We start from the raw sequence: 71,772 nt of genomic DNA, 5'->3' as shown, positions 1-71,772 counted from the left end.
CTTCTACTACATAAACATGCCGGCAATGAGTATGTACATCTGAAATGGCACTCTATTCCCACTAACAATGGCCAGGACTAGCAGTGAAATATGCAGGGAATGTTATACTTTTGTTAAATGATATAAACAGGGAAATATATTTTTTTTGAAGTGTGTTATGATAAAAAGGGTTGGCAGATTAATTCCAAAATAACCGAACATGGTTTACATCTTAATCTGTTATGTGGAGTGGAACAGGGGAACCTAAGAGCAGACTGAGATGAGGTATTGATTGAAACACAGGGAAGATGGAAGGCAGGTCAGCGGAATCTCGGGCGGGTTGCTGGAAACCAGGTGTGGCGGCTGAGGCTGGAGCGAGAGGGGTTGAGACAGGGTGAGCAGGTCCGGAGGGGAATCCAACGGATTAGTAGAGTGGGGAATCCAGGACAGAGTAGCAGGATGACAAGACGTGGGACTGGAGACAGGGACCAGAGTCAGAGTGGGCAGAACTGTAGTGGAAAACAGCATCAGGCAAGGAAAACAGGCACAACAGGATAACAGGATCTGAATAGTAACAAATGGCTAGAAACATTGACTGAGCAGAAATTACGATCTGGCAGTGTGGAAGAGGCATGACTGAGTATTTGTAGAGGTCTTGATTATGGAACATGTTGCAGCTGGTGGGGATCTGTTCTGACTCCAGCACGCCTGTCTCCGCCCACACAATCTCACACACACACACACACACGGAGAGGGAGAGAGCACTGGGGGAGTGGCAGCAGGTCAAGGAGACACCGGATGAGCACTAGAGGGCGTGGCAGGAGCAGATGTGACATAATCATCAGATTTCCTCATCAACATCATCCGTAAATCAACAATTGACTGGACTGGTTCAAATAAAATGAACCCAGTCCCTCTTTTAGGAAATGAAAACAAAATCTAATTTTGCAAGAGCTGTAAATAGATTGGATTCCCGTAGGACTCCTTTAGAATTCCGGAACCCCAGACTCAGTGAAGTAGAGGAGCTCTAGCTTTTGGTATGGAGTGACTGAAGGGACAAAATGCACACAGTTACACCCAGGCAGAGAGAAATGGGACATACAGGTCATACACAGCTAAACCTAAATAATAATACTACGTTGTCTTTTCATTAACTTCTTTGATATAGGGGGCAGCATTTTCACTTTTGGATGAATTGCATGCCCATAGTGAACTGCATCCTACTCTGTCCCAGATGCTAATATATGCATATTATTATTACTATTGGATAGAAAACACTCTGAAGTTTCTAAAACTGTTTGAATGATGTCTGTGAGTATAACAGAACTCATATGGCAGGCAAAAACCTGAGAAGAAATCCAAACAGGCAGTGAGAATTCTGAGACTGGTCGATGTTAAAGTCATCGCCTATTCAATTCCCTGTAATATATGGATCTGTTTGCACTTCCTACGCCTTTCACTAGATGTCAACAGTCTGTAGAACGCTGAATGAAGCCTCTAGTGTGATGTGGGGCCGGATGGGAGGTGTTTCAGTCATTGATCTGGCAGATTACCAGTTCTTGGTCACGTGCTTTCCTCATGATATCGCCTTGCGTTCCATAACTTCTACAGACATGAAGGAATGCTCCGGTTGGAACGTTATTGGATATATATGATAACAACATCCTGAAGATTGATTCTCTACTAAGTTTGACCAGTTTATTCGACTTGTAATATAACTTTTTGAAGTTTTCGTCCAACGTTTGCCTGCATCTGCGCGAGCGTTTGGACACGTGTACTACACATGCTAGCAAAAGTAGCTAATTGGACATAAGTAATGGACATTATCGAACAAAACAACGATTTATTGTGGAACTAGGATTCCTGGCAGTGCATTCTGATGAACATAATCAAAGGTAAGGGAATATTTATGATGTAATTTCGTATTTCTGTTGACTCCAACATGGCGGAGAAAGGTTGTTAAATCTGAGCGCTGTCTCAGATTATTGCATGGTGTGCTTTTTACGTAAAGTTTTTTTTCAATCTGACACAGTGGTTGCATTAAGAACAAGTGTATCTTTAGTTCTGTGTAAAACATGTATCTTTCATCAAAGTTTATGATGAGTATTTCTGTTATTTGACATGGCTCTCTGCAATTACTCCGGATATTTTGGAGGCATTTCTGAACATGGCGCCAATATAAACCGAGATTTGTGGATATAAATATGCACATTATCGAACAAAACATAAATGTATTGTGTAACATGATGTCCTATGAGTGTCATCTGATGAAGATCATCAAAGGTTAGTGAATAATTTTATCTCTATTTCTGCTTTTTGTGACTACTATCTTTTGCTGAGAAATGGCTGTGTTTCTCTGTGGCTATGTACTGAGCTAACATAATTGTTTGGTATACTTTCCCCGTAAATCCTTTTTGAAATCAGACATGTTGGCTGGATTCACAACATGTGTAGCTTTAAGTTGGTGTCTTTCATGTGTGATTTCAGGAAAGATTGATTTTTATAGTAATATATTTGAATTTGGCGCGCTACATTTTTTCTGGATTTTGGCCAAGTGGGACGCTATCGTCCCACCTATCCCAGAGAAGTTAAAGACCCTAAAGAGGGATTAAGAATGACACAATATCCAAGAGTTTACTACGGCAGAGAGGAGGGATGTGGTTGATTGAGTCAACATGAAACCATAAATGGCAGCATCATGATTTATGAGCCTCTGAGGCTGCTATTGAATCTGATCAGCCTGGCAGGAATAGAGCTCACCCACTCATATCATATGTATGTATCAGCCTATAAGGCACTTGGACTGCTAATATGTCTCCATTACTCATGAAACAGCCTACAAATCAGCATCCTGATTTATCAGCCTCTGAGGCTACTATTAAATCTGATAAAGCTCTGAGGCTGAAAGATAATCCAATGAGTGTCCTGCGGTTCCGGATTTTCACACAAAATGCTGCTAGTTTTGTCCCAATGCAATGTGTAGATTTTGTGTGTAGACTGTGTCTTGCTTGTGCTATGGCAATATCCGTAACAGACAGATAGCCTTAATATACACTGCTCCAAAAAATAAAGGGAACACTTAAACAACACAATGTAACTCCAAGTCAATCACACTTCTGTGAAATCAAACTGTCCACTTAGGAAGCAACACTGATTGACAATAAATGTCACATGCTGTTGTGCAAATGGAATAGACAACAGGTGGAAATTATAGGCAATTAGCAAGACACCCCCAATAAAGGAGTGGTTCTGCAGGTGGTGACCACAGAGCACTTCTCAGTTCCTATGCTTCCTGGCTGATGTTTTGGTCACTTTTGAATGCTGGCGGTGCTTTCACTCTAGTGGTAGCATGAGACGGAGTCTACAACCCACACAAGTGGCTCAGGTAGTGCAGCTCATCCAGGATGGCACATCAATGCGAGCTGTGGCAAGAAGGTTTTCTGTGTCTGTCAGCGTAGTGTCCAGAGCATGGAGGCGCTACCAGGAGACAGGCCAGTACATCAGGAGACGTGGAGGAGGCCGTAGGAGGGCAACAACCCAGCAGCAGGACCGCTACCTCCGCCTTTGTGCAAGGAGGAGCAGGAGGAGCACTGCCAGAGCCCTGCAAAATGACCTCCAGCAGGCCACAAATGTGCATGTGTCTGCTCAAACGGTCAGAAACAGAGTCCATGAGGGTGGTATGAGGGCCCGACGTCCACAGGTGGGGGTTGTGCTTACAGCCCAACACCGTGCAGGACGTTTGGCATTTGCCAGAGAACACCAAGATTGGCAAATTCGCCACTGGCGCCCTGTGCTCTTCACAGATGAAAGCAGGTTCACACTGAGCACATGTGACAGACGTGACAGAGTCTGGAGACGCCGTGGAGAACGTTCTGCTGCCTGCAACATCCTCCAGCATGACCGGTTTGGCGGTGGGTCAGTCATGGTGTGGGGTGGCATTTCTTTGGGGGGCCGCACAGCCCTCCATGTGCTCGCCAGAGGTAGCCTGACTGCCATTAGGTACCGAGATGAGATCCTCAGACCCCTTGTGAGACCATATGCTGGTGCGGTTGGCCCTGGGTTCCTCCTAATGCAAGACAATGCTAGACCTCATGTGGCTGGAGTGTGTCAGCAGTTCCTGCAAGAGGAAGGCATTGATGCTATGGACTGGCCCGCCCGTTCCCCAGACCTGAATCTAATTGAGCACATCTGGGACATCATGTCTCGCTCCATCCACCAACGCCACGTTGCACCACAGACTGTCCAGGAGTTGGCGGATGCTTTAGTCCAGGTCTGGGAGGTGATCCCTCAGGAGACCATCCGCCACCTCATCAGGAGCATGCCCAGGCGTTGTAGGGAGGTCATACAGGCACGTGGAGGCCACACACACTACTGAGCCTCATTTTGACTTGTTTTAAGGACATTACATCAAAGTTGGATCAGCCTGTAGTGTGGTTTTCCACTTTAATTTTGAGTGTGACTCCAAATCCAGACCTCCATGGGTTGATACATTTGATTTCCATTGATCATTTTTGTGTGATTTTGTTGTCAGCACATTCAACTATGTAAAGAAAAAAGTATTTAATAAGAATATTTCATTCATTCAGATCTAGGATGTGTTATTTTAGTGTTCCCTTTATTTTTTTGAGCAGTGTATATATATACAGTACCAGTCAAAAGTTTGGACACACCTACTCATTCAAGGGTTTTCTTTATTTTTACTATTTTATACATTGTAGATGGCACGACAACACCTTTTCCCCCTCAGGAGACTGAAAAGATTTGGCATGGGTCCTCAGATTCTCAAAAATGTCTACAGCTGCACCATCGAGAGCATCCTGACCGGTTGCATCACTGCCTGGCATGGTAACTGCTCGATATCTGACCGTAAGGCGCTACAGAGGGTAGTGCGTATGGCCCAGTACATCACTGGGGGCAAGCTTCCTGCCATCCAGGACCTCTATACTAGGAGATGTCAGAGGAAGGCCCATAAAATTGTCAGAGACTCCAGTCACCCAAGTCATAGACTGTTTTCTCTGCTACTGCACGGAAAGCGGTACCGGAGTGCCAAGTCTAGAACCAAACGCCTCCTTAACAGCTTCTACCCCCAAGCCATAGGACTGATGAACAATTAATCAAATGGCCACCGGACTATTATATTGACTACCCCTCCATTTTTTTGTACACTGCTGCTACTCGCTGTTTATTATCTATGCATAGTCACTTCACCCCTACCTACAGTGGCTTGCGAAAGTATTCACCCCCCTTGGCATTATTCCTATTCTGTTGCCTTACAACCTGGAATTAAAATAGATTTTTGGGGGGGGTTGTATCATTTGATTTACACAACATGCCTACCACTTTGAAGATGCAAAATATTTTTTCTTGTGAAACAAACAAGAAATATGACAAAAGAAACAGAAAACCTGAGCATACATAACTATTCACCCCCCCAAAGTCAATACTTTGTAGAGCCACCTTTTGCAGCAATTACAGCTACAAGTCTCTTGGGGTATGTCTCTATAAGCTTGGAACATCTAGACGCTGGGATTTTTGCCCATACTTCAAGGCAAAACTGCTCCAGCTCCTTCAAGTTGGATGGGTTCCGCTGGTGTACAGCAATCTTTAAGTCATACCACAGATTCTCGTTTGGATTGAGGTCTGGGCTTTGACTAGAACATTCCAAGACATTTAAATGTTTCCCCTTAAACCACTCGAGTGTTGCTTTAGCAGTATGCTTAGGGTCATTGTCCTGCTGGAAGGTGAACCTTCGTCCCAGTTTCAAATCTCTGGAAGACTGAAACAGGTTTCCCTCAAGAATTTCCCTGTATTTAGCGCCATCCATCATTCCTTCAATTCTGACCAGTTTCCCAGTCCCTGCAGATGAAAAACATCACCACAGCATGATGCTGCCACCACCATGCTTCACAGTGGGGATGGTGTTCTCGGAGTGATGAGAGGTGTTGGGTTTGTGCCAGACATAGCGTTTTCCTTGATAGCCAAAAAGCTACATTTTAGTCTCATCTGACCAGAGTACCTTCTTCCATATGTTTGGGGAGTCTCCAACATGCCTTTTGGCGAACACCAAACGTGTTTGCAAAAATTTTTCTTGAAGCAATGGCTTTTTTCTGCCCACTCATCCGTAAAGCCCAGCTCTGTGGAGTGTACAGCTTAAAGTGGTCCTATGGACAGTTACTCCAATCTCCTCTGTGGAGCTTTGCAGCTTCTTCATGTTTATCTTTGGTCTCTTTGTTGCCTCTCTGATTAATGCTCTCCTTGCCTGGTCCGTGAGTTTTTGTGGGCGGCCCTCTCGGCAGGTTTGTTGTGGTGCCATATTCTTTCCATTTTTTAATAATGGATTTAATGGTGCTCCGTGGGATGTTCAAAGTTTCTGATATTTTTTTATAATAATCCCTGATCTGTACTTCTCCACAACTTTGTCCCTGACCTGTTTAGAGAGCTCCTTGGTCTTCATGGTGCCGCTTGCTTGGTGGTGCCCCTTGCTTAGTAAAGTTGCAGACTCTGGGGCCTTTCAGAACAGGTGTATATATAATGAGATCATGTGACAGATCATGTGACACTTAGATTGCACACAGGTGGACTTTATTTAACTAATTATGTGACTTCTGAAGGTAATTGGTTGCACCAGATCTTATTTAGGGGCTTCATAGCAAAGGGGGTGAATACATATGCATCCACCACTTTTCCGTTTTTTTTTTTTTTTTTTTCAACAAGTCATTTTTTTCATTTCACTTAACCAATTTGGACTATTTTGTGTATGTCCATTACACGAAATCCAAATAAAAATCTATTTAAATTGCAGGTTGTAATGCAACAAAATAGGAAAAACGCCAAGGGGGATGAATACTTTTGCAAGGCACTGTACATGTACAAATTACTTCTAACCTGTACCCCCGCACACTCACTCAGTACCAGTACCCCCTGTATATAGCCTCATTATTGTTATGCTATTGTGTTACTTTTTATAACTTTTTACTTTAGTTTATTTGGTAAATATTTTCTTAACTCTTCTTGAACTACACTGTTGGTTAAGGGCTTGTTAGTAAGCATTTCACGGTAAGGTCTACACTTGTTGTATTCGGCACTTGTGACAAATAATGTTTGATTTTTTGAGAATAAGAGACTTGCTTGGGCCAAGAAACACAAGCAATGGACACTGGTCTGTCATTTGGTCTGATGAGTCCAAATTTGAAATTAATGGCTCCAACCGCTGTGTCTTTGTGAGACACAGAGTAGGTGAACGGATGATCTCCGCATGTGTGGTTCTCACCCTGAAGCATGGAGGAGGAGGTGTGATGGTGTGCTTGCTGGTGACACTGCCAGTGATTTACTTATAATTCAAGGCACACTTAACCAGTATGGCTACCACAAATTTCTGCAGTGATACACCATCCCGTCTTGTTTGCGTTTAGTGGGACTAACATTTGTTTTTCAACAGGACAATGACACAAAACACACCTCCAGGCTGTGTAAGGGCTATTTGACCAAGAAGGAGAGTGATGGAATGCTGCATCAGATGACCTGGCCTCCACAATCACTTAACCTCAACCCAATTGAGATGGTTTGGGATGAGTTGGACCGCAGAGTGAAGGAAAAACAGCCAACAAGTGTTCAGCATATGTGGGAACTCCTTCAAAAGTGTTGGAAAAGCATTCCAGGTGAAGCTGGTTGAGAGAATGCCAAGAGTGTGCAAAGCTGTCATCAAGGCAAAGCGTGGCTACTTTGAAGAATCTCAAATATAAAACATATTTACATTTGTTTAATGCTTTTTTGGTTACTTCATGATTCCATATGTGTTATTTCATAGTTTTGATGTCTTCACTATTATTGTACAATGTAAAAAATAGTAAAATAAAGAAAAACCCTTGAATCAGTAGGTGTGTCCAAACTTTTTAATGGTATTGTATGTTTTGGAATGTTTGTTCAAATCACCACATAGTTTTTATTTCAGCTGTTCAGAAATATGAGGCAGAGACAGATGCTAACTATATTACCTTTTTTCCTCTCGGCATCAGCTTTCTGGCGCTGTTGTGGCTCGATGGTTCACTGTTCCTTGCATGCGATTGCTCTGGTGTTGGGCAGACCCATTTCCAGGATAAGGGGGTAGTTGAAATCATCAAGAGGGCAACATTTTTGGGGGTTCTTGCATTGAAATGATATTGAATTGAACTATACCACAATAAACAAAGTTAAAATTACGAGACTCTGAGATCATTGAGTGCTTTTGGAGTGACAGTGAGGTTGGCGCAAAATCTGTAGTCTATCTCAGCGGACAGAACAAAACAGAGGTACCAAGTAGTAGGCATAGTAAACTAAATATCAGATCAATTAAGGCATGACCTAATCTACTAAACAAAAATATAAATGCAACATGTAAGGTGTTAGTCCCATGTTTCATGAGCTGAAATTAATAAAGGTCTCAGAAATTTTCCATATGCACAAAAAGCTTACTTTTCTCAAATTTTGTTCACAAATTTGTTTACATCCCTGTAAGTGAGCATTTCTCCTTTTTCAAGATAATCCATCAACCTGGCAACCTGTGGCATATCAAGAAGCTGATTGAACAGCATTATCATTATACAGGTGCACCTTGTGTTGGGGACAATAAAAGGCCACTCTAAAATGTGCAGTTTTGTCACACAACACAATGCTGGCAAATTTTGAGAGAGCTTGCAATTGGCATGCTGACAGCAGGAATGTCCACCAGAGCTGTTGCCAGATAATTTAATGTTGATTTCTCTACCATGTCGTTTTCGAGAATTTGGCAGTACGTCCGACCGGCCACCCAACCGCAGACCACGTGTACCCACGTCAGCCCAGGACCTCCATATCCGGCTTCTTCACCTGCGTTATCATCGGAGACCAGCCACTTGGACAGCTGATGGTACTGAGGAGTATTTCTGTCGTAAAATAAAGCCCTTTTGTAGGGAAAAACTCATTCTGATTGGCTGGACCTGGCTCCCCAGTGGCTGTGCCCCTGCCCAGTCATGTGAAATCCATGGATTAGAGCCTAATGAATTGATTTCAGTTGACTGATTTCCTTATTTGAACTGGAACTCGACTTTTCTGAACACTTGCAGCCTCATTGATGCTCTGTGGAACTTCCTGAGTAATCGATCATTCCATTCTCTCCAAAACATTTTGTAAGATCCCCCTCAAATGTGAGTTGAATTAGTTAAGCTTTCATTCGGTGTAGCATGCTTCTTCCCTGCTGACTGAACACGTTTCTCTAAGTGGAAAATTAGTTCTCGCACATAGCTTCCTCAGTGACAATCCCACTAATAAACCCTATGATTTCATTTAGAATAATGTGTGATGTGTATGTGGCATTGTGGGGTGTGGTGCTAAACACCTTGGCAAGTTCCTTGTCTTTTCAGAGTATATTCCATCATAGACAGAAAAAAGTCCACTGCCCCCTCGCCTCTTGACTCTATTGCGTCCAATGTCCCCCTCAGTATAACTTTAGACCGTCCCCTCGCCCCGACCTCGGGCGCGAACCAGGGACCTTCTGCACACATCAACAACTGACACCCACGAAGCATCGTTACCCATCGCTCCACAAAAGCCGCGGCCCTTGCAGAGCAAGGTGCAACACTACTTCTAGGTTTCAGAGCAAGTGACGTAACTGATTGAAACGCTAGTAGCGCGTACCCGCTAACTAGCTAGCCATTTCACATCCGTTACACCACAAAAGGATCAGCTGACATCATGTCAGTGATTCTCTCATTAACACAGGTGTGAGTGTTGACGAGGACAAGGCTGGAGATCACTCTGTCATGCTGATTGAGTTCGAATAACATACTGGAAGCTTCAAAAGGAGGGTGGTGCTTGGAATCATTGTTCTTCCTCTGTCAACCATGGTTACCTGCGAAACACATGCCGTCATCATTGCTTTGCACAAAAAGGGCTTCACAGGCAAGGATATTGCTGCCAGTAAGATTGCACCTAAATCAACCATTTATCGGATCATCAAGAACTTCAAGGAGAGCGGTTCAATTGTTGTGAAGAAGGCATCAGGGCGCCCAAGAAAGTCCAGCAAGCGCCAGGACCGTCTCCTAAAGTTGATTCAGCTGCGGGATCGGGGCACCACCAGTACAGAGCTTGCTCAGGAATGGCAGCAGGCAGGTGTGAGTGCATCTGTACGCACAGTGAGGCGAAGACTTTTGGAGGATGGCCTGGTGTCAAGAAGGGCAGCAAAGAAGCCACTTCTCTCCAGGAAAAACATCAGGGACAGACTGATATTCTGCAAAAGGTACAGGGATTGGACTGCTGAGGACTGGGGTAAAGTCATTTTCTCTGATGAATTCCCTTTCCGATTGTTTGGGGCATCCGGAAAAAAGCACTTTTACTTTCACTTTGTTTTGCATTATTTAAACCAAATTAAACAAACATGTTTCATTATTTTATTTGAGACTATATTTTATTGATGTGTTCATTGTTCATTCAGTATTGTTGTAATTGTCATTATTACAAATATATATATAAAAATCGGACGATTAATCGGTATCGGCTTTTTTGGTCCTCCAATAATCGGTATTGGCGTTGAAAAATCATAGTCGGTCGACCTCTACTTTAAAGTATACAAAACATTAAGAACACCTGCTCTTTCCATGACATATACAGACCAGGTGAACACAGGTAAAAGCTATGATCCCTTATTGATGTCACTTGTTAAATCCACTTCAATCAGTGTAGATGTGGGGGGGGTCCAGGTTGTCTCTGTATGAGTAGAAGGCCCTGCAGGAGCTGAGTCGGCCCTGCAGGAGCTGAGTCGGCCCTGCAGGAGCTGAGTCGGCCCTGCAGGAGCTGAGTCGGCCCTGCAGGAGCTGAGTCGGCCCTGCAGGAGCTGAGTCGGCCCTGCAGGAGCTGAGTCAGCCCTGCAGGAGCTGAGTCACAGCAAGGTGCCCTCCTATCCCCTAACACCACTTACTGTATGTCTGTTGTGATTCTCTCCAGGATTATGTCCCAAACCCAAACCACCCTGCGGACTTCCTGCCTTAGCTGTGGAGACATGAGTTCTCTTACCAAGACTACAAACGATTCCCCCTGTTTACATTTGCCTCCTGGTGAAATGGGTTGCACTTTAACTCTTATTTAAGCACTGCTGTTTGTTGTTTTGCTATTATATTCCAACACACAGGTTCTCTTCCCGGCGTGCGTTCTGATAGAAGCACTGTGGAGGCAATGTTCAATTAGACCAGTGACAATCAATGCGCTGTTGAAGATGATGGCTTGTCTCGTCTTACTTTGTTCCTTATTAAGGACACGACAGACCAACACTAACGTCGACCTTGCACAGCCTCAGACCATAGAATATTGTGATAAAAAAAAAAAAATCCCAATGATTCTAAATGTTGGATGGCCACCGTTCGTCGACACCAAGCAGGTGATCTAGTGCGCACGGCTGACGTTAGTGTTGGTCTGGTTTGTCATTTACACGCTTGAGTCTTACCAGTTACAGTTAGGGGTGTTCTACATTACATCCTTCAGTGGTGACTTCATATGCAGTACATCGAGCTCCAAAAGTATTGGGACAGTGACAGAAATTTTGATGTTTTGACTCCGTACTCTAGCACTTTTGGATTTGAAATGATACAGCTTTCATTTGAGGGTATTTTCATTCATATCAGGTGAACCGTTTAGAAATTACAGAACTTTTGCACATATTCACCCCATTTTAGGGGACCAAAAGTATTGGGACAAATGCATTCGGAAAGTACTCAGACCCCTTGACTTTTTCCACATTTTGTTACTTTACAGCCTTATTCTATAATGGATTAAATATTTTTTCCCCTCATCAGTCTACACACAATCCCCATAACGACAAAGCGAAAACTGTAAATAAATAAATAATTATAAAACAGAAATATCTTATTTACATAAGTATTCAGACCCTTTGCTATGAGACTCAAAATTGAGCTCAGGTGCCTCCTGTTTCCTTTGATCACCCTTGAGATGTTTCTACAACTGTATCCATCTGTGGTAAATTCAATTGATTGGACATGATTTGGAAAGGCACACACCTGTCTATATAAGGTCCTAAGCCATGAGGTCGAAGGAATTTTCTGTAGAGCTCCGAGACAGGATTGTGTCGAGGCACAGATCTGGGGAAGGGTACCAAAAACTTTCTGCAGCATTTAACGGCCCCAAGAACACAGTGGCCTCCGTCATTCTTGAATGGAAGAAGTTTAAAACCACCAAGAATCTTCCTAGATCTGGCCGCCTAGCCAAACTGAGCAATCGGGGGAGAAGAGCCTTGGTCAGGGAGATGACCAAGAACCCGATGGTCACTCTGACAGAGCTCCAGAGTTTCTCTGTGGAGATGGGAGAACATTCCAGAAGGACAACCATATCTGAAGCACTCCACCAATCAGGCCTTTATGGTAGAGTGGCCAGACAGAAGCCACTCCTCAGTAAAACACACATGACAACCCACTTGGAGTTTGCCAAAAGGCACCTAAAGGACTCTCAGACCTTGAGAAAAAAGATCACGTCACATCTGGAGGAAACCTGGCACCATCCCTACAGTGAAGAATGGTGGTGGCAGGATCATGCTGTGGGGATGTTCTTCAGTGGCAAGGACTGGGAGACTAGTCAGGATTGAGGGAAAGATGAACGGAGCAGAGTACAGAGAGATCCTTGATAAAAACCTGCTCCACAGCGCTCAGGACCACAGACTGGGGGTGAAGGTTCACCTTCCAACAGGACAATGACCCTAAGCACACAGCCAAGAGTGGCTTCGGGACAAGTGTCTGAATGTCCTTGAGTGGCCCAGCCAAAGCCCGGACTTGAACCAGATCGAACATCTCTGGAAAGACCTGAATGTACTGTAGCTGTGCAGCGACGCTCCCCATCCAACCTGACAGAGCTTGAGAGGATCTGCAGAGAAGAATGGGAGAAACTCCCCAAATACAGGTGTGCCAAGCTTGTAGCGCCATACCCAAGAGGACTCAAGGCTGTAATCGCTGCCAACGGTGCTTCAACATAGTACTGAGTAAAGGGTCTGAAAACTTATTTAAATGTGACATTTCAGTTTTGTGTTTTTAATAAGTTTGCAAAATAAAATAAAAAAATGTTTTTTCTTTGTCATTATGGGGTATTGTGTGTCGATTGATGAGGGCAAAAAAACACAATTTAATCAATTTTAGAATAAGACTGTAACGTAACAAAATGTGGAAAAGTCAATGGGTGCGAATGTACTGTATGAGCATGTACTACATGCTACATTAATGTGGATGCTACCATGACTATGGATAGTCCTGAATGAATCGTGAATAATGATGAGTGAGCGTTAGACGCACAAATAGCATACTCCCAAGACATGCTAACCCAAACATTTTTGGGTGGTATAATAATTATGCATATGTAACTTTCTCACTCATCATTATTCAGGATTCATTCAGGACTACCCGTAAAGAAATTGCCCACGCTACAGACGGCTATATCTGTCCTCTAGTAAAGGCAGGACTAGTAAAGGCCCAGTGCACTACTTTTGTGTAAAATGTTTTTCTTATTCTGAATTCTCAGCAGGTGATGCAGTACCCTCAGCACCCCTACTTCCTGCAGCTATGCTGCTATAGTCCATAGCTATTTAGTGCATGATAATCATGAATGAGATGAGGTCCCTTTAGGATCATCTGGTATGTAAGACGGATTACTATCTGACAGTATGGTTTATCAAAACAAGTACAAAAATATTTACAAAGCACAAATTAATTAGGGCATATTAAGTGAAACACAACATGCAGAATGCCGATAGAAATACTGTAAGAATGTACAATGTGGACTAACCATCTATTATTCAAGAGGGTGGCATCGTATATTATTCTATGCATTACATTTCTATCTGCAACATTCTGAAAGCATACCCCCTAGAGTAGACATCGAGCTTGTTCTAGAGGGCTGACTTGAGATGGACTTTTCATGGTTTCATCTGCAAAACACCTCAACTCCCAAACAACTGGGCTTGACCTGATTAAGACATCTGAGCGGTGCCTATCTCAGAAGGACCTTCATCAACAATGACCTGATTAAGACATCTGAGCGGTGCCTATCTCAGAAGGACCTTCATCAACAATGACCTGATTAAGACATCTGAGCGGTGCCTATCTCAGAAGGACCTTCATCAACAATGACCTGATTAAGACATCTGAGCGGTGCCTATCTCAGAAGGACCTTCATCAACAATGACCTGATTAAGACATCTGAGCGGTGCCTATCTCAGAAGGACCTTCATCAACAATGACCTGATTAAGACATCTGAGCGGTGCCTATCTCAGAAGGACCTTCATCAACAAGCAGATTGACATGTTAGTCTTCCGGTTCAGGATCAGTCTTGGTTGTCATGGCATCCTTCTACTACATAAACATGCCGGCAATGAGTATGTACATCTGAAATGGCACTCTATTCCCACTAACAATGGCCAGGACTAGCAGTGAAATATGCAGGGAATGTTATACTTTTGTTAAATGATATAAACAGGGAAATATATTTTTTTTGAAGTGTGTTATGATAAAAAGGGTTGGCAGATTAATTCCAAAATAACCGAACATGGTTTACATCTTAATCTGTTATGTGGAGTGGAACAGGGGAACCTAAGAGCAGACTGAGATGAGGTATTGATTGAAACACAGGGAAGATGGAAGGCAGGTCAGCGGAATCTCGGGCGGGTTGCTGGAAACCAGGTGTGGCGGCTGAGGCTGGAGCGAGAGGGGTTGAGACAGGGTGAGCAGGTCCGGAGGGGAATCCAACGGATTAGTAGAGTGGGGAATCCAGGACAGAGTAGCAGGATGACAAGACGTGGGACTGGAGACAGGGACCAGAGTCAGAGTGGGCAGAACTGTAGTGGAAAACAGCATCAGGCAAGGAAAACAGGCACAACAGGATAACAGGATCTGAATAGTAACAAATGGCTAGAAACATTGACTGAGCAGAAATTACGATCTGGCAGTGTGGAAGAGGCATGACTGAGTATTTGTAGAGGTCTTGATTATGGAACATGTTGCAGCTGGTGGGGATCTGTTCTGACTCCAGCACGCCTGTCTCCGCCCACACAATCTCACACACACACACACACACGGAGAGGGAGAGAGCACTGGGGGAGTGGCAGCAGGTCAAGGAGACACCGGATGAGCACTAGAGGGCGTGGCAGGAGCAGATGTGACATAATCATCAGATTTCCTCATCAACATCATCCGTAAATCAACAATTGACTGGACTGGTTCAAATAAAATGAACCCAGTCCCTCTTTTAGGAAATGAAAACAAAATCTAATTTTGCAAGAGCTGTAAATAGATTGGATTCCCGTAGGACTCCTTTAGAATTCCGGAACCCCAGACTCAGTGAAGTAGAGGAGCTCTAGCTTTTGGTATGGAGTGACTGAAGGGACAAAATGCACACAGTTACACCCAGGCAGAGAGAAATGGGACATACAGGTCATACACAGCTAAACCTAAATAATAATACTACGTTGTCTTTTCATTAACTTCTTTGATATAGGGGGCAGCATTTTCACTTTTGGATGAATTGCATGCCCATAGTGAACTGCATCCTACTCTGTCCCAGATGCTAATATATGCATATTATTATTACTATTGGATAGAAAACACTCTGAAGTTTCTAAAACTGTTTGAATGATGTCTGTGAGTATAACAGAACTCATATGGCAGGCAAAAACCTGAGAAGAAATCCAAACAGGCAGTGAGAATTCTGAGACTGGTCGATGTTAAAGTCATCGCCTATTCAATTCCCTGTAATATATGGATCTGTTTGCACTTCCTACGCCTTTCACTAGATGTCAACAGTCTGTAGAACGCTGAATGAAGCCTCTAGTGTGATGTGGGGCCGGATGGGAGGTGTTTCAGTCATTGATCTGGCAGATTACCAGTTCTTGGTCACGTGCTTTCCTCATGATATCGCCTTGCGTTCCATAACTTCTACAGACATGAAGGAATGCTCCGGTTGGAACGTTATTGGATATATATGATAACAACATCCTGAAGATTGATTCTCTACTAAGTTTGACCAGTTTATTCGACTTGTAATATAACTTTTTGAAGTTTTCGTCCAACGTTTGCCTGCATCTGCGCGAGCGTTTGGACACGTGTACTACACATGCTAGCAAAAGTAGCTAATTGGACATAAGTAATGGACATTATCGAACAAAACAACGATTTATTGTGGAACTAGGATTCCTGGCAGTGCATTCTGATGAACATAATCAAAGGTAAGGGAATATTTATGATGTAATTTCGTATTTCTGTTGACTCCAACATGGCGGAGAAAGGTTGTTAAATCTGAGCGCTGTCTCAGATTATTGCATGGTGTGCTTTTTACGTAAAGTTTTTTTTCAATCTGACACAGTGGTTGCATTAAGAACAAGTGTATCTTTAGTTCTGTGTAAAACATGTATCTTTCATCAAAGTTTATGATGAGTATTTCTGTTATTTGACATGGCTCTCTGCAATTACTCCGGATATTTTGGAGGCATTTCTGAACATGGCGCCAATGTAAACCGAGATTTGTGGATATAAATATGCACATTATCGAACAAAACATAAATGTATTGTGTAACATGATGTCCTATGAGTGTCATCTGATGAAGATCATCAAAGGTTAGTGAATAATTTTATCTCTATTTCTGCTTTTTGTGACTACTATCTTTTGCTGAGAAATGGCTGTGTTTCTCTGTGGCTATGTACTGAGCTAACATAATTGTTTGGTATACTTTCCCCGTAAATCCTTTTTGAAATCAGACATGTTGGCTGGATTCACAACATGTGTAGCTTTAAGTTGGTGTCTTTCATGTGTGATTTCAGGAAAGATTGATTTTTATAGTAATATATTTGAATTTGGCGCGCTACATTTTTTCTGGATTTTGGCCAAGTGGGACGCTATCGTCCCACCTATCCCAGAGAAGTTAAAGACCCTAAAGAGGGATTAAGAATGACACAATATCCAAGAGTTTACTACGGCAGAGAGGAGGGATGTGGTTGATTGAGTCAACATGAAACCATAAATGGCAGCATCATGATTTATGAGCCTCTGAGGCTGCTATTGAATCTGATCAGCCTGGCAGGAATAGAGCTCACCCACTCATATCATATGTATGTATCAGCCTATAAGGCACTTGGACTGCTAATATGTCTCCATTACTCATGAAACAGCCTACAAATCAGCATCCTGATTTATCAGCCTCTGAGGCTACTATTAAATCTGATAAAGCTCTGAGGCTGAAAGATAATCCAATGAGTGTCCTGCGGTTCCGGATTTTCACACAAAATGCTGCTAGTTTTGTCCCAATGCAATGTGTAGATTTTGTGTGTAGACTGTGTCTTGCTTGTGCTATGGCAATATCCGTAACAGACAGATAGCCTTAATATACACTGCTCCAAAAAATAAAGGGAACACTTAAACAACACAATGTAACTCCAAGTCAATCACACTTCTGTGAAATCAAACTGTCCACTTAGGAAGCAACACTGATTGACAATAAATGTCACATGCTGTTGTGCAAATGGAATAGACAACAGGTGGAAATTATAGGCAATTAGCAAGACACCCCCAATAAAGGAGTGGTTCTGCAGGTGGTGACCACAGAGCACTTCTCAGTTCCTATGCTTCCTGGCTGATGTTTTGGTCACTTTTGAATGCTGGCGGTGCTTTCACTCTAGTGGTAGCATGAGACGGAGTCTACAACCCACACAAGTGGCTCAGGTAGTGCAGCTCATCCAGGATGGCACATCAATGCGAGCTGTGGCAAGAAGGTTTTCTGTGTCTGTCAGCGTAGTGTCCAGAGCATGGAGGCGCTACCAGGAGACAGGCCAGTACATCAGGAGACGTGGAGGAGGCCGTAGGAGGGCAACAACCCAGCAGCAGGACCGCTACCTCCGCCTTTGTGCAAGGAGGAGCAGGAGGAGCACTGCCAGAGCCCTGCAAAATGACCTCCAGCAGGCCACAAATGTGCATGTGTCTGCTCAAACGGTCAGAAACAGAGTCCATGAGGGTGGTATGAGGGCCCGACGTCCACAGGTGGGGGTTGTGCTTACAGCCCAACACCGTGCAGGACGTTTGGCATTTGCCAGAGAACACCAAGATTGGCAAATTCGCCACTGGCGCCCTGTGCTCTTCACAGATGAAAGCAGGTTCACACTGAGCACATGTGACAGACGTGACAGAGTCTGGAGACGCCGTGGAGAACGTTCTGCTGCCTGCAACATCCTCCAGCATGACCGGTTTGGCGGTGGGTCAGTCATGGTGTGGGGTGGCATTTCTTTGGGGGGCCGCACAGCCCTCCATGTGCTCGCCAGAGGTAGCCTGACTGCCATTAGGTACCGAGATGAGATCCTCAGACCCCTTGTGAGACCATATGCTGGTGCGGTTGGCCCTGGGTTCCTCCTAATGCAAGACAATGCTAGACCTCATGTGGCTGGAGTGTGTCAGCAGTTCCTGCAAGAGGAAGGCATTGATGCTATGGACTGGCCCGCCCGTTCCCCAGACCTGAATCTAATTGAGCACATCTGGGACATCATGTCTCGCTCCATCCACCAACGCCACGTTGCACCACAGACTGTCCAGGAGTTGGCGGATGCTTTAGTCCAGGTCTGGGAGGTGATCCCTCAGGAGACCATCCGCCACCTCATCAGGAGCATGCCCAGGCGTTGTAGGGAGGTCATACAGGCACGTGGAGGCCACACACACTACTGAGCCTCATTTTGACTTGTTTTAAGGACATTACATCAAAGTTGGATCAGCCTGTAGTGTGGTTTTCCACTTTAATTTTGAGTGTGACTCCAAATCCAGACCTCCATGGGTTGATACATTTGATTTCCATTGATCATTTTTGTGTGATTTTGTTGTCAGCACATTCAACTATGTAAAGAAAAAAGTATTTAATAAGAATATTTCATTCATTCAGATCTAGGATGTGTTATTTTAGTGTTCCCTTTATTTTTTTGAGCAGTGTATATATATACAGTACCAGTCAAAAGTTTGGACACACCTACTCATTCAAGGGTTTTCTTTATTTTTACTATTTTATACATTGTAGATGGCACGACAACACCTTTTCCCCCTCAGGAGACTGAAAAGATTTGGCATGGGTCCCCAGATTCTCAAAAATGTCTACAGCTGCACCATCGAGAGCATCCTGACCGGTTGCATCACTGCCTGGCATGGTAACTGCTCGATATCTGACCGTAAGGCGCTACAGAGGGTAGTGCGTATGGCCCAGTACATCACTGGGGGCAAGCTTCCTGCCATCCAGGACCTCTATACTAGGAGATGTCAGAGGAAGGCCCATAAAATTGTCAGAGACTCCAGTCACCCAAGTCATAGACTGTTTTCTCTGCTACTGCACGGAAAGCGGTACCGGAGTGCCAAGTCTAGAACCAAACGCCTCCTTAACAGCTTCTACCCCCAAGCCATAGGACTGATGAACAATTAATCAAATGGCCACCGGACTATTATATTGACTACCCCTCCATTTTTTTGTACACTGCTGCTACTCGCTGTTTATTATCTATGCATAGTCACTTCACCCCTACCTACAGTGGCTTGCGAAAGTATTCACCCCCCTTGGCATTATTCCTATTCTGTTGCCTTACAACCTGGAATTAAAATAGATTTTTGGGGGGGTTGTATCATTTGATTTACACAACATGCCTACCACTTTGAAGATGCAAAATATTTTTTCTTGTGAAACAAACAAGAAATATGACAAAAGAAACAGAAAACCTGAGCATACATAACTATTCACCCCCCCAAAGTCAATACTTTGTAGAGCCACCTTTTGCAGCAATTACAGCTACAAGTCTCTTGGGGTATGTCTCTATAAGCTTGGAACATCTAGACGCTGGGATTTTTGCCCATACTTCAAGGCAAAACTGCTCCAGCTCCTTCAAGTTGGATGGGTTCCGCTGGTGTACAGCAATCTTTAAGTCATACCACAGATTCTCGTTTGGATTGAGGTCTGGGCTTTGACTAGAACATTCCAAGACATTTAAATGTTTCCCCTTAAACCACTCGAGTGTTGCTTTAGCAGTATGCTTAGGGTCATTGTCCTGCTGGAAGGTGAACCTTCGTCCCAGTTTCAAATCTCTGGAAGACTGAAACAGGTTTCCCTCAAGAATTTCCCTGTATTTAGCGCCATCCATCATTCCTTCAATTCTGACCAGTTTCCCAGTCCCTGCAGATGAAAAACATCACCACAGCATGATGCTGCCACCACCATGCTTCACAGTGGGGATGGTGTTCTCGGAGTGATGAGAGGTGTTGGGTTTGTGCCAGACATAGCGTTTTCCTTGATAGCCAAAAAGCTACATTTTAGTCTCATCTGACCAGAGTACCTTCTTCCATATGTTTGGGGAGTCTCCAACATGCCTTTTGGCGAACACCAAACGTGTTTGCAAAAATTTTTCTTGAAGCAATGGCTTTTTTCTGCCCACTCATCCGTAAAGCCCAGCTCTGTGGAGTGTACAGCTTAAAGTGGTCCTATGGACAGTTACTCCAATCTCCTCTGTGGAGCTTTGCAGCTTCTTCATGTTTATCTTTGGTCTCTTTGTTGCCTCTCTGATTAATGCTCTCCTTGCCTGGTCCGTGAGTTTTTGTGGGCGGCCCTCTCGGCAGGTTTGTTGTGGTGCCATATTCTTTCCATTTTTTAATAATGGATTTAATGGTGCTCCGTGGGATGTTCAAAGTTTCTGATATTTTTTTATAATAATCCCTGATCTGTACTTCTCCACAACTTTGTCCCTGACCTGTTTAGAGAGCTCCTTGGTCTTCATGGTGCCGCTTGCTTGGTGGTGCCCCTTGCTTAGTAAAGTTGCAGACTCTGGGGCCTTTCAGAACAGGTGTATATATAATGAGATCATGTGACAGATCATGTGACACTTAGATTGCACACAGGTGGACTTTATTTAACTAATTATGTGACTTCTGAAGGTAATTGGTTGCACCAGATCTTATTTAGGGGCTTCATAGCAAAGGGGGTGAATACATATGCATCCACCACTTTTCCGTTTTTTTTTTTTTTTTTTTTCAACAAGTCATTTTTTTCATTTCACTTAACCAATTTGGACTATTTTGTGTATGTCCATTACACGAAATCCAAATAAAAATCTATTTAAATTGCAGGTTGTAATGCAACAAAATAGGAAAAACGCCAAGGGGGATGAATACTTTTGCAAGGCACTGTACATGTACAAATTACTTCTAACCTGTACCCCCGCACACTCACTCAGTACCAGTACCCCCTGTATATAGCCTCATTATTGTTATGCTATTGTGTTACTTTTTATAACTTTTTACTTTAGTTTATTTGGTAAATATTTTCTTAACTCTTCTTGAACTACACTGTTGGTTAAGGGCTTGTTAGTAAGCATTTCACGGTAAGGTCTACACTTGTTGTATTCGGCACTTGTGACAAATAATGTTTGATTTTTTGAGAATAAGAGACTTGCTTGGGCCAAGAAACACAAGCAATGGACACTGGTCTGTCATTTGGTCTGATGAGTCCAAATTTGAAATTAATGGCTCCAACCGCTGTGTCTTTGTGAGACACAGAGTAGGTGAACGGATGATCTCCGCATGTGTGGTTCCCACCCTGAAGCATGGAGGAGGAGGTGTGATGGTGTGCTTGCTGGTGACACTGCCAGTGATTTACTTATAATTCAAGGCACACTTAACCAGTATGGCTACCACAAATTTCTGCAGTGATACACCATCCCGTCTTGTTTGCGTTTAGTGGGACTAACATTTGTTTTTCAACAGGACAATGACACAAAACACACCTCCAGGCTGTGTAAGGGCTATTTGACCAAGAAGGAGAGTGATGGAATGCTGCATCAGATGACCTGGCCTCCACAATCACTTAACCTCAACCCAATTGAGATGGTTTGGGATGAGTTGGACCGCAGAGTGAAGGAAAAACAGCCAACAAGTGTTCAGCATATGTGGGAACTCCTTCAAAAGTGTTGGAAAAGCATTCCAGGTGAAGCTGGTTGAGAGAATGCCAAGAGTGTGCAAAGCTGTCATCAAGGCAAAGGGTGGCTACTTTGAAGAATCTCAAATATAAAACATATTTACATTTGTTTAATGCTTTTTTGGTTACTTCATGATTCCATATGTGTTATTTCATAGTTTTGATGTCTTCACTATTATTGTACAATGTAAAAAATAGTAAAATAAAGAAAAACCCTTGAATCAGTAGGTGTGTCCAAACTTTTTAATGGTATTGTATGTTTTGGAATGTTTGTTCAAATCACCACATAGTTTTTATTTCAGCTGTTCAGAAATATGAGGCAGAGACAGATGCTAACTATATTACCTTTTTTCCTCTCGGCATCAGCTTTCTGGCGCTGTTGTGGCTCGATGGTTCACTGTTCCTTGCATGCGATTGCTCTGGTGTTGGGCAGACCCATTTCCAGGATAAGGGGGTAGTTGAAATCATCAAGAGGGCAACATTTTTGGGGGTTCTTGCATTGAAATGATATTGAATTGAACTATACCACAATAAACAAAGTTAAAATTACGAGACTCTGAGATCATTGAGTGCTTTTGGAGTGACAGTGAGGTTGGCGCAAAATCTGTAGTCTATCTCAGCGGACAGAACAAAACAGAGGTACCAAGTAGTAGGCATAGTAAACTAAATATCAGATCAATTAAGGCATGACCTAATCTACTAAACAAAAATATAAATGCAACATGTAAGGTGTTAGTCCCATGTTTCATGAGCTGAAATTAATAAAGGTCTCAGAAATTTTCCATATGCACAAAAAGCTTACTTTTCTCAAATTTTGTTCACAAATTTGTTTACATCCCTGTAAGTGAGCATTTCTCCTTTTTCAAGATAATCCATCAACCTGGCAACCTGTGGCATATCAAGAAGCTGATTGAACAGCATTATCATTATACAGGTGCACCTTGTGTTGGGGACAATAAAAGGCCACTCTAAAATGTGCAGTTTTGTCACACAACACAATGCTGGCAAATTTTGAGAGAGCTTGCAATTGGCATGCTGACAGCAGGAATGTCCACCAGAGCTGTTGCCAGATAATTTAATGTTGATTTCTCTACCATGTCGTTTTCGAGAATTTGGCAGTACGTCCGACCGGCCACCCAACCGCAGACCACGTGTACCCACGTCAGCCCAGGACCTCCATATCCGGCTTCTTCACCTGCGTTATCATCGGAGACCAGCCACTTGGACAGCTGATGGTACTGAGGAGTATTTCTGTCGTAAAATAAAGCCCTTTTGTAGGGAAAAACTCATTCTGATTGGCTGGACCTGGCTCCCCAGTGGCTGTGCCCCTGCCCAGTCATGTGAAATCCATGGATTAGAGCCTAATGAATTGATTTCAGTTGACTGATTTCCTTATTTGAACTGGAACTCGACTTTTCTGAACACTTGCAGCCTCATTGATGCTCTGTGGAACTTCCTGAGTAATCGATCATTCCATTCTCTCCAAAACATTTTGTAAGATCCCCCTCAAATGTGAGTTGAATTAGTTAAGCTTTCATTCGGTGTAGCATGCTTCTTCCCTGCTGACTGAACACGTTTCTCTAAGTGGAAAATTAGTTCTCGCACATAGCTTCCTCAGTGACAATCCCACTAATAAACCCTATGATTTCATTTAGAATAATGTGTGATGTGTATGTGGCATTGTGGGGTGTGGTGCTAAACACCTTGGCAAGTTCCTTGTCTTTTCAGAGTATATTCCATCATAGACAGAAAAAAGTCCACTGCCCCCTCGCCTCTTGACTCTATTGCGTCCAATGTCCCCCTCAGTGGTTGCTGGTTTGAAACAAGGAACTCAATAAATGTCCACAATCGCCGACACTTACATGTGATTTCTTGCCAGCTGCCCATCATTAACAAGTGTTGACACCTGAGTACCCATACCCACAGTACAGTGCATTTAAAATTCTCTTCGCATTATGCATGCCTAGCGAATCCATTAGTATCAATAGCATGCTTCCAGTTAGAATACCCAGATTTGGTGAAGGCCTTGTCTGCGTTAACATTGGACCCAACACAGAACTTTCAACATGGGATTTTTTTTTTTGCATCTGCTGTAACCAAGTATTCCAGACACTCTCTTCCTATGTCCCAGTTGCTATTAAACAAATGTTTTTGGACAGAAAACCTACAGCTATGGTAGGATTCTAGGCTAACCTGGGCTGGCTCCTCTGTTCCAAGATCGTCAGGAACAGTCGGAGGTGGAATGGGCTGCGGAGCCATTATCCTGGCGGAGCTTGTGAAAGAGGGGGAAGGCTCTGCACGCGAAGCTAGCTGGAACTCGGCAGCATCATCGCTGCTGGGCTCGGCGGCGGCCTCTGTGGTTTGATGCTGCTGCTGCTCATTGCTCTCCTTCGGCTTTGTTTGGATACTTTGGCGGAGCCAATGTTTGATATCCATCGTGGCAGTGGGAGATTAGCTGGTTTGAGCTAGCTAAATAGGCTAAGGCTAATAACACTAACACTTTTTACAGATAGCTAAGAAGCTAACTAAACTATGTAACGTAAACTCACTCACTTTTGTACATCGCCTTGGTCCGTACAATTTACCTTATTTTTGTGCCCAAAAAACGTAATACTTCCAGATCAACTGTAATATCAATACCAATGTAAAGCACAATTTCTCCCCTTTCCAACAAAAGTAATGACGAGACCTTCATGATGCCCATCTCTGCATAATTCAACAAGGCAATGAGCTCCGTCGGGTCTTTTTAAAAATGGCGGGTGGGGAGCGAAGGCTACGAAGTGATCTTGAAAGGGGGAAATATGTTGGGTGAAGAAAACAGGTTTTTTTCACCCGATTAGTCCAACTAATCAACCTGAAAATGTAAATGAAACGTAAAGAGTTAATGTAATGTCTCATCACATACCTGTTTGAAGGTTTGTGTCGAATTTGAAGAGGGGTTTAGGGCTGCGCTAACGTTAGCCTCACAAGTGAACTGCAGCTGTTCCTGGTTTTGAGTGTCATGATGGCTCGCAGTAATGACGCGCAAAAAAATGTAATTGGCACCCTAGTCATGAAATATTTGTTTAATATTAGCAATAATTATATTAATTTAGACAAAATCATGACGTTTTCTTACAGTGTATATGGTTAAGCATGATTTTAATCTGCGAGAGAAGGGCTACCCCTGGTGGAAAGAGGCTGTACGGCACGAAATTAGTTGCAAATGAGCGTTGTACGTTACGTAGCGACACGTCACGACGCGACACGTCACGACGTAACGTACAGCGTCAGAGGGGTTAGTTTTTTCATTTTTTCTCCAATACTGTTAGACTATTACCATGTCAATCAACGCTGAATCGAAACGTAGTTCACACCCCGGATTTTGATGTCAACACAGTCACTACAGTCCCATTCGTTTTCATTGCAGCCTCGTTCGAATGTCGCGGTTACGCACATTTGTACGGAATGGGGTGAGTTTACGTTATTGGTGTAAGGCGTGAGGCAGAGTTGAGTGATGCAGCTTCAATGGTAAATTTGTCCCCACCCATATAAATCAAAATAAAATATTACAGGAGGCGGCGCATCACGTTATTCACTTAGCCTACCACAGATGAGAAGCGTTTTTTACCGGTATGTTCTTGGCGACGTATTTGCCGGTTAGGCGCTGTTCAGGGCTTAAATGCCAGACGAGCCATCAGCTCTGAGTCGATGTGATTAGTAAATACTGTAATGTGTGGACCAGTGGCGCAACAATATTTTTGTTTTTTGCGCTTGACAATCTGGGGGACGACGTGCTCGGGAATGCTTGCGGATCGCGAGATTGAGAACAAACAGCCCCGGTGAATGGAAGCTTTGTGCTGCCCACCGCAAGCCCGAGAACAAAAGACTATGGCCACTGAGTTCGGACACAAAAGCACGGTCATGCAGAAATCATGAGACCGGCACAGTGGGTGGTATTACAACAGTAAGAATGGCCTGCTCATTTTAATCTCGATCAACACTTTCTAATCTTCATTGCCCACCAATTCCCTGTCTGGAACCTGACAAACTCCTGCCTAGACTACTGCATAATAATTAGACTAGTAAATATTTCTGTTCATACCAATTCTGCTTTTATGTAGCATATTGCTTTTTTTATCCCTCACAAATGGCCAAAAAATGTATTTATTATGCTTAGCCAACCCACTACCTCTCTAAATTCAGAACTCCTCCAGCAGAACAAAGAGGGAGAAGAAGAACAGAAAGAAAGAGAGAGAACTCAGAGGACAGGACAGAACAGAGGGGCAGGCTGCGTACAGAGAGGGCCTGACCAGGGCTTGTTGGAGCTGGCCTGTGCTGCATTGTGTGAGAGGGTAGGGTGAGGGTATGAAGTGAAGAATGTTCCTAATTAGAACAAACGAGGCCTGGACTCTGCCAGAGAGTGGAGGAACACAGTGAATGAAAGGACTAGATAGACACTGTTCTCTCTGCTAGTAATGGACCTGTCAACATACTGCTGCAGTGTGTGTGTGTGTGTGTGTGTGTGTGTGTGTGTGTGTGTGTGTGTGTGTGTGTGTGTGTGTGTGTGTGTGTGTGAGACTTCTGAAGAACTTAATGCGGGGTGCTGCTGTTTCATTTTGGGTATGCACTTCTCAAAAACTTCTTACATTGGAGTCATTTAGCAGACAGTTAACCAGAATGACTCACGGTCAGTGCATTCAAATATATTTAGTAGGGTAAAACAACCACATATCACAGTCATTGCAAGTAGACTCTTCTTCAAAATAGCCGTTATCAGCAGAATCAGTGCCAGGAAGATAAGACAAGTTCAGGTACGAGTGCAAGAAATATAAGGTTGGTGAAGAGTTCTGTTTTCAGTTGTTTTCAAAACTTGGGGAGGGATACTGCTGTTCTGTCTTTCTCTGTCTGTAGCTGTGAGTCTTGAGCCAACTTCCTTTTCTGAAACAGGAAACTGTGAAATGAGAACAGGAACCAGTCACCAAGGGCAGCAGACAGATTCTCAGAAGTGTGATCATACAGTGAGAGCCGACCACTGTGACTTCCATTTGCATCCTCCATCCTGCACAAAACCCTAGACGTCATGTCTATGAAACCCTGCCCGTTCTCCTAGAGGTCATGTCTATGAAACCCTGCCCGTTCTCCTAGAGGTCATGTCTATGAAACCCTGCCCGTTCTCCTAGAGGTCATGTCTATGAAACCCTGCCCGTTCTCCTAGAGGTCATGTCTATTAAACCCTGCCCGTTCTCCTAGAGGTCATGTCTATGAAACCCTGCCCGTTCTCCTAGAGGTCATGTCTATGAAACCCTGCCCGTTCTCCTAGAGGTCATGTCTATGAAACCCTGCCCGTTCTCCTAGAGGTCATGTCTATGAAACCCTGCCCGTTCTCCAAGACGTCATGTCTATGAAACCCTGCCCGTTCTCCTAGAGGTCATGTCTATTAAACCCTGCCCGTTCTCCTAGAGGTCATGTCTATGAAACCCTGCCCGTTCTCCTAGAGGTCATGTCTATGAAACCCTGCCCGTTCTCCTAGAGGTCATGTCTATGAAACCCTGCCCGTTCTCCTAGAGGTCATGTCTATGAAACCCTGCCCGTTCTCCTAGATGTCATGTCTATGAAACCCTGCCCGTTCTCCTAGAGGTCATGTCTATGAAACCCTGCCCGTTCTCCTAGAGGTCATGTCTATTAAACCCTGCCCGTTCTCCTAGAGGTCATGTCTATGAAACCCTGCCCCTTCTCCTAGAGGTCATGTCTATTAAACCCTGCCCGTGTTCCTAGAGGTCATGTCTATGAAACCCTGCCCGTTCTCCTAGAGGTCATGTCTATGAAACCCTGCCCGTTCTCCTAGAGGTCATGTCTATGAAACCCTGCCCGTTCTCCTAGAGGTCATGTCTATGAAACCCTGCCCGTTCTCCTAGAGGTCATGTCTATGAAACCCTGCCCGTTCTCCTAGAGGTCATGTCTATGAAACCCTGCCCGTTCTCCTAGAGGTCATGTCTATGAAACCCTGCCCGTTCTCCTAGAGGTCATGTCTATGAAACCCTGCCCGTTCTCCTAGAGGTCATGTCTATGAAACCCTGCCCGTTCTCCTAGAGGTCATGTCTATTAAACCCTGCCCGTTCTCCTAGAGGTCATGTCTATGAAACCCTGCCCGTTCTCCTAGAGGTCATGTCTATTAAACCCTGCCTGTTCTCCTAGATGTCATGTCTATGAAACCCTGCCCGTTCTCCTAGAGGTCATGTCTATGAAACCCTGCCCGTTCTCCTAGAGGTCATGTCTATGAAACCCTGCCCGTTCTCCTAGACGTCATGTCTATGAAACCCTGCCCGTTCTCCTAGAGGTCATGTCTATGAAACCCTGCCCGTTCTCCTAGAGCTCATGTCTATGAAACCCTGCCCGTTCTCCTAGAGGTCATGTCTATGAAACCCTGCCCGTTCTCCTAGACGTCATGTCTATGAAACCCTGCCCGTTCTCCTAGAGGTCATGTCTATGAAACCCTGCCCGTTCTCCTAGAGGTCATGTCTATGAAACCCTGCCCGTTCTCCTAGAGGTCATGTCTATGAAACCCTGCCCGTTCTCCTAGAGGTCATGTCTATGAAACCCTGCCCGTTCTCCTAGAGGTCATGTCTATGAAACCCTGCCCGTTCTCCTAGAGGTCATGTCTATGAAACCCTGCCCGTTCTCCTAGAGGTCATGTCTATGAAACCCTGCCCGTTCTCCTAGAGGTCATGTCTATGAAACCCTGCCTGTTCTCCTAGAGGTCATGTCTATGAAACCCTGCCCGTTCTCCTAGAGGTCATGTCTATGAAACCCTGCCCGTTCTCCTAGACGTCATGTCTATGAAACCCTGCCCGTTCTCCTAGAGGTCATGTCTATGAAACCCTGCCTGTTCTCCTAGAGGTCATGTCTATGAAACCCTGCCCGTTCTCCTAGAGGTCATGTCTATGTAAGAATATTTTAAGATAATACACAATGCAGAGGACGAGAGGACTAAAGGTCAAGAGAGTACTAACGATCATTCGGGAATTATCAATGGAAATCGTTGGTTTTCAGTTCAACATCTGTTTAGAATCTGTGTAGGAATGTCAGTCCTGGACTCATAGCTACGTGTGCCACATTTTCATTGGTCTGAATCGTCTGTACATTGAGTCTAAAATAGAACACTTGTTATTTGGCCATTGGCCCAATTTTAATACAAGGAATTCTAATCGGTCAACCACAGGCTAGGGCTGGGGGTTATAAATTACACCGTGTCGCTTTGTTCTGTGGAGAGAATCACTGAGGACAGGGGAGAATGAACATCTATCATTTACCTCCCCACATGATTTGTTCTCTTTCAATAAACCTATTTTCCTCCCCCTGATTTTCTTTGGGGTCTGTGTTATTGAAGAGTAACATCAACTGCTAACACCTATGAAACCCTGCCTGTCCTCCTCCAACACGTCACTACTTATGAAACCCTGCCTGTCCTCCTCCAACACGTCACTACTTATGAAACCCTGCCTGTCCTCCTCCAACACGTCACTACTTATGAAACCCTGCCTGTCCTCCAACACGTCACTACTTATGAAACCCTGCCTGTCCTCCTCCAACACGTCACTACTTATGAAACCCTGCCTGTCCTCCTCCAACACGTCACTACTTATGAAACCCTGCCTGTCCTCCTCCAACACATCACTACTTATGAAACACTGCCTGTCCTCCTCCAAGACATCACTACTTATGAAACCCTGCCTGTCCTCCTCCAACACGTCACTACTTATGAAACCCTGCCTGTCCTCCTCCAACACGTCACTACTTATGAAACACTGCCTGTCCTCCTCCAACACGTCACTACTTATGAAACACTGCCTGTCCTCCTCCAAGACGTCACTACTTATGAAACCCTGCCTGTCCTCCTCCAACACGTCACTACTTATGAAACCCTGCCTGTCCTCCTCCAACACGTCACTACTTATGAAACACTGCCTGTCCTCCTCCAACACGTCACTACTTATGAAACCCTGCCTGTCCTCCTCCAACACTTCACTACTTATGAAACCCTGCCTGTCCTCCTCCAACACGTCACTACTTATGAAACCCTGCCTGTCCTCCTCCAACACGTCACTACTTATGAAACCCTGCCTGTCCTCCTCCAACACGTCACTACTTATGAAACCCTGCCTGTCCTCCTCCAACACTTCACTACTTATGAAACCCTGCCTGTCCTCCTCCAACACGTCACTACTTATGAAACCCTGCCTGTCCTCCAACACGTCACTACTTATGAAACCCTGCCTGTCCTCCTCCAACACGTCACTACTTATGAAACCCTGCCTGTCCTCCTCCAACACGTCACTACTTATGAAACCCTGCCTGTCCTCCTCCAACACGTCACTACTTATGAAACCCTGCCTGTCCTCCTCCAACACGTCACTACTTATGAAACCCTGCCTGTCCTCCTCCAACACGTCACTACTTATGAAACCCTGCCTGTCCTCCAACACGTCACTACTTATGAAACCCTGCCTGTCCTCCTCCAAGACATCACTACTTATGAAACCCTGCCTGTCCTCCTCCAAGACATCACTACTTATGAAACCCTGCCTGTCCTCCTCCAACACGTCACTACTTATGAAACCCTGCCTGTCCTCCTCCAACACGTCACTACTTATGAAACCCTGCCTGTCCTCCTCCAACACATCACTACTTATGAAACCCTGCCTGTCCTCCTCCAAGACATCACTACTTATGAAACCCTGCCTGTCCTCCTCCAACACGTCACTACTTATGAAACCCTGCCTGTCCTCCTCCAACACGTCACTACTTATGAAACCCTGCCTGTCCTCCTCCAACACGTCACTACTTATGAAACCCTGCCTGTCCTCCTCCAACACGTCACTACTTATGAAACCCTGCCTGTCCTCCTCCAACACTTCACTACTTATGAAACCCTGCCTGTCCTCCTCCAACACGTCACTACTTATGAAACCCTGCCTGTCCTCCAACACGTCACTACTTATGAAACCCTGCCTGTCCTCCTCCAACACGTCACTACTTATGAAACCCTGCCTGTCCTCCTCCAACACGTCACTACTTATGAAACCCTGCCTGTCCTCCTCCAACACGTCACTACTTATGAAACCCTGCCTGTCCTCCTCCAACACGTCACTACTTATGAAACCCTGCCTGTCCTCCAACACGTCACTACTTATGAAACCCTGCCTGTCCTCCTCCAACACGTCACTACTTATGAAACCCTGCCTGTCCTCCTCCAACACGTCACTACTTATGAAACCCTGCCTGTCCTCCTCCAACACGTCACTACTTATGAAACCCTGCCTGTCCTCCTCCAAGACGTCACTACTTATGAAACCCTGCCTGTCCTCCTCCAACACGTCACTACTTATGAAACCCTGCCTGTCCTCCTCCAAGACATCACTACTTATGAAACCCTGCCTGTCCTCCTCCAACACGTCACTACTTATGAAACCCTGCCTGTCCTCCTCCAACACGTCACTACTTATGAAACCCTGCCTGTCCTCCTCCAACACGTCACTACTTATGAAACCCTGCCTGTCCTCCTCCAAGACATCACTACTTATGAAACCCTGCCTGTCCTCCTCCAACACGTCACTACTTATGAAACCCTGCCTGTCCTCCTCCAAGACATCACTACTTATGAAACCCTGCCTGTCCTCCTCCAACACGTCACTACTTATGAAACCCTGCCTGTCCTCCTCCAACACTTCACTACTTATGAAACCCTGCCTGTCCTCCTCCAACACTTCACTACTTATGAAACCCTGCCTGTCCTCCTCCAACACGTCACTACTTATGAAACCCTGCCTGTCCTCCTCCAACACGTCACTACTTATGAAACCCTGCCTGTCCTCCTCCAACACTTCACTACTTATGAAACCCTGCCTGTCCTCCTCCAAGACATCACTACTTATGAAACCCTGCCTGTCCTCCTCCAACACGTCACTACTTATGAAACCCTGCCTGTCCTCCTCCAACACGTCACTACTTATGAAACCCTGCCTGTCCTCCTCCAACACGTCACTACTTATGAAACCCTGCCTGTCCTCCTCCAACACGTCACTACTTATGAAACCCTGCCTGTCCTCCTCCAACACGTCACTACTTATGAAACCCTGCCTGTCCTCCTCCAACACGTCACTACTTATGAAACCCTGCCTGTCCTCCTCCAACACGTCACTACTTATGAAACCCTGCCTGTCCTCCTCCAACACGTCACTACTTATGAAACCCTGCCTGTCCTCCTCCAACACGTCACTACTTATGAAACCCTGCCTGTCCTCCTCCAACACGTCACTACTTATGAAACCCTGCCTGTCCTCCTCCAACACGTCACTACTTATGAAACCCTGCCTGTCCTCCTCCAACACGTCACTACTTATGAAACCCTGCCTGTCCTCCTCCAACACGTCACTACTTATGAAACCCTGCCTGTCCTCCTCCAACACGTCACTACTTATGAAACCCTGCCTGTCCTCCTCCAACACGTCACTACTTATGAAACCCTGCCTGTCCTCCTCCAACACGTCACTACTTATGAAACCCTGCCTGTCCTCCTCCAACACGTCACTACTTATGAAACCCTGCCTGTCCTCCTCCAACACGTCACTACTTATGAAACCCTGCCTGTCCTCCTCCAACACGTCACTACTTATGAAACCCTGCCTGTCCTCCTCCAACACGTCACTACTTATGAAACCCTGCCTGTCCTCCTCCAACACGTCACTACTTATGAAACCCTGCCTGTCCTCCTCCAACACGTCACTACTTATGAAACCCTGCCTGTCCTCCAACACGTCACTACTTATGAAACCCTGCCTGTCCTCCTCCAACACGTCACTACTTATGAAACCCTGCCTGTCCTCCTCCAACACGTCACTACTTATGAAACCCTGCCTGTCCTCCTCCAACACGTCACTACTTATGAAACCCTGCCTGTCCTCCTCCAAGACGTCACTACTTATGAAACCCTGCCTGTCCTCCTCCAACACGTCACTACTTATGAAACCCTGCCTGTCCTCCTCCAAGACATCACTACTTATGAAACCCTGCCTGTCCTCCTCCAACACGTCACTACTTATGAAACCCTGCCTGTCCTCCTCCAACACGTCACTACTTATGAAACCCTGCCTGTCCTCCTCCAACACGTCACTACTTATGAAACCCTGCCTGTCCTCCTCCAAGACATCACTACTTATGAAACCCTGCCTGTCCTCCTCCAACACGTCACTACTTATGAAACCCTGCCTGTCCTCCTCCAAGACATCACTACTTATGAAACCCTGCCTGTCCTCCTCCAACACGTCACTACTTATGAAACCCTGCCTGTCCTCCTCCAAGACATCACTACTTATGAAACCCTGCCTGTCCTCCTCCAACACGTCACTACTTATGAAACCCTGCCTGTCCTCCTCCAAGACATCACTACTTATGAAACCCTGCCTGTCCTCCTCCAACACGTCACTACTTATGAAACCCTGCCTGTCCTCCTCCAACACGTCACTACTTATGAAACCCTGCCTGTCCTCCTCCAACACGTCACTACTTATGAAACCCTGCCTGTCCTCCTCCAACACGTCACTACTTATGAAACCCTGCCTGTCCTCCTCCAACACGTCACTACTTATGAAACCCTGCCTGTCCTCCTCCAACACGTCACTACTTATGAAACCCTGCCTGTCCTCCTCCAACACGTCACTACTTATGAAACCCTGCCTGTCGTCCTCCAAGACGTCACTACTTATGAAACCCTGCCTGTCCTCCTCCAACACGTCACTACTTATGAAACCCTGCCTGTCCTCCTCCAACACGTCACTACTTATGAAACCCTGCCTGTCCTCCAACACGTCACTACTTATGAAACCCTGCCTGTCCTCCTCCAACACGTCACTACTTATGAAACCCTGCCTGTCCTCCTCCAACACGTCACTACTTATGAAACCCTGCCTGTCCTCCTCCAACACGTCACTACTTATGAAACCCTGCCTGTCCTCCTCCAACACGTCACTACTTATGAAACCCTGCCTGTCCTCCTCCAACACGTCACTACTTATGAAACCCTGCCTGTCCTCCTCCAACACATCACTACTTATGAAACCCTGCCTGTCCTCCTCCAACACGTCACTACTTATGAAACCCTGCCTGTCCTCCTCCAACACGTCACTACTTATGAAACCCTGCCTGTCCTCCTCCAACACGTCACTACTTATGAAACCCTGCCTGTCCTCCTCCAACACGTCACTACTTATGAAACCCTGCCTGTCCTCCTCCAACACGTCACTACTTATGAAACCCTGCCTGTCCTCCTCCAACACGTCACTACTTATGAAACCCTGCCTGTCCTCCTCCAACACGTCACTACTTATGAAACCCTGCCTGTCCTCCTCCAACACGTCACTACTTATGAAACCCTGCCTGTCCTCCTCCAACACTTCACTACTTATGAAACCCTGCCTGTCCTCCTCCAACACGTCACTACTTATGAAACCCTGCCTGTCCTCCTCCAAGACATCACTACTTATGAAACCCTGCCTGTCCTCCTCCAAGACATCACTACTTATGAAACCCTGCCTGTCCTCCTCCAACACGTCACTACTTATGAAACCCTGCCTGTCCTCCTCCAACACGTCACTACTTATGAAACCCTGCCTGTCCTCCTCCAACACGTCACTACTTATGAAACCCTGCCTGTCCTCCTCCAACACGTCACTACTTATGAAACCCTGCCTGTCCTCCTCCAACACGTCACTACTTATGAAACCCTGCCTGTCCTCCTCCAACACGTCACTACTTATGAAACCCTGCCTGTCCTCCTCCAACACGTCACTGCTTATGAAACATCTATAAAATGAGAGGGATGTAGAGGCACCTTCACTACTGAGAAGAAAAACCCTGCAGAAGAAACAGTTTCAACTATCCATAAAAGATCTGAATGACATGCATTGCTTAAGTCTAGTTTGGAATGCGTTTGCTTTCAGTCCAAAAACAAGTAAATCCTGACAAATACAAAAGGAATTTGGTCATTTGACAGGGACCCAAAAGTTTGATTACATGGGATTGACAGACATTACTTTTGTGTAGTCTATCACTCTCTCCCTCCTCTGTCACATCCTGTCTGTGGTCGCAGAGCTGTTGCCAGAGAAACCAATCGACCAACATCTCCACTGGTCACACTAAGCCAATAACATTGCCATGCCAGGGAGCTATGAAAGCCTACTATAGTCAACAGAGGGAGGGGGAGAGGTGTGTGTGGTGTGTTACGTGCACTCAGACACACTCCAGCTCCACCCCACTGAGGTGGTCATGATATATGGCACAAAAAAATAAATACAAAATCAGCAGACATTCTCACTGATCAGAAAGCTCTTCAAGATTGCCAGTATGCAGAAACTGGTGACTTTAGCAGAAATGCATTGAATTGATCCAACACTGTCACCCTGTGTTACAAAGTGGGCATTGCATTGAATTTATTTCTAGTAATGACTACTGCCATCATATGGAGATTAGCTGCTATGGAAGACTTGGAAGCTGCAGAATCAATGTCAGTCTATGCTGTGACTGAGCCCAGTTATAAAATGTATAAGATTGATTGGAATTTTTCAGTCAAAAAAATTGCATTCCTAATGACCAACAACTATTCAATAGACCGACTATCACAGAAACATCATTGTAACTCAAAGATGTCCAGCTGAATTAAGTGGTATATCAAATTAAAAAGAACCCTGTCAAAATAGCGAGAATAGGTTGTATTTTCAACATTCAATGTCTCTCCTGGCTCAAAGTAGATGAGATTGACCACATCACTCTTGTAAGAAACATACTGTTGAAAATTCCAAATTGTTTGTATCTCACTTACATACAGCTGACACAGTACTTACCCCACCAGGGGTCTCTACACGGTCCCCAAATCCAGAATGCACTCAAGGTAATGCACAGTATCGTATCGAGCGATGGTTGCATGGAACTCACTTCCAACTCGGGTCACTCAGGCAAGCAGCAAAGTTAGTTAAAAAAAAAAAAAAGTGAGGCAACACCTCACAGCCTCTGACCCTGTATGACAGGGATCATAAACTAGATTCAGCCGTGGACCGAACTACAAATCATTTGTAGACGGCAAATTGACCACAAAAAAACATAAAAAAGTTCAAATCTTGCTTACTTTCATATACGTCTCTATTATGTGAGGGAACACTTTGGATTACCAAAATGTAAATCACTGAGCTGATTTGCTGTTGTTTTTTTAGACTTTTATGTCCAACAATAAAAAATGCAATAACTTGGGGGTCCAAATAAAATAACCTGCGGGCCTGATTCGGCCCACCAGTTGGAAAACCCTGCTGTATGTCCTAAAATCTTGTATGTATATGCTGTGTATATGTATGCAGTACAGGACCTTTTTTAGTTGTATTGTTCTTATTTAAAATGTGTTTCTGTTCCTGTCTATCAGTGTTATGTATTTTGCAACGTTTTAGGTTGTGTGTGGACCCAGGAAGAGTAACTGCTGCACCGGCTAATGGGGATCCTAATAAAATACCAAATGAACCACCACCAGACAGGTTCAAAACGGGTGCGTATTTTTATTAAGTGCTTGTAACATAAGTAACACTGTTAATAACATTTAGAATGGTGTGGTACGTGGCCAACACATGTCCTTAGGCACGCTACAGGGGTCAAAGTTGAAGGTGTGGCTAACAGAATGTCCTGAGGTTAGCCATTTTAGATCTTGCCGGGAAAGCTTCCGGCCTCTATCTGGTCGTCCCACTTGGCGACCTGCAGGAGGAAATGCGCTCATGAGGTTAAACTGTTAAACAGTGTAACTTACAGTTATAACACAGTAGCTACTGTAGCCTTCATTCTGCCTTCACTGTACACCCATCCCATGCTTTCAGATCTATGAAAAGTGTCTAAGGGTAGGGGGTAGGAATCGACTTCAGACTGGAACCATGGTCAGCTTTGGACTCACAACAAACAGAGTGTATAAACACTTGCAACATAGAGGTCTACACTGTATACCAACTACCACTTCAGGTAAGGACATTTGAGACACAGAAGAACAGGTACATTCATAACTGTACCACTCAGTGGACATGTCAGAACAGACTGTTGGCAGAGCTTAGACATGCCGGAACTACTAAAGGCTTCTATGGAATGTGGTGCTCATCAGACTGTTGGCACATTGTGAATAGTTGAGGCACTGCTAATGTGAGTGAAAGTAGGTTCTAATGTGAGCTGATTAAAGTGATTCATCATCCATCTCTAGGGGAGGTCCAATCATTGCTGACAATACTACACAACCATGGGAAGGCAGTTAGGGGGCATTGTGTGTATGCCCACTCCTTTAGGCTCTGTTTGAATAGTTTGCCACTCTATAGCTCTGCTTAACCTTATAAAGTAGTGCCCGCACCATACTATGAGCCACAGTAGCAGCATACGTACCCAGCTCATGGGACAGATACTCTTGTAGACCCTCTGGTACCAGTCACAGGGAGCCACATCCTGGCCTTTGTCTGACAAAGCTTTGTTGCACCTGTGGAAGTCTAGAAAGAGAGGGAGGAGAGAGTTAATATTGACAGAATGAAGTGGTAAGCATTAAGACAGTTATTACAACTTTTACTGACACTGGTGTTACGTTTCTGAACCTAAAAATCTAATAGCAAACAGCCACCACAAATGGAACCTTATCTGATGTGCTAAATGATGTCAACAGAAATCTGACACTAATTAAAACTGACAGTGGGGTCCCGTGTGGCTCAGTCGGTTGAGCACGGACGCGTGCAACGCCAAGGTTGTGGGTTTGAATCCCACGAGAGACCAGTATGAAACTAAATAAATAAATGTATGCACTCACTACTGTTAGTCTGCTAAATGACTAAAATACCTACGTAAAAAGAAAAGTACACCGACAGATACATTAGGCTATCCTTACTAAACGAGTGTTGAAGACCGAAAAGATCTGGCATACCCAAGTAGTACCCTTGCCTAACGGACATATCAGTCTGTACAGACAGTTGGCTTATGATGGCGTACCTTGGTGAATAGCTGACGGACAGCCAACATTCTATCTGGTCTAATGTGAACCGATAGTGATTTAGATCACTGTCTGAGGAGGTGCTTCTCATGGGGCTCTTATCAACCAAAGAAGTTGGACATGCATCAATGCTTCGAGAGCAAATACCACCGTTTACAATGCACATCAACTGCAAATCATCAACAGCATGATTCTTAGTCCAGGCAAATGAGGTTAAATTGGGCTTCAGATAACAATCCTTGTTTTGTTAACCAACCCAGATCTTAATCTTTGTGAAGAAAATTGCTTGGAAGGGAACCTAGAGTGTTCAGGGTGGCAGAAGAGCCTGATGGCTAGAAGTATCCTGTCATTCCACCATTGTGTGTGTGTGTGTCAGTTGGGAGGTAGAAATGAGCAGTAGACTGCTGGCAGGCCCTGGAGAAAGAGGGGGAGAGGGAGATAGAGTGTGTGTCGGGTCAGAAAAGAGAAGTAGTTGATCAGCTAGCTAACTTACCCAGATAGTTCTGAAAGCAGTTGCGGGTCTGGTTGGTGTTAGGGAAGCGGGCGTCAAAGGGAGCCGTCCTGTAGTTCTTTATCTTCTCCTCAATAACATCAGACATGCTGGCGGTCTCACTATGTCAACACATCGATAGGGAGCTGTCATATAATGTCATGAAACTAAACATGAGTTGTACACTAGTCTCACGAGGCCATCCTTCCAAATCTGCTCTCGTTGACTGGCCTGGGCTTCCGAAGCTAACTATACACTTGCACACAGTAGGAAATTATCTTGTTGTCATGATAATAGAATATGGAATGGACTAGTTCAGATAGGCCTATTAGCTAGCAAAATACTTATCCATGAGAGCCTGTACAGCTGTCTATTTGACTAGATCATAGCTAGCGCAATGACAACTCACAACTAGGACTAACAGACCGATAGAAAGCTTATTTATTTCACCTTTATTTAACCAGGTAGGCCAGTTGAGAACAAGTTCTCATTTACAACTACGACCTGGCCAAGACAAAGCAAAGTAGTGCGACAAAAACAACAAAGTTACACATGGGATAAACAAACGTACAGTCAGTAACACAATAGAAAAATCTATATACAGTGTGTGCAAATGTAGTAAGATTAGGGAGGTAAGGCAATAAATAGGCCAGAGGCAAAATAATTACAATTTAGCAATTAAACACTGGAGTGATAGATGTGCAAATTATTATGTGCAAGTAGAGACACCGGGGTGCAAAAGAGCAAAAAAATAATAAAAAAATTAAGAAAAACAATATTGGGGATGAGGTAGTTGGGTGTGCTATTTACAGATGGGCTGTGTACAGGTACAGTGATCGGTAAGCTGCTCTGACAGCTGATGCTTAAAGTTAGAGAGGGAGATAGAAGTGATTTTTGCAATTTGTTCCAATCATGGGCAGCGGAGAACTGGAAGGAAAGGCGGCCAAAGGAGGAATTGGCTTTGGGGATGACCAGTGAAATATACCTGCTGGAGAGCGTGCTATGGGTGGGTGTTGCTATGGTGACCAGTGAGCTGAGATAAGGTGGGGCTTTACCGAGCAAAGACTTATAGATGACCTGGAGCCAGTGGGTTTGGCAACAAATACAGTTGAAGTCGGAAGATTACATACACTTAGGTCGGAGTCATTAAAACTTGTTTTCAACTACTCCACAAATTTCTTGTTAACAAACTATAGTTTTGGCAAGTAAGTTAGGACATCTACTTTCTGCACGACACAAGTAATTATTCCAACAATTGTTTACAGAAAGATTATTTCACTGTATCACAATTCCAGTGGGTCAGAAGTTTACATACTCTAAGTTGACTGTGCCTTTAAACAGCTTGGAAAATTCCAGAAAATTATGTCATGGCTTCAGAAGCTTCTGATAGGCTAATTGACATCATTTGAGTAAATTGGAGGTGTACCTGTGGATATATTTCAAGGCCTACCTTCAAACTCTGTGCCTTTTTGCTTGACATCATGGGACAATCAAAAGAAATCAGCCAAGACCTCAGAAAATAAATTGTAGACCTCCACAAGTCTGGTTCATCCTTGGGAGCAATTTCCAAACGCCTGAAGGTACCACATTCATCTGTACAAACAATAGTACGCAAGTACAAACACCATGGGATCACGCAGCCATCATACCGCTCAGGAAGGAGCGTTCTGCATCCTAGAGATGAACGTACTTTGGTGCGAAAAGTGCAAATCAATCCCAGAACAACAGCAAAAGGACCTTGTGAAGATGCTGGAGGAAACAAGTACAGAAGTATCTATATCCACAGGAAAATGAGTCCTATATCGACATAACCTGAAAGGCCGCTCATCAAGGAAGTCACTGCTCCAAAACTGCCATAAAAAAGCCAGACTACGGTTTGCAACTGCACATGGGGACAAAGATCGTACTTTTTGGAGAAATGTCCTCTGGTCTGATGAAACAAAAATAGAACTGTTTGGCCATAATGACCATCGATATGTTTGGAGGGAAAAGGGGGAGGCTTGCAAGTGTAACAGTATAACTTTAAACCGTCCCCTCGCCCCGACACGGGCGCGAACCAGGGACCCTCTGCACACATCAACAACGGTCGCCCACGAAGCATCGTTACCCATCGCTCCACAAAGGCCACGGCCCTTGCAGAGCAAGGGGCAACACTACTAATAGGTTTCAGAGCAAGTGACGTAACTGATTGAAACGCTACTAGCGCGTACCCGCTAACTAGCTAGCCATTTCACATCCGTTACACTAGCACCCCCCATGTTGTGGGTGTGCTTTGCTGCAGGAGGGACTGGTGCACTTCACAAAATAGATGACTTCATGAGGCAGTAAAATTATGTGGATATATTGAAGCAACCTCAAGTCAGGAAGTTAAAGCTTGGTCGCACATGGGTCTTCCAAATGGACAATGACCCCAAGCATACTTCCAAAGTTGTGGCAAAATGGCATAAGGACAACAAAGTCAAGGTATTGGAGTGGCCATCACAAAGCCCTGACCTCAATCCTGTCAAATTTGTGGGCAGAACTGAAAAAGCGTGTGAGTAAGGAGGCCTACAAACCTGACTGAATTTTTATTAAGATTAAATGTCAGGAATGTCAGTAGTATAATGGGGCTTTGGTGACAAAACGGATGGCACTGTGATAGACTACATCCAATTTGCTGAGTAGAGTGTTGGAGGCTATTTTGTAAATGACATCGCCGAAGTTGTAACCTTAGCTAGCTTGAATTCAGTCGTGGAAGGTGACTTATCAACCCTTATTTCCTGGTAACTAACGTTAGTTAACAAATAAGTAAACTACTTTAATGGAGATTTCTGACTAGCTAGAAAGTTAGAAATTACAGCTCACTAACCACATCGAATGAACTAATGTAGCATAGCTTGCTAGCATAGTTGGCATAGCTTCAAATGTATTTGTTGGCTTGCTTGCTGGCTAGCTTGCTACATTAGCTTGAACTCAGCTAGCTAGCCGGCTGTATATCAAAAGTGGCACGGCACACGTTATATCCAATGAATTGAAATACTTCCACACAAACAAAACAATACCGAACCTCAGTATAATAATTGAAAGAGACAAATTCTTATGATTTTCCGGCAGTTTTACACGACCTACCTTGGACTGTTTCTTGTGTCCTCTCTCACAGGAAGACCGCAATGTATGCTGGGATGTTGGACGTTGTGAGTGGACTAGCAAGTGTAATCACCATGGTATGGGAATGAGAAAAAAGTAATCGTTTCCCAGGTTTTATGCATACTTTTTTTCTCTATTGTCTATTAACAATGATTAGAAACAGAAATAAATTATGGGAATCACTTTGGGATATTTAAGCGATATGAAGTGTAATCACTGAATTTAGCATAATTTATTTACACTAAGAAGATCATGTCAAACATGTCGGTGATAGCCTAGTACAGTGTTTCCCAACGCCAGTCTCCCATTACCCCCAACAGCACATTTTATGCTGTAGCCCCGGACAAAAACACCTGATCCAGTCCCAAATCAAAAGCCTGATCTCAAATCAACAGGATGAAATTCCGTCCCAAATCAACAGGATGAAATTCTGTCCCAAATCAACAGGATGACCTCCTGTCTCAAATCAATAGCATGACCTCCTGTCCCAAATCAACAGCCTTATTTATGTCTGTCCCAAAATCAACAGGATGGCCAATGCTATGAGTCATCTATTTTTACCCCTGCCTTTCAACATCTAGAAACCTCTGCAAATCTCTGTCCTCCAGCAGCGTTGTCTTGCTCATAAAAGTTGCTCACACATTTGTAAGCAATGTAGGCTGTGAGAAGAGCTTGTTTGTTTTGTTTTTCGAAAATACAGGGCCCACAGCACCAGGCCAAAATGGACATTGTGATAAAGCTTTGCCCAGGCTAAAAAAGATCCCCCGCAACTGTGTCAGTATGTCTAACAATAGTAAAGATAAATAGCTTCTAACTCGTATCTGTTCCCAAAGAAAAGAGAGAGGAGAACAAGGAAGAGAATACTGTGTAGGCCCACACCTGAACTGTGCCAAGTGTAAAGTGTCATTCTTTTAGTTGACAGTTATTCCAACGAAAACCAACAGAGGGTTATCTACCTGGAAAAGGGGATGAGTTGTCACCCTTGCGTCAAAAGCAAACATAACAAAGAAACTCCATGACGCAAAGGAGTGTTCACAGGTTGCTGTCACCCGTCCATCCCTGTCTGTGAGCACCTCTCCAAGCCAAAGACCTCCGGGTGTCTGGACGAGCTCACTACCTACTCAGTGGAAGTACACTGTGTGGTTTGGAACACTGTCTCATTTCGAAGGAAGCGTCTAGTTTTTGTTTGTTTTGGTACTACCTGTAATAGCCTATAACTTCAGTTGCATAGTTTCAAGATTTATTGTACATTTATTAACACATTGTAAGAATGGATAGTGTGAACTATATATGTTATTATAGTGGAAGGGATGTATGTAGCCTTAGCCAACTGGTTCAGATATTATGATGAATCCAATGTAACTTTCTCTCTTTCTCCTTTTCTTGCTCCCCCTCTCTCCCTGCCTGTCCTCTCTTTTCCTGTCACCATCTTCCTGTTGTAGACAAGGTCAGAGGTCACAGGTGTCCCTCTTTCTCTGACTTCCTGTCTCACTGTTTCCTTCTTCCTCTTTTCAGCAAAAACCTGCTGCTCAAATGATGTCCTTTTCTAGAAAACATTATAGGCCGGTTTCTTGATGCACTACAATGCAATTTCTTGGACAATCAAAGATCTGAACTCTGGACTACACTTCAAAAGTAACATTCCTGTGGACAACTAGACAAAGGGTATACGTTCTGACTGACTGCTATAATTTTTAAGCTGGGAGCATAAACCTCTTTTCTCAGTGGCTGTGTTAAAGTAATTAGTTGTCCAAATTAATCACAGATTCTCACTGCCCCCCAGCCCCCGCCCCCACCCAATTTTCTCCGTACCCAACCCCAGCGCTCCAAAGCATCCTAATGCCAAAGGCAATGGTCTAACGGAATCCGACCAGTGTCCACGAGTGTGCATGTGTGCTTGAGGGAGACAGGGGAATGCTGGATTAACCCCTCCCCCATTCTCTATTCCTAGTCTTATCTCTTTATAGTGTGTATGTACAGTATATACAGTATGTCCAGGGAGGGTACAAGGGGCCAGCAAGTGTGTGCATCACAAAATAATCTCCCCATTTCCTCTCTCTCTCTCTCTCAGGATATAGGTGTTGTCCAGCGTGAAGGAAGGAAATTCTGTCACTTAGAACAATGGGCCTGTTTCTCTATCTATAGACCCACAGAGGCAGAGAGAGAGAGAGAAGGAGCCCTTACCACCATTACCTAGAAGACAGACAGAAAACACAAAGAAAAAGAGAGAAAGTGGAGAAAAATATGTTCTGATTTTAAAGAGAGCGACTATATTGATGAAGAGAACGTGTTCGAGAGAAAGAGAGATACCTGTGGCGCAGATAGACGTTTTGAAAATGGAGTTTTTGTCTTGGGGAAAAAGGAAAATACGAAGTTGTTTTTAACAATTCTCTTTTTTTCTGTTGAGAAGGACTAATAAAACACTTATACGAAGAGGGAACTGCAGTCGTTCTCGGTAAGTACTTTCAAATACGCTTTTATTGTAGAGGGCATATTGTGTTGCATTGGTTCGTTACTTTTCCATGACATTTTAACATTTGAGCTGTCATCCATGATAAGCTAGAGGTCACAATATTGATCATTTTCCACCGTAAAATGTTGCTGATATATTCTTGCTGTTTCTTTTGCCACATTGCATTATAGAAAGTAGAATAAAAAAATAAAACATTTTAAAAAACACATTCAATTTAGAGTACCTTTGTGACAAAGATGTCATTTACAGTGCTGTAATGTAAGAATTTGAGATGATTTGAGCCAAGTGTAACCTATCTACCATTTAAATTATTATTATTTATTTTTTTAACAATGGGGGGCAACAATCACTTCCACAGCCAAATTGCTTTGGTGTGTAGCAATGAACAATTCTACAAGGATCCGGGGGATCTCAAACTATTCATGATGATGATATCATTATTTGACAATTTTAGGATTACATACCCCCAGTTGGGTTGTTTGGAGGAAAATGTCAGTCTTCCTCCCCCTGATAATTCAACCTTTGATTTATGTCCAAATATAACAAGGGCCTGTTTCAGGCCCACATGAATAGAATGTAAAGCAGTATAGTCCACACACATCTTAATTAATTAACTCAAAGATTATGAACATTTGATCTGTGTTCTTTGAGTTCTCACATTACACAATACCTTTCTCTCTCTCTCTCTTTGGTTCTCAGATGGATCAGATGGAGGGGACTGACAGTCCTCGCTTCAGGAAGCTCCATTTCCCTGTGGGTCTGTGGATCAACTCTCCCAGGAAACACTTTGCCAAGCTGGGGGGCCGCTGGCCCAGCGCTGTCTCTGTCAAGTCAGTCTCTCTGCTACCTACAGTTGAAGTCGGAAGTTTACATACTCCTTAGCCAAATACATTTAAACTCAGCTTTTCACAATTCCTGACATTTAATCCTAGTAAAAATTCCCTGTCTTAGGTCAGTTAGGATCACCACTTTATTTTAAAAATGTGAAATGTCAGAATAATAGCAGAGAGAATTATTTATTTCAGCTTTGATTTCTTTCATCACATTCCCAGTGGGTCAGAAGTTTACATACACTCAATTAGTATTTGGTAGCATTGCCTTTAAATTGTTTAACTTGGGTCAAACGTTTTGGGTAGCCTTCCACAAGCTTCCCACAATAAGTTGGGTGAATTTTGTCCCATTCCTCCTGACAGAGCTGGTGTAACCGAGTCAGGTTTGTAGGCCTCCTTGCTCGCACACGCTTTTTCAGTTCTGCCCACAAATTTTCGACAAGATTGAGGTCAGGGCTTTGTGATGGCCACTCCAATACATTGGCTTTCTTGTCCTTAAGCCATTTTGACACAACTTTGGAAGTATGCTTGGGGTAGTTGTCTATTTGGAAGACCCATTTGCGACCACGCTTTAACTTCCTGACTGATGTCTTGAGATGTTGCTTCAATATATCCACATAATTGTCCTGCCTCATGATGCCATCTATTTTGTGAAGTGCACCAGGCCCTCCTGCAGCAAAGCACCCCCACAACATGATGCTGCCACCCCCCATGCTTCACGGTTGGGATGGTGTTCTTCGGCTTGCAAGCCTCCCGTTTTTCCTCCAAACATAACGATGGTCATTATGGCCAAACAGTTCTATTTTTGTTTCATCAGACCAGAGAACATTTCTCCAAAAAGTACGATCTTTGTCCCCATGTGCAGTTGCAAACCATAGTCTGGCTTTTTTATGGTGGTTTTGGAGCAGTGGCTTCTTCCTTGCTGAGCGGCCTTTCAGGTTATGTCGATGTAGCACTCATTTTACTGTGGATATAGATACTTTTGTACCTGTTTCCTCCAGCATCTTCACAAGGTCCTTTGCTTTTGTTCTGGGATTGATTTGCACTTTTTCGCACCAAAGTACGTTCATCTCTAGGAGACAGAACGCGTCGCCTTCCTGAGTGGTATGATGGCTGCGTGGTCCCATGGTGTTTTTACTTGCGTACTATTGTTTGTACAGATGAATGTGGTACCTTCAGGCGTTTGGAAATTGCTCCCAAGGATGAACCAGACTTGTGGAGGTCTACAATTTATTTTCTGAGGTCTTTGCTTATTTCTTTTGATTGTCCCATGATGTCAAGCAAAAAGGCACTGAGTTTGAAGGTAGGCCTTGAAATACATCCATAGGTACACCTCCAATTGACTCAAATTATGTCAATTAGCCTATCAGAAGCTTCTAAAGCCATGACATAATTTTCTGGAATTTTCCAAGCTGTTTAAAGGCACAGTCAACTTAGTGTATGTAAACTTCTGACCCACTGGAATTGTGATACAGTGAATTATAAGTGAAATAATCTGTCTGTAAACAATTGTTGGAAAATGACTTAGCATTGCACAAAGTAGATGTCCTAACCGACTGGCCAAAACTATAATTTGTTAACAAGAAATTTGTGGAGTGGTTGAAAACTAGTTTTAATGACTCCAACCTAAGTGTATGTAATCTTCCGACTTCAACTGTATGTACAGTACCTCAATGTCACTTCATCCAATGTTGATTCTCAACGATTTTGTTCTAGTCCAGCACTAACACATCTGACTCAACTAATCAACTTATCACACATCATCCCAGGTCTCTTAACTCCATTGGTCTTTTCGGTCTGTCTGCCGGTCTGCTGACTCGCTGTTTTTTCAGTTTGTTCTGAATTCAGTTTGTTTATCCTTCAGTCCTCCTCACTATATCTCCAGCCACAGTCAAGTTAAGTGTCTGACATGTTTTTGCATACAATAAATTAACCAAGAGAACAGCTCGTTATGGACTGATTTGATTGTATGGTCATGTGTCACATGTCATGCAGTGTTCCTTGAATCCTGTGACCGTTTTCCAGCAGTTAATATTGTCTATGTTCAGTTCTGTCAACCATAACTCACAGCTGACATCCCCTACTCCCCCTGTCTCTCTTTCTTTCCCCCTCCTCTCCTTCTCTCTCACTAGGTCCACCACCAGCTCTGATGCAGCGTCCCTCCACGAGGCCCCCTCTGCCCCTTCCTCTTCCCTCTCCATCTCCACCCCCTCCCTCGCTCCCCCATCCCCCTCTCCCTCTCCGGCCTTCCTCCGGCCCCGTCCAGCCGGGCCCCAGTCCCGCACCAAGCGTCTTTCCCACCTCTTCCTGAGGGGGCGCTCCAACAGTGATCGAGACAAGGCCATAGGGGAGAGGGAGGTGTGGGCCCACTCTGCTGCCCCTTCCTCCCACCACTACCTGCCCCCTGCCTCCTCCACAGCCCCAGGCCTCATCAAGATCTATGGGGATGCTCTGTCTAGTGGGGCTAACTACCGCTCCTTGCTGGCTACCGCCCACTCTACAGCCAAACAGCTCATCGCCCAGGTCATCACCCGCTATACGGAGAGAGAGAGGGAGGAGACGGGCGATGCAGGTAAGAGGCAGAAAGAGAGAGAGAGTACAGACCGAGTACAGTACAGGGATTCATGTAAGAGAGGCGGGAAAGTTCAGATAAACATGGGATTAAATTATTGTATGATTACCACACAATAACTATTATAGCCAAAAGCTTTGGGAGTTTCAGTATGTAGCCTATGCCTGTCATGGCAAAATGACAGAAAATGACGGTAACTGTAGAGAAAGGGCCAGTGGCTTACTGGTTTTCATATTGCTTGTTGACACATATCATTGCACCATGAAGTCAGGCATCTAGCCAGAATTGTTCCAGTAAATAAACCACAGCTGTGAACACCTCAATTGAGCAATAATGTCCACTTTATGCAAGTCATATTCATAGGAAAAATAATTAGCCTGGTCGCCCTGCCTCCCTCTCCTAGCCCTACAGAAACACAGCCCGGAAGACTTCCTGTTGTGTGATGTCATTGGAAAGCCCATCCAGCAACCGGATGGAGCCGTCCAATGGGAGACAGAGTGTCGTAGGGGCGTGGCAGAATGGGAATGCCCGCTGCTATTGGTGGACATGTGGCGGCCCAAGGATGGGTTTGAACGCCGCTTTGAGATCCAGAGACGGGACGACTACGAAAAAGAGGAGAGGGAGAGGGAGAAAGAGAAGGAGCGAGAGAGGGAAGGAGAGAACCACACAGGTAAAAGGACAATATAGTGTCTCTTGATGACCAGCTCTTACATCTGGGGTTTCCTACAGTCATCCAGTGAAAAGTGTAGTTTCTTTGTTTTTAATGAAATGTCTGGTTGTCGTGGTAACAGGTGTACGTTGGAGGCGGAGCCGCATACAGTCGGGGGGCGGGGCTGAGGAAGGCGAGCGAGGTCATCGAGGACGGAACTCGGAACTCAGGAGGAGCATCAGCGACATGAACCTCAGCCTGAGGCGTCGCCAAGGAAACCATGTCGGCAATGACCCCCGTCGCTCCGGAAACCACCCTAACAACAGTGCAGGACTCCAGGACAGGAAGAACATTGTGAGCATGATAGCTCCATTGGAGCACGGAGAGGTGAGGATGAGAGGATGTTTCAACACATATTGCAACATGATAGCAACAGGTCAACCCCACCTAATCTCAGCAGTGCAGCAGTCTGACCATAAAGACTCCTCCCTCTGTCTTAGATGATGAGGTCAAAGGTCAGAGACGAGGTGGAGCGGAGGAACAAAGCAGACAAAGCAGTGGAGGAGGAGAAAGACTACTCAGCCTGCGACCTGGAAGTGATGTCACAGAGCCTGATCCTCCCGCCCACGGACCGACCCTACTTCCTGTTGCTGCAGGGCTACGACCAGAGCAAGGTTAGACCTGCGCCTCCCAGATGATCACACACACACACCCTGAACATGACATCATACCTGCATTCCCCTAATCGCCACATACCATCACTGTTTCCAACCCTTCCCCAGCCTCTCCCATTCAACCCTGAGCACAAAACAGACTTACAGCAAAACAATACCTTTGGAGACACACAAAACCCCACTGTGTACATCACTCCATCTCTCACAGTGACCTCACACAGGTCTTCATTGTAGCAAACTGTGACACACTTCATACCTTATCTCCTGACCTCCGCACAACTTAAGATCTCCAAGATGTCCCCTTATCATAACCATGGCCTTCGGATGATAACAGACTCCCTTCTCTCTTTCTTTCTTTATTTCCTTCTTCCGTTCTCCTCTGTGTTTTCTACAGGACTTTGTTTTGTACATCATGGCAGGGCACACACACGTGTTTGGGCGGAAGCCAACGATGAGGGAGAGAGAGAAGGACAGAGAAAGGGAGAGGAAGGGGAAGAGGCCTCTGAAGGTGGAAACGTTCCTCTCTGCTCCAGACATGCTGGCCAGGCACCTGTTGGTCAGGAGAGACTCAGCCGTACCCGACGCTCCCTCTGGGCAAGGTAGGCCTGGTCCACAAACAACCCTAGTCCTAAATCCTGGCCCCACTCCTGTGATGTTTGCAGACCTGAACAAACAGAAAAGTGCCTGCAAAATAGGGAGCCTTTTCCATATGTGCTTACATCTATCCAAAGACGTAACAATTCCTTACTACACGTTGACACCTGATTTTACAGTATTTCCCTGTCCACAATCAACCTCTCGAGATCCTACCACTAGACACTTCTTGATACCCCCTTATATATGGTTAGAAAACTGTCATACCTTTTTATAAGCAGTTTATGAGCAGAACTTCAATTATAATGTTACTAGTTAATCAACCTATTTTCTCTCTCTCCCCAGCTCTGATGCGTCCCTTCAGAGGAGGAGTTGTCACACACAACGGAGAAGCTCTCTACCGGGAGGCGGTGCTTAAACCTGGGGACGTGATTGGCATAGGAGGTCATTTTCTCTTCCTGTATCGTGACCCCCGCGTGACCCCGGCCCCTCCGCTGGTATTGGTGCTGCCTTGGCAAGCCGACGTTCCCTCCACCTGCTGCCTCTCGGGATTGGTGGACAGACAGGAAGCGTTGAGGCAGTACCTGGGGTCCACTGAGGCTCTGCTGCGGTTCCAGCCCCACCACACTGACGCTCTGCTACAGGTGAGAGAAGAAAGACCCCTGTGTCTGTTAGTTACACCACTGTGTCTGTTACCTGTCTGCTACAGATTAGAGTATAGAACTGTGTTATATAAGTGGGGGGAGGTACCTGAAACTTAAAGTATCTATTGTTACCACATATATTACTTTATTGGTTGATAACGGGTACATATGAGCTGAAACAGGACTATACATTTAAAGCAACTGTTTCTCCATCAGGAGATAATCTCTAAGAACTCCTCTCCAGACTCAGAGGGCGGGCCTTTAGCCCCAGCCTTTCTCCTGTCAATCATGATTGACCACGCCTCCAAACACCTGGATCCCGCCCTCACACCTCAGTTGCTGCTGAAAGCAGCCAATCAGATCAAAGGGATCGTTTGGGTGAGTTCATTTGAAAAACTGTCTAGGATCATCTCAGTTGTAATAACGCTAACTAGCCGTAGCTCAGTCAAGACTGACAGAGAAAGATACACAGCAGATAAAATAGGATTGTAAAGGGCTATAAAGCCAGCCCCAGACTGACACGTCTTTCTCTGAAACACTGTAGGCTGTGAACAGGGATTCATTCAGACAGACAGATGCCTGTCACTGTAGATGAACAGCACAGGGGATGAGCTGATGTCACTTCCTTCTGGAAACTGTGTTGTAATTGTCCTGGTGGCCTGTCCAGACTTTGTAATCCCCCCCTTTTCCTCCTCTGCCACTAAGCCGAGACGTGTCTCTCCTCTCATGTCCTCTCTTTCCTCTCCAACTCTTTTTACAGGATAACATTAAGGAATTCGGGGATAAGCATCCCACGCAAAAGTAAGATCATTTCTGCTCAACGTCATATTTCAGCTGTTTCCTGTGTTTGGAACTTCCCTTAGGGCTGTATTAGGGGGAATCAAGAGCACTGATTGTCCAGCTTGTGTGTCTGTAAATAATGTGTTGAACATGCAGATACTATTTAGCAAAGTATAAACTGTTTATGATACTGATAAACTAATACTGTACACAAATATCTATTAATATTAATGTTCATTTAGCAGATGTTATCCCAAGCGAATAGCAGTTAACAGATGTAATCAGATGTAGTAGGACCCTGGGTCACACTTTATTTGGATAGTCTGGATTGTCCATCTGTAGATGCTCTACATATGGTCATATTATCAACAAACTATCTGTTGATAAGTAACTGCATGCTAAGGTTTGGGTTAAGTTTAGAATAAGGTCTAGGATAAAGGTTAAGTTGAGGGTTGGGTTAAGGGTTAGGGTTAGTAGACAGTTTGTTGAAATGTTACTGATAGTCTGTAGAGCAACTATGCAAATATAGTGTTACTGAACACAGTCACTGCACGCTCATTAAAATAGATCAAGGACTTGCTGTAACTCCTTGAGATAGATGAATAGATAGTGACAACAACTTCTATAACACTGTGTGTGTTCTGGTCTGGTCTGCCCAGTTCCACAGAGCAGGAGGTTGAACTGAGTGCGCCCAGTGCACAGAAGCTGTCCTCTGACCTTCGACCTCTGATGTTCTGGATGTCCAATGCCACAGAGCTCCTCAACTTCTTCCAGGTCAAAGCTGAGGCCATGGAGAGAGACTGGGAGTTTGAGGGTGAGACACCTGTGTCATAAGAGTCCATTTTCTCTTGATCAATGCAGATCACCATCGATCATCTGCCAAAAAAAGCTTCTTTCTACAATAAAAGCATTTTGTAATATCAACCTTATCACTCTTTTTGATGTCACATGGCTGTTGTATCTTTGTGTCTTCCTCTTCCTGTGTGACATTCCTGCTATCATCATTTAGCCCCACAGTAGTCAAAACAAGAGTTAGTTTCGTCATTGAAGTGAAATATATTTTGGATTGTTCTGCAATCCAGTAGTTATATGACAGTAGTTAGAAGTTAATGAATATATATTTACCCTCAGCTCCTGGTGACCCGGTGTTGTCAGCTGACCTGGACACCTGCTCCGAGGCCCTGGCGCAGCTTGATGACGTGATAATGCACACCTTCCAGCAGTGCGTGTACCACCTCACAAAGGTGAGGGAGGTTGAGTTACCTCACACTCAAGACACAATCAAGTTACCGTACATAATTATATCCCGATCTATACATGAATTAATCTCTCTCTGTCGCTCTGTCAGACGCTGTACTCCCTCCTCCCAGCTCTCCTGGACAACAACCCTTTCTCCAGCCTGGAAAAAGAGAAGGAAAGAGATGAGGGTAGGGAGATGGAGAGGGGTGAGGGTGGTGGAGGGGAGGGAGAAGGGGAGGACGTGTCCTCCCTCCCCCCTACGGTGGCTGGGCTGGTGGAGGTGTACCGCTGCTCCCTGATGATGTCCCGGGAGGCCTGCCTCTCCCCTCCACTCACCTCCCAAACCTTCGGCTACCTCTTCTTCTTCACCAACACCTCCCTGCTCAACACACTGCTGGAGAGAGGTGAGAGGGCAGGGGTCATACTGGGGCCCAAGGTCAGGGGTTGGTCTAACGAAGCTGCAGTCATGAGCTAAGTGGGTTCCACATTACACATGCAGAAATTGCTTTCCGCTACACAAGCCATTGTTTGTGCACGAACCATTTAGTGTAGAGGTCATAAGGGGATGCGCGCTACCAAGCACAGCGAGACAGAGAATCTGGGTGCGGCTCTGAAATAACTTGAACTTTCCAACCCTGGTTCAGATGTGCACTAACACACACACACACTCCCTCTCTTTGTCTCTTCTTCCTCTTCTCTCTCTCTTTCTGTCTCCCTCCACCCTCTCTCCCTCCCTCTCTCAGATGGTCTGTTCTCCTGGTCTAGAGCGGTCCAGATCCGTACAAACCTGGACCTGGTTCTGGACTGGCTGCAGGGCGCGGGACTTGGAGATATCGCCTCTGAGTTCCTGAAGAAGCTGTCCGTCACAGTCAATTTCCTGTGCGTCCCTAAGACCCGCCTCATCCAGGTAAAAATAATGCTGGTTTAGCCAGTTAACAATCAGTCGATTTAGCAAGATAATGATCCAAAACATTCTGGATAAAGAATCATGTTTTGGTCTCGTTGTTTTTGTTGTTGTGTTGTTCTTCCTCTAAACCTATTTGACTTATCACACATCCACCCCTAGCCCCTACCTCTAGACACTTCCTGATGCCTTCTCCTAAAGCTGATTGGATCAGATAGGTATAAACTGTATGATAACCGCTCTAGGAAGCCAGATAGACACGTTTTTCCATTAATTTGTTCACACCCATTTAGTTATTTTAAGATATAAGGGGTCATCTAGAGGTGACAAGGGGCTAGGGGTAGATTTTAGATTTGGCATCCCATCTCAGTTGTAGACATTGCTGATATCGTCCACCTTTCCTCCTTCTCTGTTCTGTTGCTCATTGGTTCTTCTCTTGTCTCTCCCCTGCCAGTCATCCTGGGCCAGCCTACAGGAGGACCATGCCTTGCTAAGCCCCACCCAGCTGCACCATCTGCTGACCCATTACAAGCTGGGACCGGCCAGAGCCCCACCGACCTCCTGGGCCCCTCCCCCTGGGACGGAGCTCAGTGGAGGTGAGACACGAGAGGGGAGGAGTTGGGAGTCCTGGAGGGTCATTATGTAGGAGCTAATGCTGCATTCATAACCAAGTGGGAAGGTAGTATTTACCATATACGACTGGGGAAAAATCCATGTGAACACTCCTCCAACTAGTAATTACTAGTGGGAAACTCGTCTATCATCCCTAAGCTCCGACTTCTCCCACATGCTGATCTCTGACATCACCTACTAAGGAATAGACTTCGATAACAGCATTTTCGGTAGATAAATGTAACAACAAAAAATGTATTATAAATAGCAATCTATTAATATGGTTTTTGAACACTATAATTTGTTTACAAGCATGATAGCTCTACTTTTAGATTATGGTTAGAAGACTCTTGGCTAGACCCTAGACCCACTCCAATTTGCATACAGCTCCAACAGATCCACAGATGATGCAGTCTCTATTGCACTCAACACTGCCCTTTCCCACCTGGACAAAAGGAACACCTATGTGAGAATGCTATTCATTGACTACAGCTCAGCGTTCAACACCATAGTGCCCACAAAGCTCATCAACAAGCTAAGGACCCTGGGACTGAACCCCTCCCTCTGCAACTGGATCCTGGACTTCTGGACAGGCCGCCCCCAGGTGGTAAGGGTAGGTAACAACATCCGCCACGCTGATCCTCAACACAGGGGCCCCTCAGGGGTGCGTGCTCAGCCCCCTCCTGTACTCCCTGTTCACTCATGGCTGCACTGCCAGGCACGACTCCGGCAAATTTAATGATGGTGTTGATGACATAACAGTGGTAGGCCTGATCACCGACAACAACGAGACAGCCTATAGGGAAGAGGTCAGAGACATGGCCGTGTGGTGCCAGGACAACAACCTCTCCCTCAACGTGATCAAGACAAATGAGATGATTGTGGACTACAGGAAAAAGAGGACCGAGCACGCCCCCATTCTCATCGACGGGGCTGCAGTGGAGCAGGTTGAGAGCTTCAAGTTCCTTGGTGTCCACATCACCAACAAACTAACATGATCCAAGCACACCAAGACAGTTGTGAAGAGGGCACGACAAAACCTATTCCCCCTCAGGAGACTGAAAAGATTTGGCATGGGATCCTCAAAAGGTTCTACAGCTGCACCATCGAGAGCATCCTGACAGGTTGCATCACTGCCTGGTATGGCAACTGCTCGGCCTCCGACCGCAAGGCACTACAGAGGGTGGTGTGACCGGCCCAGTACATCACTGGGGCCAAGCTTCCTGCCATCCAGGACCTCTATACCAGGCGGTGTCAGAGGAAGGCCCTAAAAATTGTCAAAGACTCCAGCCACCCTAGTCATAGACTGTTCTCTCTGCTACCACACGGTAAGCGGTACCGTAGCGCCAATTCTAGGTCCAAGAGGCTTCTAAACAGCTTCTACCCCCAAGCCATAAGACTCCTGAACATCTAGTCAAATGGCTACCCAGACTATTTGCATTGCCCCCCCCCCCCCTTCCCCTCTCCACACCACTGCCACTCTCTGTTGTCATCTATCCATAGTCACTTTAATAACTCTACCTACATGTACATACTACCTCAACTAACCGGTGCCCCTGCACATTGACTCTGTACTCCCTTTATATATTGTTATTTATATACTGCTGCTCTTTAATTACTTGTTACTTTTATCTCTTATTCTTATCCATATTTTTTTTAACTGCGCTGTTGGTTAGGGGCTCATAAGTAAACATTTCACTGTAAGGTCTACACCTGTTGTATTCGGCGCATGTGACAAAAATTTGATTTGATTTGGTTGATGAAGCTTGTTGGCCATTAGCCAATCGGTGTTTCTCAATGAGTTTAAAGCATGTGAACGCATCTAACTGGTATTTACGACTTCACATCTTCCAACTTGGTTATGAACACAACATTAGATACAACTGCAAACTTGAGATAAGTAGAATTCAGCCCTTAGACGTTCCGAACATTGTAAGTACACATGTATAGAAGGGGATTCTTCCTAAGAATCTCAGACCACTAAATATCTATTCATGCTTTTCTGTCCAAGACATCTTCGAAAGTTTCCTGGACCACCCCCCTCTCATCCTGCCAAATGAGACACCTCAGCTGGACCTCTCCCAGCCAATCCCCAGCCCCGAGCTACAAAAGGAAGTGACACGCCTGCGCAACTTCCTGTGGGGACTCGACCAAGATGAGCTGCCAGCCAATCAGAGGACCAGGCTGTGAGCGCTGGAAAGTTAATCTCTGGGTAGAAGCTACCCTTAGGCACAGTTCTAGGATCCGTTCACCATCCGCTTTAACCATGAAGGGGGAAAGACACAAAACTGACCCTTGATCAGTATCTAGGGGCAACCTCATCCATCTCAGGCAACTTTGATATTAACACTATATTGAACCCTCTGTCGTAAGGCAGATGCAATGGATAGGAATGGCAACTGGTGTGAGGAATAGCAACTGGTGTGAGGAATGGCAACTGTCAAAAGAAAGTCATAACACAATGTAATAATTATCTAACCGTAAGACAATACAACTGTTCTTTTACTGTTCTCTAAACACTCTTTATTTTGTAACACATTGCCTGAATGCAGTGGTTGCCTGAAAAAGAAAAGTCCTGCAAAATGAAGCATAAATGATGGTATGACAATGTTATTATGTAGAAGATATCCCTGTAGGTCAGCTTTATACTGGATGGATGGATGCTCACAGATATTCTCATATAAAGAATATAGTAAATGTGTATTGTCACAGAACATTAGATTGTATACCAAAGTAAACACTAACACTATGAAGAAAACTGTTTTACCATGTGCATTTTATTTCTAACTGTCCTCATATTATAAATAAAATGTTGGTACCCTATGATCTGTCCATAGTGTGTTTCCTTTGTTACGGCTGTTTTGTCCGTGTTTGTTTTATTACTTTGATTGTACCACACTACTCAACAGCTAGACAGGGTCTGGAAAGGTGAATGTCCGACTCATTTTGTTCCCGGGGTGCCACAATGAAAGTACCACAAGGTGGCGACAGTCAACCCCTGGAATGATGACTCAACAGTTACTAGACTATGGAATTAGCGGGGGTCCCTGTCAATCAACCCGATTTCCGAAATATCATATTTCCTGTGTGATTAATAGGTTATTCCAACATAGAAATAACATACGCACGATGGTGCTTCCATGGCTTAGGAAGCAGATGACGACCACACTCGATGATGATGCCTGGCTGTGCCAAGGTGAACTGTCTGAGGGGTCAGAGAGAATGACTCCAATGCAGTGGGTAAGATTTTTCATTTCCTCTCTGTGCGGTGATGACACACGCTGAACAGTCTAATCAGTTTGTTCCTTTATTTCATTAATGCGCCATATCCGATAGTTGGTCTCATAAAATGTCCAGTAGCTCGTTTAAGTGAAATTAGTGCGCGGTTTTCGTGGACGGGCAGCAGACGGGTGATGTCAGACAGTGTGGTGTGAGTAACATCTGTTTGTGTGACGGCCTGCGACCGTCTCATAAACCATGTTACTGTAAGTAACCTAACTATTTGTTGTCACTCAGTAGACTCATGCCGAATTTCGAAATAAACAAAGTAGCCTACGTCCCCATAATAGCCTAGTGAGAGTGGAAAAAGTAGTCTGCAATTTATCTTTCTTCTTCAGTTTTGGAGCATCCTCAAATTCCCACGACTTAATGAAGTGGTATTTAGCTCGAATCTCAAGAAGATGTGCGTGTTTTTTCCTATAATGCTTTGGCTGGTAGCCAAACCTCTTCCTTTCTTCCGGTCAACAACTTTGGCTCAACGTTTTTATGGTAAAAACGCCGAAAACAGTCGTGAGAGAAAGGGCTTACATCATCGTCACCGTCTCCAATTCTAACTGGGGTCCTGTCTCTGTCTTACTCGGCTGTTATCAAAAAACATGCACGCGTAGCTTGTGAATCATCTCTAAGAGACCCCTGTGGTTACATTTATCAATAAGTGACTTTGTAATCTCTCATTTGAAATTCAATGCGGTGTATGAGTGAGAGTGAGTGAGAATGTGTGTCAGTGTGTGCAAATTTGTACTTTCCAGTAATTTAACCCAGATGTATGGAAAATAGATCTGGAGGGGAGAGTAACCGCACTGTGCTGATTGTGTAATATTGTGTCCAGTTTATATGCTCTACAGTTAACCTCTCTGATCCCTGTCTGAGTTTGAATGTGTGTCATGTCTAAGGTTTGGTCATTAGTCTGTGTGTGACACACACTCACACATTCATATATGCACACCGACACACACACACACATCACACCAGTAGCTACACATTCAGCCGAATTGATATGTGCATACATTCTGTCATATCGATGTAAATAGACATACAGGGAGAACTATCTTCTCTTTCTCCTTTTCTCCCTCTCTTACTCTTTCTCTCTCATACTCTCTCACACACACCTCTGTCCCCAGGTGCAGAGTTCCACACCTGTTGGAGCGTTTCTCTGTAATTAGCTCAGGACAATTATCATTGGTGGGAGAAGGGGGGCAAGGGAAGGGGGGCGAAGACAATGGACCAGTTATTCTCTCCCTATCATCTCCCTCCTTCCTTCTCTCTCTCTTCTGTCGAGTAATGAAAGATTCTTCCACTCTTCAAAGGGACAGGGTTTCCTACATAACAGCTGAGTCAGAAGAGAACAGAATGGATAGAGAAAGAGAGATAGAGAGAGGGAGATAGAGAGGGAAGGGAGAGACGACTAAGCAGACCAATCTAGTGTTAGTACTAGAGCCACAGTGATTTTCCTTATTGTGAAACGCATCAGAGTCAGTCTCAAGAAGCAGAGAAAGTGTCTGTGTCATGTAGTGTGAACCGGTTTCACGATGGCTATCATTTGAGGTTGGCAGTATTGTGACTCTCACACACTTACAGTAAATGTTACACAGTTCCAGTCTCCAGGGGCCAGTACTGACGCTGATAGCCTCTCAGCTAACACTCCACTTCAATCCTCTCTCATCACTGCTAAGTGACATATAGAGAATGGACTGTTTTGTATTTGGAGTCCAGGGAAATTCCAGTTGCTATACATTTGGTGATAGAGGCTGAGGTGAATTGGGTAAGAGGGAGGATTGGTGTTCATATACTTTCTCAGTAGCTTGGTACAGGAGCTATAGTTCTACCTCTTCTATCCCAGTAGCTTGGTACAGGAGCTATAGTTCTACCTCTTCTATCTCAGTAGCTTGGTACAGGAGCTATAGTTCTACCTCTTCTATCTCAGTAGCTTGGTACAGGAGCTATAGTTCTACCTCTTCTATCCCAGTAGCTTGGTACATGAGTTATAGTTCTACCTCTTCTATCTCAGTAGCTTGGTACAGGAGCTATAGTTCTACCTCTTCTATCTCAGTAGCTTGGTACAGGAGCTATAGTTCTACCTCTTCTATCCCAGTAGCTTGGTACATGAGTTATAGTTCTACCTCTTCTATCTCAGTAGCTTGGTACATGAGTTATAGTTCTACCTCTTCTATCTCAGTAGCTTGGTACAGGAGTTATAGTTCTACCTCTTCTTTCTCAGTAGCTTGGTACAGGAGTTATAGTTCTACCTCTTCTTTCTAGCAGCTTGGTACAGGAGTTATAGTTCTACCTCTTCTTTCTAGCAGCTTGGTACAGGAGCTATAGTTCTACCTCTTCTTTCTAGCAGCTTGGTACAGGAGTTATAGTTCTACCTCTTCTTTCTAGCAGCTTGGTACAGGAGTTATAGTTCTACCTCTTCTATCCCAGTAGCTTGGTACATGAGTTATAGTTCTACCTCTTCTTTCTCAGTAGCTTGGTACAGGAGTTATAGTTCTACCTCTTCTTTCTCAGTAGCTTGGTAGAGGAGTTATAGTTCTACCTCTTCTTTCTAGCAGCTTGGTACAGGAGTTATAGTTCTACCTCTTCTTTCTAGCAGCTTGGTACAGGAGTTATAGTTCTACCTCTTCTATCCCAGTAGCTTGGTACATGAGTTATAGTTCTACCTCTTCTTTCTCAGTAGCTTGGTACAGGAGTTATAGTTCTACCTCTTCTTTCTAGCAGCTTGGTACAGGAGTTATAGTTCTACCTCTTCTTTCTAGCAGCTTGGTACAGGAGTTATAGTCCTACCTCTTCTATCCCAGTAGCTTGGTACAGGAGTTATAGTTACACCTCTTCTTTCTCAGTAGCTTGGTACAAGAGCTATAGTTCTAACTCTTCTTTCTCAGTAGCTAAGTACAGGAGCTATAGTTCTACCTCTTCTTTCTAGTAGCTTGGCTTGGTACAGGAGTTATAGTTCTACCTCTTCTATCCCAGTGGCTTGGTACAGGAGTTATAGTTACACCTCTTCTTTCTCAGTAGCTTGGTACAAGAGCTATAGTTCTACCTCTTCTATCCCAGTAGCTTGGTACAGGAGTTATAGTTCTACCTCTTCTATCTCAGTAGCTTGGTACAGGAGTTATAGTTCTACCTCTTCTATCTCAGTAGCTTGGTACAGGAGTTATAGTTCTACCTCTTCTATCTCAGTAGCTTGGTACAGGAGTTATAGTTCTACCTCTTCTATCTCAGTAGCTTGGTACAGGAGTTATAGTTCTACCTCTTCTATCTCAGTTGCTTGGTACAGGAGCTATAGTTCTACCTCTTCTATCTCAGTAGCTTGGTACAGGAGTTATAGTTCTACCTCTTTGTCACGTTCCTGACCTATTGTTCCTTTTTCTTTTATTTATTTAGTTGGTCAGGGCGTGAGTTGGGGTGGGTTGTCTTTGTGTGTTTTGTCTAGTTTAGGGTGTGTGTATTGTTTAAGGGGTTTTTAGTATGTATGGGGTTGTGTTCAGTGTAGGTGTTTAGGAAAGTCTATGGTTGCCTGATTTGGTTCTCAATCAGAGACAGCTGTTTATTGTTGTCTCTGATTGGGAGCCATATTTAAGGCAGCCATAGGCTTTAGGTGTTTGTGGGTAATTGTCTATGTTGTACGTTTGTAGCTTGTGTTTGCACTTACGTCTTTAGCTTCACGATCGTTTGTTGTTTTGTTTCGTTTTGTAATAGTGTTCGTTGCGTGTTTTTTCCTTCTCTAAAATAAAAGAGATGTATTTTGCACACGCTGCGCCTTGGTCCACTCTCTCTCACGAAGACGATCGTGACAGAATTACCCACCAGAATCGGACCAAGCGGCGTGTCAAGCGGCAACAGGACCCACCTACACAGGATTTATGGACATGGGAAGACGTCTTGGACGGCAAGGGTTGTTACACATGGGAGGAGATCCTGGCTGGAAAGGATCGCCTCCCATGGGAACAGCTGGAGGCAGCGAGGAGAGCGGAGGCAACCGGAGAGAGGAACCGGGGGTATGAAGGTACGCGGCTAGCACGGAAGCCCGAAAGTAAACCCCAAAAATTTCTTGGGGGGGGGGGGGGCAAAAAGGGAGAGTGGCGAAGTCAGGTAGGAGACCTGCGCCTACTCCCTGTACTTACCGTGGAGAGCGAGAGTACGGGCAGACACCGTGTTACGCAGTAGAGCGCATGGTGTCTCCTGTACGTGTTCATAGCCCGGTGCGGGTTATTCCACCTCCCCGCACTGGTAGGGCTAGATTGAGCATTGAGCCAAGTGCCATGAAGCCGGCTCTACATATCTGGCCACCAGTGCGTCTCCTCGGGCCGGCTTACATGGCACCAGCCTTACGCATGGTGTCCCCGGTTCGCCTACATAGCCCGGTGCGGGTTATTCCACCTCCCCGCACTGGTCGGGCGACGGGGAGCATACAACCAGGTAAGGTTGGGCAGGCTCAGTGCTCAAGGGAGCCAGTACGCCTGCACGGTCCGGTATTTCCGGCGCCACCTCCCCGCTCCAGCCCAGTACCACCAGTGCCTACACCACGCACCAGGCTTCCAGTGCGTATCCAGAGCCCTGTTCCTCCTCCACGCACTCTTCCTGAGGTGCGTGTCTCCAGTCCAGTGCCTCCAGTTCCGGCACCACGCATCAAGCCTCCTGTGTGTCTCCAGAGTCCTGTATGCACTGTTCCTTCTCCCCGTACTCGCCCTGATGTGCGTGCCCTCAGCCCGGTACCACCAGTGCCGGTACCACGCACCAGGCCTATAGTATGCCTTGAGAGTCCAGTGTGCCCTGTTGTTGTTCCCCGCACTAGCCTGATGGTGCGTGTCCATAGCCCGGTACCTCCAGTTCCGGCACCACGCACCAGGCCTACAGTGCGTCTCAGCCGGCCAGAGTCTGCCGTCTGCCCAGCGGTGCCTGAACTGCCCGTCTGCCCAACGGCGCCTGAACTGCCTGTCTGCCCAGCGGCGTCTGAACTGTCCGTCTGCCAAGCGCCGCATGAACTGCCCGTCTGTACTGAGCCCTCAAAGCCGCCCGTCTGCCATGAGCCTGCAAAGCCGCCCGTCTGCCATGAGCCTTCAGAGCCGTCCGCCAGACAGGAGCCGCTAGAGCCTTCCGCCAGACAGGAGCCGCTAGAGCCTTCCGCCAGACAGGAGCAGCCAAAGCCTTCCGCCAGACAGGAGCAGCCAAAGCCTTCCGCCAGACAGGATCAGCCAGAGCCTTCCGCCAGACAGGATCAGCCAGAGCCTTCCGCCAGACAGGATCAGCCAGAGCCTTCCGCCAGACAGGATCAGCCAGAGCCGTCCGCCAGCCATGAGCAGCCAGATCCGTCAGCCAGCCATGAGCAGCCAGATCCGTCAGCCAGCCATGAGCAGCCAGATCCGTCAGCCAGCCATGAGCAGCCAGATCCGTCAGCCAGCCATGAGCCGTCCAGCCAGGATCCGCCAGAGCCGTCCAGCCAGGATCCGCCAGAGCCGTCCAGCCAGGATCCGCCAGAGCCGTCCAGCCAGGATCCGCCAGAGCCGTCCAGCCAGGATCCGCCAGAGCCAGCCAGCCAGGATCCGCCAGCCAGCCAGGATCCGCCAGAGCCAGCCAGCCAGGATCCGCCATCCAGTCCGGAGCTGCCCCTCAGTCCAGAGCTGCCCCTCAGTCCGGAGCTGCCCCTCAGTCCGGAGCTGCCCCTCAGTCCGGAGCTGCCCCTCAGTCCGGAGCTGCCCCTCAGTCCGGTGCTGCCCCTCAGTCCGGTGCTGCCCCTTAGTCCGGTGCTGCCCCTTAGTCCGGTGCTGCCCCTTAGTCCGGTGCTGCCCCTTAATCCAGTGGGGTTAATTTGGAGGGTGGCCATTTGGAGGAGGCTACGAAAGCGGGTAGTGACTATGGTGGGGTGGGGACCATGACCAGCGCCAGAGCCGCCACCGTGGACAGACGCCCACCCAGACCCTCCCCTAGACTTTATGCTGGTGCGCCCGGAGTTCGCACCTTAAGGGGGGGGTTATGTCACGTTCCTGACCTATCGTTCCTTTTTCTTTTATTTATTTAGTTGGTCAGGGCGTGAGTTGGGGTGGGTTGTCTTTGTGTGTTTTGTCTAGTTTAGGGTGTGTGTATTGTTTAAGGGGTTTTTAGTATGTATGGGGTTGTGTTCAGTGTAGGTGTTTAGGAAAGTCTATGGTTGCCTGATTTGGTTCTCAATCAGAGACAGCTGTTTATTGTTGTCTCTGATTGGGAGCCATATTTAAGGCAGCCATAGGCTTTAGGTGTTTGTGGGTAATTGTCTATGTTGTACGTTTGTAGCTTGTGTTTGCACTTACGTCTTTAGCTTCACGATCGTTTGTTGTTTTGTTTCGTTTTGTAATAGTGTTCGTTGCGTGTTTTTTCCTTCTCTAAAATAAAAGAGATGTATTTTGCACACGCTGCGCCTTGGTCCACTCTCTCTCACGAAGACGATCGTGACAGAATTACCCACCAGAATCGGACCAAGCGGCGTGTCAAGCGGCAACAGGACCCACCTACACAGGATTTATGGACATGGGAAGACGTCTTGGACGGCAAGGGTTGTTACACATGGGAGGAGATCCTGGCTGGAAAGGATCGCCTCCCATGGGAACAGCTGGAGGCAGCGAGGAGAGCGGAGGCAACCGGAGAGAGGAACCGGGGGTATGAAGGTACGCGGCTAGCACGGAAGCCCGAAAGTAAACCCCAAAAATTTCTTGGGGGGGGGGGGGGGGGGAAAGGGAGAGTGGCGAAGTCAGGTAGGAGACCTGCGCCTACTCCCTGTACTTACCGTGGAGAGCGAGAGTACGGGCAGACACCGTGTTACGCAGTAGAGCGCATGGTGTCTCCTGTACGTGTTCATAGCCCGGTGCGGGTTATTCCACCCCCCCGCACTGGTAGGGCTAGATTGAGCATTGAGCCAAGTGCCATGAAGCCGGCTCTACATATCTGGCCACCAGTGCGTCTCCTCGGGCCGGCTTACATGGCACCAGCCTTACGCATGGTGTCCCCGGTTCGCCTACATAGCCCGGTGCGGGTTATTCCACCTCCCCGCACTGGTCGGGCGACGGGGAGCATACAACCAGGTAAGGTTGGGCAGGCTCAGTGCTCAAGGGAGCCAGTACGCCTGCACGGTCCGGTATTTCCGGCGCCACCTCCCCGCTCCAGCCCAGTACCACCAGTGCCTACACCACGCACCAGGCTTCCAGTGCGTATCCAGAGCCCTGTTCCTCCTCCACGCACTCTTCCTGAGGTGCGTGTCTCCAGTCCAGTGCCTCCAGTTCCGGCACCACGCATCAAGCCTCCTGTGTGTCTCCAGAGTCCTGTATGCACTGTTCCTTCTCCCCGTACTCGCCCTGATGTGCGTGCCCTCAGCCCGGTACCACCAGTGCCGGTACCACGCACCAGGCCTATAGTATGCCTTGAGAGTCCAGTGTGCCCTGTTGTTGTTCCCCGCACTAGCCTGATGGTGCGTGTCCGTAGCCCGGTACCTCCAGTTCCGGCACCACGCACCAGGCCTACAGTGCGTCTCAGCCGGCCAGAGTCTGCCGTCTGCCCAGCGGTGCCTGAACTGCCCGTCTGCCCAGCGGTGCCTGAACTGCCCGTCTGCCCAGCGGCGCCTGAACTGCCCGTCTGCCCAACGGCGCCTGAACTGCCCGTCTGCCCAGCGGCGTCTGAACTGTCCGTCTGCCAAGCGCCGCATGAACTGCCCGTCTGTACTGAGCCCTCAAAGCCGCCCGTCTGCCATGAGCCTGCAAAGCCGCCCATCTGCCATGAGCCTTCAGAGCCGTCCGCCAGACAGGAGCCGCTAGAGCCTTCCGCCAGACAGGAGCCGCTAGAGCCTTCCGCCAGACAGGAGCAGCCAAAGCCTTCCGCCAGACAGGAGCAGCCAAAGCCTTCCGCCAGACAGGATCAGCCAGAGCCTTCCGACAGACAGGATCAGCCAGAGCCTTCCGCCAGACAGGATCAGCCAGAGCCTTCCGCCAGACAGGATCAGCCAGAGCCGTCCGCCAGCCATGAGCAGCCAGATCCGTCAGCCAGCCATGAGCAGCCAGATCCGTCAGCCAGCCATGAGCAGCCAGATCCGTCAGCCAGCCATGAGCAGCCAGATCCGTCAGCCAGCCATGAGCAGCCAGATCCGTCAGCCAGCCATGAGCAGCCAGATCCGTCAGCCAGCCATGAGCCGTCCAGCCAGGATCCGCCAGAGCCGTCCAGCCAGGATCCGCCAGAGCCGTCCAGCCAGGATCCGCCAGAGCCGTCCAGCCAGGATCCGCCAGAGCCGTCCAGCCAGGATCCGCCAGAGCCAGCCAGCCAGGATCCGCCAGCCAGCCAGGATCCGCCAGAGCCAGCCAGCCAGGATCCGCCATCCAGTCCGGAGCTGCCCCTCAGTCCAGAGCTGCCCCTCAGTCCGGAGCTGCCCCTCAGTCCGGAGCTGCCCCTCAGTCCGGAGCTGCCCCTCAGTCCGGAGCTGCCCCTCAGTCCGGTGCTGCCCCTCAGTCCGGTGCTGCCCCTTAGTCCGGTGCTGCCCCTTAGTCCGGTGCTGCCCCTTAATCCAGTGGGGTTAATTTGGAGGGTGGCCATTTGGAGGAGGCTACGAAAGCGGGTAGTGACTATGGTGGGGTGGGGACCACGACCAGCGCCAGAGCCGCCACCGTGGACAGACGCCCACCCAGACCCTCCCCTAGACTTTATGCTGGTGCGCCCGGAGTTCGCACCTTAAGGGGGGGGTTATGTCACGTTCCTGACCTATTGTTCCTTTTTCTTTTATTTATTTAGTTGGTCAGGGCGTGAGTTGGGGTGGGTTGTCTTTGTGTGTTTTGTCTAGTTTAGGGTGTGTGTATTGTTTAAGGGGTTTTTAGTATGTATGGGGTTGTGTTCAGTGTAGGTGTTTAGGAAAGTCTATGGTTGCCTGATTTGGTTCTCAATCAGAGACAGCTGTTTATTGTTGTCTCTGATTGGGAGCCATATTTAAGGCAGCCATAGGCTTTAGGTGTTTGTGGGTAATTGTCTATGTTGTACGTTTGTAGCTTGTGTTTGCACTTACGTCTTTAGCTTCACGATCGTTTGTTGTTTTGTTTCGTTTTGTAATAGTGTTCGTTGCGTGTTTTTTCCTTCTCTAAAATAAAAGAGATGTATTTTGCACACGCTGCGCCTTGGTCCACTCTCTCTCACGAAGACGATCGTGACAGAATTACCCACCAGAATCGGACCAAGCGGCGTGTCAAGCGGCAACAGGACCCACCTACACAGGATTTATGGACATGGGAAGACGTCTTGGACGGCAAGGGTTGTTACACATGGGAGGAGATCCTGGCTGGAAAGGATCGCCTCCCATGGGAACAGCTGGAGGCAGCGAGGAGAGCGGAGGCAACCGGAGAGAGGAACCGGGGGTATGAAGGTACGCGGCTAGCACGGAAGCCCGAAAGTAAACCCCAAAAATTTCTTGGGGGGGGGGGGGCAAAAAGGGAGAGTGGCGAAGTCAGGTAGGAGACCTGCGCCTACTCCCTGTACTTACCGTGGAGAGCGAGAGTACGGGCAGACACCGTGTTACGCAGTAGAGCGCATGGTGTCTCCTGTACGTGTTCATAGCCCGGTGCGGGTTATTCCACCCCCCCGCACTGGTAGGGCTAGATTGAGCATTGAGCCAAGTGCCATGAAGCCGGCTCTACATATCTGGCCACCAGTGCGTCTCCTCGGGCCGGCTTACATGGCACCAGCCTTACGCATGGTGTCCCCGGTTCGCCTACATAGCCCGGTGCGGGTTATTCCACCTCCCCGCACTGGTCGGGCGACGGGGAGCATACAACCAGGTAAGGTTGGGCAGGCTCAGTGCTCAAGGGAGCCAGTACGCCTGCACGGTCCGGTATTTCCGGCGCCACCTCCCCGCTCCAGCCCAGTACCACCAGTGCCTACACCACGCACCAGGCTTCCAGTGCGTATCCAGAGCCCTGTTCCTCCTCCACGCACTCTTCCTGAGGTGCGTGTCTCCAGTCCAGTGCCTCCAGTTCCGGCACCACGCATCAAGCCTCCTGTGTGTCTCCAGAGTCCTGTATGCACTGTTCCTTCTCCCCGTACTCGCCCTGATGTGCGTGCCCTCAGCCCGGTACCACCAGTGCCGGTACCACGCACCAGGCCTATAGTATGCCTTGAGAGTCCAGTGTGCCCTGTTGTTGTTCCCCGCACTAGCCTGATGGTGCGTGTCCGTAGCCCGGTACCTCCAGTTCCGGCACCACGCACCAGGCCTACAGTGCGTCTCAGCCGGCCAGAGTCTGCCGTCTGCCCAGCGGTGCCTGAACTGCCCGTCTGCCCAGCGGTGCCTGAACTGCCCGTCTGCCCAGCGGCGCCTGAACTGCCCGTCTGCCCAACGGCGCCTGAACTGCCCGTCTGCCCAGCGGCGTCTGAACTGTCCGTCTGCCAAGCGCCGCATGAACTGCCCGTCTGTACTGAGCCCTCAAAGCCGCCCGTCTGCCATGAGCCTGCAAAGCCGCCCGTCTGCCATGAGCCTTCAGAGCCGTCCGCCAGACAGGAGCCGCTAGAGCCTTCCGCCAGACAGGAGCCGCTAGAGCCTTCCGCCAGACAGGAGCAGCCAAAGCCTTCCGCCAGACAGGAGCAGCCAAAGCCTTCCGCCAGACAGGATCAGCCAGAGCCTTCCGCCAGACAGGATCAGCCAGAGCCTTCCGCCAGACAGGATCAGCCAGAGCCTTCCGCCAGACAGGATCAGCCAGAGCCTTCCGCCAGACAGGATCAGCCAGAGCCGTCCGCCAGCCATGAGCAGCCAGATCCGTCAGCCAGCCATGAGCAGCCAGATCCGTCAGCCAGCCATGAGCAGCCAGATCCGTCAGCCAGCCATGAGCAGCCAGATCCGTCAGCCAGCCATGAGCAGCCAGATCCGTCAGCCAGCCATGAGCAGCCAGATCCGTCAGCCAGCCATGAGCCGTCCAGCCAGGATCCGCCAGAGCCGTCCAGCCAGGATCCGCCAGAGCCGTCCAGCCAGGATCCGCCAGAGCCGTCCAGCCAGGATCCGCCAGAGCCGTCCAGCCAGGATCCGCCAGAGCCAGCCAGCCAGGATCCGCCAGCCAGCCAGGATCCGCCAGAGCCAGCCAGCCAGGATCCGCCATCCAGTCCGGAGCTGCCCCTCAGTCCAGAGCTGCCCCTCAGTCCGGAGCTGCCCCTCAGTCCGGAGCTGCCCCTCAGTCCGGAGCTGCCCCTCAGTCCGGTGCTGCCCCTCAGTCCGGTGCTGCCCCTCAGTCCGGTGCTGCCCCTTAGTCCGGTGCTGCCCCTTAGTCCGGTGCTGCCCCTTAGTCCGGTGCTGCCCCTTAATCCAGTGGGGTTAATTTGGAGGGTGGCCATTTGGAGGAGGCTACGAAAGCGGGTAGTGACTATGGTGGGGTGGGGACCACGACCAGCGCCAGAGCCGCCACCGTGGACAGACGCCCACCCAGACCCTCCCCTAGACTTTATGCTGGTGCGCCCGGAGTTCGCACCTTAAGGGGGGGGTTATGTCACGTTCCTGACCTATTGTTCCTTTTTCTTTTATTTATTTAGTTGGTCAGGGCGTGAGTTGGGGTGGGTTGTCTTTGTGTGTTTTGTCTAGTTTAGGGTGTGTGTATTGTTTAAGGGGTTTTTAGTATGTATGGGGTTGTGTTCAGTGTAGGTGTTTAGGAAAGTCTATGGTTGCCTGATTTGGTTCTCAATCAGAGACAGCTGTTTATTGTTGTCTCTGATTGGGAGCCATATTTAAGGCAGCCATAGGCTTTAGGTGTTTGTGGGTAATTGTCTATGTTGTACGTTTGTAGCTTGTGTTTGCACTTACGTCTTTAGCTTCACGATCGTTTGTTGTTTTGTTTCGTTTTGTAATAGTGTTCGTTGCGTGTTTTTTCCTTCTCTAAAATAAAAGAGATGTATTTTGCACACGCTGCGCCTTGGTCCACTCTCTCTCACGAAGACGATCGTGACAGAATTACCCACCAGAATCGGACCAAGCGGCGTGTCAAGCGGCAACAGGACCCACCTACACAGGATTTATGGACATGGGAAGACGTCTTGGACGGCAAGGGTTGTTACACATGGGAGGAGATCCTGGCTGGAAAGGATCGCCTCCCATGGGAACAGCTGGAGGCAGCGAGGAGAGCGGAGGCAACCGGAGAGAGGAACCGGGGGTATGAAGGTACGCGGCTAGCACGGAAGCCCGAAAGTAAACCCCAAAAATTTCTTGGGGGGGGGGGGGGGGAAAGGGAGAGTGGCGAAGTCAGGTAGGAGACCTGCGCCTACTCCCTGTACTTACCGTGGAGAGCGAGAGTACGGGCAGACACCGTGTTACGCAGTAGAGCGCATGGTGTCTCCTGTACGTGTTCATAGCCCGGTGCGGGTTATTCCACCCCCCCGCACTGGTAGGGCTAGATTGAGCATTGAGCCAAGTGCCATGAAGCCGGCTCTACATATCTGGCCACCAGTGCGTCTCCTCGGGCCGGCTTACATGGCACCAGCCTTACGCATGGTGTCCCCGGTTCGCCTACATAGCCCGGTGCGGGTTATTCCACCTCCCCGCACTGGTCGGGCGACGGGGAGCATACAACCAGGTAAGGTTGGGCAGGCTCAGTGCTCAAGGGAGCCAGTACGCCTGCACGGTCCGGTATTTCCGGCGCCACCTCCCCGCTCCAGCCCAGTACCACCAGTGCCTACACCACGCACCAGGCTTCCAGTGCGTATCCAGAGCCCTGTTCCTCCTCCACGCACTCTTCCTGAGGTGCGTGTCTCCAGTCCAGTGCCTCCAGTTCCGGCACCACGCATCAAGCCTCCTGTGTGTCTCCAGAGTCCTGTATGCACTGTTCCTTCTCCCCGTACTCGCCCTGATGTGCGTGCCCTCAGCCCGGTACCACCAGTGCCGGTACCACGCACCAGGCCTATAGTATGCCTTGAGAGTCCAGTGTGCCCTGTTGTTGTTCCCCGCACTAGCCTGATGGTGCGTGTCCGTAGCCCGGTACCTCCAGTTCCGGCACCACGCACCAGGCCTACAGTGCGTCTCAGCCGGCCAGAGTCTGCCGTCTGCCCAGCGGTGCCTGAACTGCCCGTCTGCCCAGCGGTGCCTGAACTGCCCGTCTGCCCAGCGGCGCCTGAACTGCCCGTCTGCCCAACGGCGCCTGAACTGCCCGTCTGCCCAGCGGCGTCTGAACTGTCCGTCTGCCAAGCGCCGCATGAACTGCCCGTCTGTACTGAGCCCTCAAAGCCGCCCGTCTGCCATGAGCCTGCAAAGCCGCCCGTCTGCCATGAGCCTTCAGAGCCGTCCGCCAGACAGGAGCCGCTAGAGCCTTCCGCCAGACAGGAGCCGCTAGAGCCTTCCGCCAGACAGGAGCAGCCAAAGCCTTCCGCCAGACAGGAGCAGCCAAAGCCTTCCGCCAGACAGGATCAGCCAGAGCCTTCCGCCAGACAGGATCAGCCAGAGCCTTCCGCCAGACAGGATCAGCCAGAGCCGTCCGCCAGACAGGATCAGCCAGAGCCGTCCGCCAGCCATGAGCAGCCAGATCCGTCAGCCAGCCATGAGCAGCCAGATCCGTCAGCCAGCCATGAGCAGCCAGATCCGTCAGCCAGCCATGAGCAGCCAGATCCGTCAGCCAGCCATGAGCAGCCAGATCCGTCAGCCAGCCATGAGCAGCCAGATCCGTCAGCCAGCCATGAGCCGTCCAGCCAGGATCCGCCAGAGCCGTCCAGCCAGGATCCGCCAGAGCCGTCCAGCCAGGATCCGCCAGAGCCGTCCAGCCAGGATCCGCCAGAGCCGTCCAGCCAGGATCCGCCAGAGCCAGCCAGCCAGGATCCGCCAGCCAGCCAGGATCCGCCAGAGCCAGCCAGCCAGGATCCGCCATCCAGTCCGGAGCTGCCCCTCAGTCCAGAGCTGCCCCTCAGTCCGGAGCTGCCCCTCAGTCCGGAGCTGCCCCTCAGTCCGGAGCTGCCCCTCAGTCCGGAGCTGCCCCTCAGTCCGGAGCTGCCCCTCAGTCCGGTGCTGCCCCTCAGTCCGGTGCTGCCCCTTAGTCCGGTGCTGCCCCTTAGTCCGGTGCTGCCCCTTAATCCAGTGGGGTTAATTTGGAGGGTGGCCATTTGGAGGAGGCTACGAAAGCGGGTAGTGATTATGGTGGGGTGGGGACCACGACCAGCGCCAGAGCCGCCACCGTGGACAGACGCCCACCCAGACCCTCCCCTAGACTTTATGCTGGTGCGCCCGGAGTTCGCACCTTAAGGGGGGGGTTATGTCACGTTCCTGACCTATTGTTCCTTTTTCTTTTATTTATTTAGTTGGTCAGGGCGTGAGTTGGGGTGGGTTGTCTTTGTGTGTTTTGTCTAGTTTAGGGTGTGTGTATTGTTTAAGGGGTTTTTAGTATGTATGGGGTTGTGTTCAGTGTAGGTGTTTAGGAAAGTCTATGGTTGCCTGATTTGGTTCTCAATCAGAGACAGCTGTTTATTGTTGTCTCTGATTGGGAGCCATATTTAAGGCAGCCATAGGCTTTAGGTGTTTGTGGGTAATTGTCTATGTTGTACGTTTGTAGCTTGTGTTTGCACTTACGTCTTTAGCTTCACGATCGTTTGTTGTTTTGTTTCGTTTTGTAATAGTGTTCGTTGCGTGTTTTTTCCTTCTCTAAAATAAAAGAGATGTATTTTGCACACGCTGCGCCTTGGTCCACTCTCTCTCACGAAGACGATCGTGACACTCTTCTATCTCAGTAGCTTGGTACAGGAGTTATAGTTCTACCTCTTCTATCTCAGTAGCTTGGTACAGGAGTTATAGTTCTACCTCTTCTATCTCAGTAGCTTGGTACAGGAGCTCTAGTTCTACCTCTTCTATCTCAGTAGCTGGGTACAGGAGCTATAGTTCTACCTCTTCTTTCTCAGTAGCTGGGTACAGTAGCTATAGTTCTACCTCTTCTATCTCAGTAGCTTGGTACAGGAGCTATTTAGTTCA

The 71,772-nt window shown here is 46.9% G+C and overlaps 2 protein-coding genes across 3 annotated transcripts; one reads left to right on the top strand and one right to left on the bottom strand.

Annotated features, from left to right (window-relative positions):
- Positions 1–36,515: 36,515 nt before the first annotated feature.
- LOC120030854 (cytochrome c oxidase subunit 6B1-like) lies at positions 36,516–41,690 on the bottom strand. Its single transcript, XM_038976338.1, has 4 exons — positions 41,585–41,690; positions 38,480–38,598; positions 37,395–37,495; positions 36,516–36,728 (listed from the first exon to the last, which is right to left on the bottom strand). Exons 2-4 carry the CDS (start codon positions 38,583–38,585, stop codon positions 36,675–36,677), a joined length of 261 nt encoding a protein of 86 aa, XP_038832266.1. The 5' UTR covers positions 38,586–38,598; positions 41,585–41,690; the 3' UTR covers positions 36,516–36,674.
- Positions 41,691–43,737: 2,047 nt separating this feature from the next.
- On the top strand, positions 43,738–56,396 carry LOC120030853 (ras-interacting protein 1-like). 2 transcript variants are annotated; one of them, XM_038976336.1, is made up of 16 exons: positions 43,739–44,057; positions 44,775–44,905; positions 47,038–47,477; positions 47,881–48,147; positions 48,269–48,513; positions 48,627–48,800; positions 49,195–49,399; positions 49,740–50,038; positions 50,255–50,416; positions 50,799–50,839; positions 51,478–51,632; positions 51,950–52,062; positions 52,167–52,461; positions 52,801–52,964; positions 53,416–53,557; positions 55,585–56,396. In XM_038976336.1, the coding sequence occupies exons 2-16, from the start codon at positions 44,775–44,777 to the stop codon at positions 55,761–55,763; spliced, it is 3,012 nt and encodes a 1,003-aa protein (XP_038832264.1). In that variant the 5' UTR covers positions 43,739–44,057; the 3' UTR covers positions 55,764–56,396. The 2 variants fall into 2 exon arrangements, with proteins under 2 accessions (XP_038832265.1, XP_038832264.1); XM_038976337.1 differs by lacking the exon at positions 50,255–50,416 and having other exon boundaries at positions 43,738–44,057.
- Positions 56,397–71,772: the final 15,376 nt, after the last annotated feature.

The sequence above is a fragment of the Salvelinus namaycush genome, chromosome 37, assembly GCF_016432855.1.
Source record: "Salvelinus namaycush isolate Seneca chromosome 37, SaNama_1.0, whole genome shotgun sequence".
Classification (NCBI taxonomy): Eukaryota; Metazoa; Chordata; class Actinopteri; order Salmoniformes; family Salmonidae; genus Salvelinus; species Salvelinus namaycush.
Note: the sequence above shows the minus strand (reverse complement) of the source record. Positions and strands in the feature narration are given on the sequence as shown.

Excerpts from the sequence above, each read along its gene's own strand:
- LOC120030854 (XM_038976338.1), bottom strand. The coding sequence starts at position 38,585 with ATGTCTGATGTTATTGAGGAGAAGATAAAGAACTACAGGACGGCTCCC. Across the intron at positions 37,496-38,479 it reads CTGCTTTCAGAACTATCTGG|ACTTCCACAGGTGCAACAAA; the intron begins GTAAGTTAGCTA and ends CTCTCTTTCTAG. Across the intron at positions 36,729-37,394 it reads GTATCTGTCCCATGAGCTGG|GTCGCCAAGTGGGACGACCA; the intron begins GTACGTATGCTG and ends TTCCTCCTGCAG.
- LOC120030853 (XM_038976336.1), top strand. The coding sequence starts at position 44,775 with ATGGATCAGATGGAGGGGACTGACAGTCCTCGCTTCAGGAAGCTCCAT. Across the intron at positions 48,148-48,268 it reads GGAAGGAGAGAACCACACAG|GTGTACGTTGGAGGCGGAGC; the intron begins GTAAAAGGACAA and ends TCGTGGTAACAG. Across the intron at positions 48,801-49,194 it reads AGGGCTACGACCAGAGCAAG|GACTTTGTTTTGTACATCAT; the intron begins GTTAGACCTGCG and ends TGTTTTCTACAG.